Source organism: Arvicanthis niloticus, chromosome 5 (assembly GCF_011762505.2).
Source record: "Arvicanthis niloticus isolate mArvNil1 chromosome 5, mArvNil1.pat.X, whole genome shotgun sequence".
Classification (NCBI taxonomy): Eukaryota; Metazoa; Chordata; class Mammalia; order Rodentia; family Muridae; genus Arvicanthis; species Arvicanthis niloticus.
In genome coordinates, this window is record NC_047662.1 from 28,701,962 (window position 1) to 28,773,850 (window position 71,889).

The following is a 71,889-nucleotide window of genomic DNA, read 5'->3' on the forward strand; positions in this document are numbered from 1 at the left end:
AATAACAAAACAACAAAACTGTATGAACTACAAGATGCCTCCTCCCCCCCCCCAACCTAACTATAAGAGCAGCCCCTCCCCCACACCATGTGTGTATAAGCAAGGCCCAGAAAGCACATTCCCGGGTCTGCCCCTGAGGCACCACATCATCTAACACACATAATCTCATGAAAAATGGAAGAAAGTTGGGCATTAATATTTAACCTGAGCTCTGCATTGCTGACATTTTATAACATGGGCTTGATTTTGAAACTGTTATTATTAATTTTTTTTTTGAATTTTGAATAACAGGATAGCAACCATCCTTCCACTTGTTTTACCCATGCATCCCAATGTACAGGCACCTGGGTAGGCAGCCTGGGATAGATCTGGACCGTTCCCAGATCAGACTAGAGGCATGGGGGGGGGGCAGGGGGAACCTGCCTTAGATCTCTTGCTGCTGCTGATTTCACAGTAACTGTGGATGAAGGCAGAGAGAGAGCTGTGGAGTGGAATGGACAAGAGTGAGCGCAGCCCTTGTGAGGGACCTCTGGCTCTCTCAGTTCCCACTCTGCCACATAACAGCAAGTGGTGAGGCTATGGGCCCTCAGGAGAATATGTAGCTCCTGCCTAGCACTGAATAGCACATTATGCGAGGCTGCCATGATGAGCATTTGATAGGTTTGGGCAGGATTTTTTTTTTCTATCTAGGATCAATATTTACAAACATCATCAAGTAACACAGCGCCCCGCATGCACAGAGGCCACACTGCTTCCCAAGTGGAGGGCTGAGGCTCTAGAACAAGACCTTCTCCCTCTCCCCTCAGCTGTTAGTCATCTTCTCACCCACCCCCACCCCCAAGCTATTAGAGAATGTGTATTCCTTTGTCTCCTTCCCACAGAAACATTCTATGGCTGGACTGTCCCTTGGCTGGTGATTAAACTTTCTGGGCCTCAGTTTCCCCTTCGACACTTTGAGAATAATCATGAGACCTCACTTGTGTTCCTGTGGGGTTTAGAATTAGTCAGGCAGCACAGGGAGGCAAACCCCATATGTTCATGTCCATTCCTGGCAGCTGGAAAGTCTGATTCCATTGTAGAGAGCAGAATGAGGCCCCCCAGAGGCCAGAGGGGTATGAGATGGGGAGAGGGAGGCCAGGCACGGACTTCCCAGCAATTTATTAAACAGTCTGAAAGAACTAGCTGAGAAGTGCTTGCGTAGCCCCGGGAAGAGATGATAAATGTTCAAGGAGATGAAACACTGATGACCTGATTTGTTCAATATATGTGGTGTGTGTGCATGCATTGCTGTGTGTATGTGCACCTGTGTGCATGTGCATGCATACACAAACCTGTGTGTGCACCTATGTGTGTGTGCACACCTGTGAGTGTGCACCCATGTGTTTGTGGATCTGTGTGTTTGTGCACCTGTGTGTGTGCACCTGTGAGTATGTGTGCATGTATGTGTGCAAGTGTGTGGAGGTCAGAAGTTGCACTGGGTGTCTTCCTCAATCATACCTCACCTTGACTTTTGAGATGGAGTTGAAGATCATCAATTTTGAGAGGTCAGTGAGCTCCAGAGATCCCCACTTTTCCCCCAGTGGGGTTACAGATGTGCACTACTGTACCCAGGTTTTTTATATGGGTTCTGGGATCCAAACTGTAGGCATTTTAGGGACCACACCATCCTCCAGCCCCATGTGTATATATTTTAAACAATCACATCTATGTCCTGTAAATATGCACAAGGATTATGTACCATTAAAATATTCATTAGGAAAGCTCACATGTCAAATGTTCTCTATGTACCTGACAAGTGTCAGTTATAATTCTGACCAAGTCTTGTGCAAACAGGGACAGCATTCCTGCCTTTTTACTCATACCTGACGTAGTATGGTAAGTCTTGTCCACCTTTATCATCCAAGAACCTGTGGCAGGCGTCTAAACGGTGGCAACTTCTCAGCCAGGCTTGTAGGGTTAAGACTGTGAGTCCTGTTCAGGAGAGGGAAACCACTCAAGAAGGGGGCCTAAGCCACAGGGGTTGCTGGGCTGCATCTGGGCTTTTTAAAAAACAGCTTGCTCTTTTCTTTCCACAGCTGAAGCCTCTCCAGCTCAGGGCCAGCTCTGCCCAGCCTCACTGCAAGGCTCCCTGCTCACACCTGGGAAAATGGCCTTGCCAGGGCCATCCTTGTTTCAGGACCTAAATGGTAATTCTGTAGTTACCAGACAGTGATGCTTTGGGGTGGGACACTGACCAGAAGACAGGAAAGTGCAAGGGAGCCCTTCCTTTGGGGGTGATGATGGCAGCAGCTCCTTGTATTCGAAGGCAAGTCATGGGGAAAGGACAAATTCGGAGCCCAAGGAGATCCTGGCTGTGGCCCTATTACCTTTTTTATTCTCTAGATTGTTATAGGATCAGCAGATTAGAGTCTTTGGATTGAAGTATTTTGGGATCTGCCATCAACAACAGTCCCTATTCTTTGCTGAGTAATACTCCACTGTATTGTTGAGTCACATTTCTTTATCTATTCAGCAGATAAAGAACGAATAGCTTAGCAGCCTTGATGGAGGTGTGCAAACTACACTCGTCTTAGTCATTGTTACTGTCACTGTGATGAAACACCGTGACCAAAAGCATCTTGGGAAGGGAAAGTTTTATTTGACTTACTCTCCACATCACTATTCACCATAGGAGGAAGCCAGGACAGGAACTCAAGCAGGGCAGGAGCCTGAAGGCAGAAGCTGATGCAGGGGCCATTGAGGGATACTGCTCACTATCTTGCTCTCCATGGCTTGTTCAGCCTGCTTTCTTATAGAACCCAGGACCAGCAGCTCAGGGATGGCATCACCCACAGTGGGCTGGGCCCTGACACATCAATCACTAATTAAGAAAATGCCCTACAGGTTAACCTACAGCAAATCTCATGGAGACATTGTCTCAATTGAAGTTCCCTCCTCTCAGATGACTCTAGCTTGAGTCAAGTTGACATAAGAACTAGCCAGCGTGTCACTTCTCTGTGGGTATAAGGATGAATATTTAGAATGTAGTTAGGGATGGACAACAATAGACATGTTAAAGGAGATGGAAGAAAGCCAAGGAGGCTTACACAAAGAACTACAGGCAGCTAAGGAAGGCCGAGAGCAGGGGAAGTCTTCCCCAGGGAGGAGCACACTATTTATTCAGTGCCAAATAGTCAGCCCAGAAAACATGCAGGTAACAGTATACAGACTGAGTAGGTTATAGTTAGGAACGTGTGTGTGTATGTATGTATGTATGTATGTATGTATGTATACATGCATGCATGTATGTATGTGTGTGTATGTATGTATATGCATGGAACAATGGCTAATAAAAAAAGAGGATCCCAATTTTGAAAGAGAATAGGGAGGGGTCTATGGGAGACTTAGAGGAAGGAAAGAGAAGGGGAAGATGATGCTATTATGTTGCAATCTCGGAAAATAGAAGAAATAATTAAAAATAAGAAGCCAGGCATGGTGGTGCACACCTTTTATCCCAGTACTCAGGAGGCAAAGGCAGGAAGATCTCTGTGAGTTTTAGGCTAACCTGTTCTACAAAGTGAGTCCAGGGCAGCCAGGGCTGGTTACACTGAGATAACCCTGTCTTGAAAAACAAAACAAAACGAACAAAGAAAAAGAAAAGAAAAGAGTGTGTATGTAGTTTGTTTCTACTGTTAGGAAATTATACGTGATGTTGCCATGGACATTATATGTGACGTTGCCATGGACATCTTAGTACATGTTTTTGTGTGAAGGTAAATTTTCATTTTTTTTTTTTTTTTTTTTTTTTTTGCTAAGGAAAGACCTAGGACTGAGGTGGTTATAATGTGTGAGGTAACAAGCTTCTTAAGAAACCGTGGGAGCGGGCTGTGGGATGGCTCAGCTCTTAAGGACACACTCTTTGCTCTTGTAATAGTTTGATTCCCAGCGCCCCTGTCAGGTGGCAAACAGGTCTGTAACTCCATTTCCAGGAGACCTGAGTGCCCTCTTCTGACCTCTGTGAGCATGAGCATGTAAGTGCACAAACACACACATGGGCACACACACCCATAGACATCATGAAAATAAAGATAAATCTTAAAAGAGAAACCGTCAGACTGTCTTCCGGGGATAGGTGTCTGTCTTCGAATTCCCAAAGCAGCACAGGAGATGCCTGTCTGCTCTGCATCCTGCAGGAACCAGTGATTATCACTCATACCGGTGTAAATAAGTGTGTGCTCCTTACATTGGATGGTGTCACGAAGCTTTATAAATCCGGTTGTTTCCACAGAAACTAGAAGAAGCTGACAGCATTCCCTGGAGGGGATAACTGCATCCCTGACATCAGAACCCAGTGTTTGAAGGTTCTGGGCTGTTCAAGACAAATTCAAATTGGGCCGAGGGAGTGGAAACAACCCTCAAACCCCAGCTTCCATGTCAGGGTGGAGGGAGCCTCAGACTCCATCGGTCTTTCCTCTTTCATTCCACTTGTGAGGAGATGGAGAGAAGAGAAGGAATAATGTGGGGGAATCTTTCTCCTACCTCTGAGGCTGGGTCACAGTGCCCAGGCCTAGCTGGAGGCTGGTGGGCAGGGACACTCATTCACCTCTCTTGGTTCCTTTGAAGAGAGGGGCTCTGGGTGAGGGACGGAGATGAGGAACAGCTCTGTGTGGCCTGGAGACACCGGAAGAATAGCAGTCTCTGGGGATGGGAGGGAAACACTGGGGACTGTCATGCACTGCCTATGCGGCGCTAGTTACTGAACCATTTGCAGGAAAACCAGCCATTTTCCATGGGTGACAAAGTGCTGACTAGGAGGGACCCAGCCTAGAGTTCCCCCTGTCCAGAGGTTAGGGATAAATGAAAGTTACTGCCTACATAGTCACAGTGAGCAGCGTCCTCCCAGGCCACACAGGCAGGGATCCAATTCTACTCTGGCTATGGGCCCTAGCGGAGAAAGGCTTCAGGATGATTGGCTGATTCACTAGTCTGGATTCTGTGAAGGGCTGACAGTTGTCTTGAGGGGTAGGACCAGGTGTGAGTTGCCCTTTGTCGAGCTCCTTTGGGGCAATGGAGGAGATCTCTGATTGCATCACTAGTGAGAGAAGAAAGAGGAGCAGAGAGGATCCCTGCAAGGAGTCCAAGGTCACATGCAGTTTTCTGAGACCATGTGGGTCACAACCCTAACCTCCCTGCCCTACCCCATCCTTCCCTGTCTGCCCCACCCCTGCCAGTGAGCTGTGCCTGGGATGCCATCAGGGTTACTCCTCTGATGGTCAAATGTGAGTCTGGAGGAGCCCAATGTGAACACACGTCTGCTGGCTGGGAAGGCCATTGGGCCATTGACGCATCACCTGTCACTCATGTCAGTGAGGGTTGGAACAAGAGGGAGGTGCTGGGAGAAGAGTGAGGGTGGCAGTCTGAGCAGAAATGGTGGCTCTATGATAGGTAGAGGTGACACAAGTTGGGGAAGAGGCTGGGGGGCAGGGTGATCATGGATTCCCAAGGGGCAGAGGGACAGGCTCTGGAGGAAGGAGGGGGTGTTCAGTTTAAATTGTCTGTTATCTGAGTGAAACACATCCAGAGGCGTCATTGTGTTTCCCAGGCCTCAGATGCTGTCTTCAGGCTGCTCTTGGGGCTTCCAGGCATCCTCTGGGACCATGCCTGTTCCCTCTCACCTCCCAGCACAGCAGAGCTGGTTCTTGGAACTGAAGGTGAGGAGGCTGAGGTGTGCCTCTTGGCTTCTCTCCCCTCTGAGTTAGTTAGGGTTTTACTACTGTGAACAGACACCATGACCACTGCAACTCTTCTAAGGACAACGTTTAATTGAGACTGGCTTACAGGTTCAGCAGTTCATTATCAAGGCAGGAGCATGGCAGCATCCAGGCAGGCATGGTGCAAGAGGAGCTGAGAGTTCTACATCTTCATCTGAAGACTGCTAGAAGACTGACTCCTTAGACAGATAGGAGGAGGGTCTCAAATCCCACCCCCACAGTGACATACTTCTTCCAGCAAGGCCACACCTACTCCAACAAGGCTACACCTCCTAATACTGCCACTCCCTGGGCCAAGCATATTCAAACCACCATACCTCTCTGGCCATAATAAAAGGGATTGTACTGCTTCCTCTGTAGGACAGAGAAGATAGGTGAGGGTCCTATCTATAAACAGCAGGGCAATGATAATAATGGTATCTTGGTGCTGTTTTTGAGTGTTCACTTCCCATCAGCCGCTGTGTGAACCTTTTACAGAGACCCTGCTGTCTGCCCTGTTCCCAGAGGGAGTGGAGGCATCACTTGCTGAGGTAGGAAGGACCTGGAGTTAAGATGAGGAGGAACGGTTTAGCTGAGTCATGGGTTGAGGGGATACAGTCTGTCATGGCAGGAATTCATGCAGGAATATGTAGTTAGACTCCTCACATCCTGATAGAAGAGGAAGTAGAAAGGAGACAGGAAGTCGGGGGTGTACCTCTGGTGACTTACTTTTTCCAGGCCTCACCTCCCAGGGTTCCACAGCCTCTCAAAACAGTACCACCAGCTACTGGCCAAATGGTCAACCACATGAGCCAGGTGTCAGGTTCAAACCATAACAAGGTAGCAACAGTGTGTGAGAATTGCTCCAGAGCTTCCTGCTGGGCAGGCCCCGGGCACAGGATGTTTCCAGGAAGAAAGTGTCTGCAAGGAATCTCTGGATGTATAAGGCTCTACCTCCAGCCGCCACCTGGCCCTGGCCCTGGGAGCAACCACTTGATGTTGCTGAACAGAAAACAGATCTGTCACTGGACAAGTCCCTGAGCCAGCACAGCTGTCAGCAGAGAGGAGTGGCCACGTAGCACGGCCATGGCAAGTTTGCCCTTGAATGTGACAGGCATAAATGGAGACCTCAGAATTTGTGGCTCTTCTTCCTGAGTGATGGATGGTTCTCCAGGCTCGGTTCCACCTCTTGCTGCCAGGGGTGGTGAGTCTGGCTCAAGAGGTGTGGGTCAGAGGGCAGTATGCACCCTCCATGTCATTTGGGGGTTACTCATGTTAGTGGGCAGGGCTGGCCAAGACAGGGGCTGGCAGGTTTGAGGCTGAAGTTGGCTGCACCTCTAGACTTCCCCCAGACAGCACCCTTTCCCTGCTTGGTAAGCGTTAACAGGACACAACTCTTTCTTGCCTGCTTCCTTCCAGCAATACCTCCATTGAGCCAGTATTGGTAGAATGTCCACCTTTTGCAGGCATGAACTAGGTGCTGGAGAAAGAACAGCAGACAAGTCCTCTGAGATCTGTGTCTTGAGGGGGGTGAAGGACAGACCCTGACACACACAACAAACTAACAAAAGCTTCAGGGAATTAGAGCATGGACAAGAGTGACCAAGGACCTGTCCCTTAAGTGGTGACAGTACAGTGCTGGTCCCTGTCCCGGCCCAAGCTGTTCCGGTCTGTGGGTCAGGGTCTAGCAAGAGAGACAGTGAGGATAAAGGGGAAGAGATGCGAAGAATGGAGACAAGACAGAGGTTCTGATCAAGTCTCATTTATTGAAGGGAAATCTGGGGTATTTATACGCTTTTGCCACGTGCCTTGTAGGTATGGATATGACGTAAGCCTTACAGGCGTGTATATCGTGGATAGCACATGCACCGTGCGCCTTGCAGGCGTGGATACCACGTGTGCCTTGCAGTTGGGGGCACAAAACAGCAAAACAAGATATGTGGGATATCAGAGTGTGCTCAGCTGTTGTAGGCTGTTGAAAAACAAGTCTCATGTCAGGGTATATGGCTCGAGATGGCTGCAAAGCTGATAGCCGCTTTCTGCTACGAGTCAGCTCTCAACAGGTCCCTTGTGTTTTAGAGCAAAAGTGGGCTAGGTCTAGGGAAGAGGAGATGTAAGGGACCAGAGGCAGGGGTGGTGCTGGTGGTGCTAGTGATGATGGTGGTGATAGTGGTGCTGGTGGTAGTAATGGTGATGGTGATGATGATGGTGATGGTGGTGGTGGTGGTCGTTATGGTGATGGTGGTGAGTGACGGTGATGATGATGGGGATGGTGATGGTGATGGTGACAGGGATGGAGATGGGGATAGAGATGGTGCATGCATCTCACATTGGAGAGCACAGGCCTTCTGGCTGGAAGGAATGTGTGTGTGTGTGTGTGTGTGTGTGTGTGTGTGTGTGTGTGTGTGTATGTGTATGTGTATGTGTATGGGGGAGGAAGGTGTGGAGTCACACCTTCCTGGGGCTTCTTCTACACAATGCAGGGAGCTAGAGTTTCATCCCACTTCTTGGAGGATGGGAAGCTACTGAGGAGAAGAGAGCGGGCCCTGCGTTATGTTTTGAAATGGTTTCATAAAAGGAGATGCCTTTAACAACATCCAAACCAGCTGGAGTTTCCCAGCTGCCAACACACACCCATGCCTGGAAAACTCAATGCAGCTTCCCAGGGGCCATGCTGCCCAGATAGAACACGCTAAGTCTAAGATCATTTTAAACCTGTAAAGCTTTGTGGTAGTGTCATTACACATGACCCATTCTTGTGAGTGTTTTTTTATAAGACATGCGAACAAGATCCAATCCAGTCCAGGGAAAAAGGCCATCACAAAGCCTCAGGAGCGTGTCCATCCCAAAACTGCAGATCTTGAATGTGAAGTGAGGGACGGAAGCAGAATACAGGAACCTCTGAAGCCTGGGCACATTGGCCCAAAGGAATATTAACATTGCTCTGGACGTTGTCGTTTCCTGAGGTTTGAGCAGCAACTTAATTCAACACTGGGTTAGTGGACAGTTAGTGGGGTTTGTGGAACTGGAGATGGGTATACCAACTATAGAAGGGAGAAGAGCTAGCTAGAGCCGAGAAAGGAGGGGAGATTTAAACTGTGAGAAATGTGTGCTATAATATGATAGATCAGATGAAACATCATGGACTTCTCACTCTGGTGTTGTGCTTAGTCCCTGCAATAACTTCTACTGCCTCTGGGCTGCTACGTCTGGTCTAGAGGTCAAAATGTAACCTTGCAGTGCCTGTGATGATGGATTCGTCCTTTAGATCATTTTGTGCAAGGAAGTGTCTCTGGAGACAAAGCTGTGCTAGATCTTGGCATGGAGATACCTTCATGTCGGAAGTCACAGAAGCAGGCCTTTGTAGATGCTTGTTGGAGAACCCAGATGTGCAGAGGCCAGCCTACCAAGAATCTCCTCCATCCCCTGTTGGGATGACCAAGCAGGGACAATCTAAATGTGAAAGCTAGTGAGCATGAGGGACCAACTAAGTCTGTAGGCGGGCTCGGGTCCAGAAGACTACTGATAACAGAAACACGTGAGGATTTTGCTCACCTCCCCACCATCTCTGTCCCTGTGGTTTACAGAAGGATTCGGCCAAGGCACATGGCTAGAGGCACACACACATCTAAATTGCAGCTAGCCACCCAGGTCTCCCATGCAAACTTGGGTTGATTTGCTTAAATTGTTTGCTTGGTGGAAGGAAGACAGTGCATAACAGAGTTGAGCAACCCATGGAAGGCTTATTGGCCCTAGTCAGATAGTCTGTGACAAGCAAATCGTGGGCTACAATATCCTGCAGGACTTGCTAGCACACAGGTATGCCCACCCAAAGCCACAAACTTGGATAGCACATGCTGCCTTTGGCTCAAACAAACTTTTTTGCCACCAGGGAAAGGATGTTTATTGTACCAAAGAGGAATTGCAGTGTCTTGAGACGGGGTGAAGCTTCAAGGACAGTGTCACTATCCCAGGGCACCAACATCTCATACCCCAGTGTCTCATTCCTGTCTCATTCCAGCAGAACCATTCATGCTGAGCTGTGCAAACATCCACTTGGACAGGCTATTGAAAAAGAGAATTATGGCAAATTTGAAATTACAGAGGTTTGATATATAGTCCCAATTTTCATTATATTTTAAAACTGAGACAATCTCCTCAAAAGGCCAGAATTGAACAGCAATCTCCCTCTGCAGCTACCATGCAGTTCTCACCTCCCACTCCCAGTCCCCGCCGCTCCCCATCGCTCACCTCGTTGACCCTCTTGAGCTCTGTGATGTATGATTTTACACCGCCAGTGGTCACACCAGCGAGGGCAAGACAGGGCGATTATCATTATCAGCAGGTTAGAAAGCCAAGGCCCAGAAGACCCAGGGGACTTGATTCAGGTAACGGGCAAGGAGAGGTACACTAGTAGCTTACTCCACCATCCTGTCTCCTTCCTCAAAATGAACAGCCCTTATTTTATTTGACCTGTGTCTTAGTCAGGGTTACTATTGCTGTGACCAAAGCAACTTGGGGAGCAAAGAGTTCATTTGGCTTACAATCCACATCACTGTTCATCATTAAAGGAAGTCAGGACAGGAGCCCAAGCAGGGCAGGAACCTAGAGGCAGGAGCTGGTGCAGAGGCCATGGAGGAGTACTACGTGCTTCTCATGGCTTGCTCAGCCTGTTTTCTTATAGAATCCAGGACCACCAGCCCAGGGATGGCCCCACCCCCAGTGGGCTGGGACCGCCCCATCAATCACTAATTAAGAAAATGCTCTACAGGCTTTCTTACTTGATCTCATGGATGCAGGTTTTGTTTTTTTAATTTGAGTCTCCCTCCTCTCTGATGACTCTAGCTTGTGTCAGGTTGTCATAAAACTAGTTAGCAAAGCCTAGTGACTTGCCCAGATAAGAGTCCATTTCTCAGCCTTCTTGCCACTAGATAGGGCTTTGTTATTAAATTGCTAGAAAGTGAGTTGGCAAAAGTGTTACAATGACCTTTTTTTTTTTTTTAATTTTTATTTATATGAGTACACTGTTGCTGTCTTCAGACACACCAGAAGAGGGCACTGGATCTCATTATAGTTGGTTGTGAGCCACCATGTGGTTGCTGGGAATTGAACTCAGGACTCTGGAAGAATAGTCAGTGCTCCTAACCGCTGAGCCATCTCTTCAGCCCTACAATGGCCTTTAAAAAAACAAAAACAAAAACAAAAAACAAAAAACTTTTTATTGATTGTGAATTTCACATCATGCACTTCAATCCCACTCATCTCTCCACACGTTTGTATCTGCCCTCCACCCTTGCAACCTCCTTGCCAAAATAAAATAAATAAATAAACCACCTCAGTGCAGTGTGTCACAGTGTGTCACATAGTATGATCTTTGTCTATGCATCTTTACTTGTAAATGTTCATTTGGTCTGGTTTGAGGACTCTGCTACACCAGCAGTACTGGGTCCTCACTGGGACTCCTCTAGGCTATCCTGTTGTTGCCCTGTGTCCAGGAGGTCCTGCAGCTTTGGAGCTGCAGGACTGGTCCCTTCACACGCGCCAGCAGTTTATAGATGGGGTAGATGTTGGGGCAGGCCAACTCAAAGCCCTGAATTTGGGCCTGAGTGATAGCTGAGTCAGTCAGCTAGCCAGGTCTCCTAGACCCACCCACCAGAGTGAGCTCTCTCTTGCTACGCTGGCTAGTTCATCAAATGCCACAGCCAACAAGGGACAGGGACAGCTCTCCTGATTTCATGCCCTCAGGCTCACCCACACCTCTTCCACCAGGGCCAGTCTACTCTGCTGCCTGGGCAAGGTGTGGAGCCCACTCTCCCGAGTGCTGTACCCAGTGAGGGGCAAGGCTAGCTCTGCATAGCCCTTGAACATTAACAAGGTCCTAGGTGACGTCCACATGGCCTTTGGTGGCAGTATGGGTCACAGACATTGACACAGATCCCTCCTGCTGCATGCCACGGTCCCAGACGTGGCCCTCAGTGGACAAGAACCATTTTTTTTTTTAAAGTATCATTAAAAAGATGGTCTGTCTCTTGTTTTATCTCGTCTTCATTCCTCAGACCTGGAATGCAGATGTAATGGATGGTGCTTTTTTTTTTCAGCCGTATTGGGTCACAAAGAGACCTGAAGCTAGAAGCTGTGCTTGTCAAAACAGAGTGATAAGAGCTGCGTTTCCTGATGGATGTAGTTATCTGCACTATCAGCCCTGGCTCATATCCTAAAAGGCTTCTTTTATGATCACCAGGAAAGCACAGATGTGTAAATCAGGTCTCAATCTTCGGCAGATGCAGTGTTGAGGCCAGGATTCACACTTCGGTTTTCCTGGGATTAACAGACTGGGAACATAATTTATTCCTCTGTCCAGCCTTCTATTCAGAATTACAATGGCATCAAATCTCAGAATTCTTCCTTACCCTGGCCACGGTACCCCTCCTTGGCAAGAACAAATGAGCCACATGCCTCGGCTATTGAGTCAGACGCTGACTTCTAGTCCAAACTACAAGGCTGACCCAAACAAGGGCAATTTGGGAGTCACTGACGTGGGATCCGAAGTTCCCGTGTCACCTTGCTGTCTATACAGTGGACTCTAATATTTGGTTCTGGGATACACTCCAAGGCTGAATGACAGATAGAGCATGCCTGTAATAACGACCAACAGCAAAACACCTTCAAGCAGATCCCAATAGTCTGCGGAGGCTGCTGCCAGCTGCCACTGTTTTAACTCATGTAGGGTGTTCCCATAGTTGACAAGTGTCCTTTTAGTTCACAGTAATGGATCTCTCTTGTTTAAGTGGTTAGGACGATCAATTTTACTGTTGGCAGAAGGAAACCCGCACAGGCAGATATTGAGATGTCTCTAGGGGCCGTGAATGGATACAGCCTTCTGGCTGGAAAAATCTCCAGGTTTGCGCTCAACTGCCTCCAATCTTAAAAACAATCACAATGAAATTAATAGCCTCACTTGCAGACGCCACGCCATCTTTCTTCTTGGCTTTCTCCTTTTCCAAGTATGATCTAAAATGCCTCTGTTATCCACACTTATGGTCACTTTGGTATCGCGTCCCTCTATGCCACCATCTCTGGGGACTGGCTGCTCCAGTCAAAGTCACTGGCTATGTCCTTCTGCTAACCCTGTCAGGATTTTTGTTTTTGTTTCATGCTCTTGAGCCTCTCTCTAGCTCAGTGGTTCTCAACCTTCCTAATTCCGTGACCCTGCGTACAGTTCTTCACGTTGTGGTGATCCCTGACCATAAAAGCATTTTCGCTGCTACTTCATAATTGTAATTTTGCTACCGTTATGAGTCATGATATAAGTGTCTGATACATAGATGGCCTTAGGTGACCCCTTAGAAAGGGTCATTCCATCTCCAAAAGGTCATGACCCACAGGTCTTGAGACCCACTGCTCTAGAGTCTGATGCTGTTAGCCACTCCTTCAGTGAAGTGTTTGGCCTTCTTAATTTTCTGCCAAAAGGATCTTGCAGTTTTCTCTTGACTCTAGGGTCAACTAGTCTCTGTCTTAATCCTGGTTCATCTTTGGTCCTCTGCTTATCTCCCCCCACCTCTTCTTCCTCTCTTCCTTGGCTGTATTTGATGGCCCACCAGCCATCTCCTTGGGTCCCTATGTTTATTTGACAGATGCCTTCTTGGTCAACTTTCTTCTTCTGTGAACATCCCCTTTGAGATGGAGATTTGATGACAGAAAGCCTATCTGGGGTGCTTCTGTATTCTGAAGGGTGGAAGGACCAGCATTGCTCCCAGCCCAGTTCTCAGTGTTATGGTAGCCACAAAGGCTTCCATAACAAAGGCCCTGAAACCCCCTGGGACCTGGGATGGCCCTTCAGTGTTATCCCAAGTGGTGGCAAAGGCTCCAGGCTTTTCTGCTGTGGAAGCACAGGTTACTGGGTAGAAGCTGCCCTTGGAGAGCCAGTGTCACCTGTGATGGAGATTCCTTCTGCCAAAGGCAGCTTCGCTTCCAAGATCTGCCCAGTTAAAGTTGCCAGCAGGAGCCCACGCTTGCTGAGGGTTTGGCTCTGATGAGGAAATTTGGGAGACCCTGTGGCACCCACAGTTCAGTCTCCAGCTGACGAGAGCTGCTGCGGGTCAGTGGCATAGCTGGGGGTCTTCCATTGCAGCCCCTTGTTTGTACTATGGCTATGGAACCTGCTCTGTGTCACACCCACCTAGCCCATGCTTCTGGTGACTCTGCTCATTAATTCTATTCTGTTCCTGAGGGCCTGCTGACTCTGAGGAGTCTCTGTGTTGGGCATGGGCTTCTTGGCAGAGCTTGCTGAAAGTCAGCTCTTGGGCATGACATCAACCTACCAAGTCCAGGGAGGACAGTCAGCCTTCCCGGAGCCAACAGAAGGCACAATGGGGAATATAGACTCCACCAGGTCCCAATAGGGCCACACTTATCAACGTGGAAATCTCCTTGTTACCCTACAGTCAGGTGTGGGGGGACTAGGTACTGGGGAGTTGGAACAGACCGGTATGAGCCTGAAGCCTATGGTGGGAGCCCACAGGATAGGCTGTTGCATATAGTGTCCCCCACTCCATGTAACCCCTGCAAGCTCCCTGGAGATCCTGCTTCCTTCCTGTAGGAATGAGCCTGCATCCTTCATGACTCGGCCGAATGAAAAATCACACTCAGAGCTTGTACCTTCCAGGTACACACATGCACTTGGGACCTTTATGCACAAGTATGTGATCAGAACCTCTGATCCCACCACTGACACATGCAGCAACCTGTTCATGCTTCTGCTTTATACAGATACAGGCATAGGCAGGCCCAGGCTCAGACAACACAGATGAAAACATAGGCACAGATCCAGGTACAGGCATGGGCACAAGCAACACAGAACAGACACAGTCAAATAACTCTAACAAATACCTATGGGCCTGTGTCCCCACCCCTAACCTATCTGCCCATGCCCAGGGAAGGAGATCCACTTTCTTCTGAGACAACATGCATGCACACGTGCACAAGCACGAGCACACCCCCCACCCACACACACACACACATGGGTGCTCTCATGGGTGGTGTGGACACCTGTGCACAGCCATTTGGAGCCCCCAGTGAAGCTGTTAAAATAGCATTGTGGGTACTTAACAAAGCAGTCCTGCTGGAGGGCATAAGAATGGGGGCTGAGAGCTGCTCCTGCCTCAGGAGGGAGGGGTTAGCTTTTGCTCTTTCTTCTCTTTGGGGGCTGGCCTTCTGAAGCAGTAAGTATTCCTTCCTTGGTTCCCCAGAGACAGGGCTGTTCTCTAAATACCAAGGCAAGGAGTGGAGGCTTCAAAAGGTCATTACCAAGCGTTGAGAGGGTGGTATTTAGCTAAGAAGTGACTCCTGGATGTGGAACGTCAGGCCTCAGCGGGAAGCCTTTGTTACTAGCCTTCTTTGCCACCTGGGTCCTTAAGGATAGAGCCTAGAGGACTATGGCAGGCACTGGCTGAGAGGAACAGAAATCCCTGTCCTTCAGGTCAGAACTGCCCCTGAATCTGCAGGCTCAAGTTTCAGATGAGAAGGAGGAAGAGGAGGAGGAAGAGAAGGGAGAGGAAGAAGAGGAAGAGGAAGAAGAGGAGGAAGAAAAGGAGGAAAAAGAGGAAGAGGAGGAAAAAGAGGAGAACGCAGAGGAAGAGGAGGAGGAAAAGAAGGAAGAGGAAGAGGAGGAGGAGGGGCAGAGGAAGAGGAAGAAGAGGAGGAGGAAGAGGAGGAGGAGGCAGAGGAAGAGAAGGGAGAAAAGGAGGAGGAGGAGACAAGAGGAGGAGGAAAAGAAAGAGGAAAAGGAGGAGAAGGAAGAAGAGTTGGAGGAGCTACTGGAACCTGGATGGCTCTGAACTGGAAGCAGTAATCTTACAGATTCACTGGGGAAGTAGCCCAAGGGAGTGCCCTATGTTTCCTTGGGGGATAAGTGTGAAGAGTTGAACTTCAGCTGCCAGCCAGGCTGACAGGAGCCTGACAGAAGCCAAAAGGCCCATCTTTTTGTTTCCAGACCTGGCCAGAGGTTTCTGGGAAGGGTGGGCTATCCCTTCCTTAGGGCACACTTCTCTCCCTGGTTTATTGGTAGTCAGATGATAATAAACACACAGACCACTGCAAACACACCAAGAGGCAAACGGATGAGTCACCAGCCTGACAGATCCCTCTGAGATCTTTCAGGCAGTGCCTTCTGGGCTATCTGGCCTGGAGGATACATTGTCAAGGTCAGGGTGCTGGCAGAAGCCAAGCCAGTGAGCACTGCCTGCTGGTACATCTCTTTTGCATAAGGAAGTGGAACAGTTCTCTTACTGCCTGTGAAGATGGAACAGGCACAAGCAAGGAGACAGGGCAAAAGTGGGCTGGAGATATGGCTGTTCATGTGTCTGCACAGCCCTCTGACCTCCAGGGGCTCCCCTGCATCTGGCTTTCCCTTTTGTATGGCCACTGGGTACACACACAGTCTAGAAAGATAGAAGGTAGAAGCAAATAGGGGTTGGGAGCATGCTGCAGGTTCCTTGCCTGTCTGGTTGTAGCCATAGGTCTCTAGAGGCCCTTCTGTTACAGCTATGCACACGGTGCTGTTTTTTCCTCCTGGCTCAGCCAGGCAACTGGGGTCCTGAGGTGGTTAGCTAGAGGAGAGGCAATAAATATTGGGGATATCATATTACTGCTTGCACACCTACAATCTCAGTCGTTGGGAGGCTGAGTCAGGAGGATTGCCAGAGCGTCCAGGTTAGCTTAGTTTCCACAGTGAGTTCCAGACCAGCCAGCCTCAAAACAGTCTCAAAACAAATTAACAAAATCTGCAAATAACAGCAACAAGAGAAGAGGCTTATGGCCATGAGGCAGATGAAACCGTGAGGAAAACTTGTGGTGACTGGACTCCATGTCTTTAACCATGGAGCTCCCATTCCTGGGCTTCCCCCAATTCCTAGGTGCTGCCCGGAGTAGGGAAGTGGGAGGGTGCCAGGGAGAGCTGTCCCCAGAGGTGATCTTGTTTTTCTGGGTCCTGTAAGACAGCAAAGAAGAGGTGCTATGCAGGATACACACACACACACACACACACACACACACTCTCTATTCTCCACTGATGACGCATAATGCAATCAGATGACATTTAAATATTCATGTCAGAGAAAAGCATGCAGCTGCAAGTGTGAGACTCGTGGGCTGGGAGCCACACGCTGTACCTTCACAGTGCCGCAGAATCTTGGAGGTGACAAAGGAGTTGTCATTTCTTTGCATCCTTCACTGTGGCATCCTCAGTGGAAGATTCGTCCCCACCACACCACCTCCACACCATCTCCATCCTAGTCCATCCTATAGGCAGTTATCCCTGCTACAGAACAATTAAAGTCTCCATCACAGCCCCAGGGAGTCTCCACCTGGCCTTAGGTTTGGCTCAGGGAGCACTGAAGACGACACCCCTACTGATGTTTCCAGAGCTTTCAGCCAGGGTTTTCTTAAGACAGTTAAAAGGACCCCAGGAAGAAGGTACATTCCCACATGAAGAACTTGTATCTGCATGTTGGTGCTTGACCCTAGACTGCCACCACACTCGGGTGAATAAAATCTGGCTTCCAGAGGACAACTAACGAGAGAGGAAAGTGACATTAGATTGGAGTTAGGAGGCTTGGATCTTAATCTTGCCTGGATACTTCTGGCTGTATGACCAGGAGGAAGTCGCTTCACCTCTCTGAGGCTCCGTGTCTTTCGTAGCACAGGCACGGATGCTTCTGTTGTAAGGCCTCAGTGAATGGGGGAGCTGATGAGCTGGGGGCAGGCTGCTCCTTGGCTAAAAGGGCCATGCAGCTGAGTCATGGGTCCTTTGGAGGCAGAGGGAGAAGTTTGAGGAATGTGGCACACCATGCACACTCTCAGGTTCCAGGTGGTCATCAGAGCCAGGAAGCATATTGAGAACAGAAGACAGGTCTACACTCAGTAATCTAGCTCAAGTATTGCTGTCCCTACTCAGGAACAGGAGATGATCTATAGGCAGGGGTGGCAGACTGGGACAGATGAGACAGATCCCTAGACCACAGGAGGTTGCTCTTCCACCAGCTTTGTGACTTTGAACAAAAGTCCTAACTTCTCAGTCCCTTCATCAGAAAATGGCAGGATAGGCACAGACAGACATGGCCAGCAGATGTTCTAAATCTCAGATGGTCATTCACTAATTAAGTTTAGCAGGAAGTGATCCAGAGTGGGGCAGGCCTCTGTATACCAAGATGGGTGGGGGGTCGTAGGTGCTCCCAAGGGCTATACGATGAGGTCAGGGGCTGAGATCACACACACACACACACCACACACACACACACACACACAAGCTGGAAGTATCCCTCCAAGCCTGGGAGGCAGCAGTGGAGGGATGGAGCTGATGTCATTTCTGTATTTGTTTATTTATTTATTGTATGTATACCTATATGTGTGCACAGGTGTTCAGGTATGAATGTACATACATGGTGGGTATGCCTTCAGCAATTGATCTCCACCTTAATCTTTTGAGACAGGGTTTCTTACTGAATCTGAAGCTTGCTGACTGGCTAAACTGACTATTTAAGCAAACTCCAGGGATTCCTCTATCTCTGTCTCCCTAGCATTGGGTTTCGGGCACATGAGGCTGCCCTTGGCTTTTTACTTGGGCATTGAGAATCTGAACTCAGGTCCTCATGCTTGTGTGGCAGACACTTCACTGACTGAGCCGTCAACTCAGTCATTAACACGACTCAAAGAAAGAGTCCTACAGTGGTGTGGGTTATAGCCCAGCAGAGCATCCAGCATGGGCCACCATGCTTGTCACTCCTCGTACCTTCCATCCTTCTTCAGGTGAGCAGCTGATTTTCCATTGATCACCACCTCCAGGGCCCCCTTCTATCCGTGCCACCTTCTCCGTGAGGAAAACCCTCTTATATATCCCTCCCTCTCTCTCTTCCCACTGCCATCCCTATAGCCTGGAAAATTCCCATGGATATTTTCATGGCAAAATTACATGAAGGAACATAAACCCTGACGAGAGCCAGGGGCTCCTTTGCCTGAGCCGGATTTCAACCATCTTTGCTCACGGTCCACAGGGCCTCATCTCTGCACCTTGGTAGTTGACCTTCCTGGGTCCTGGGTGAGATTCTTGATGACCCGGGTATTCTTGCTGACCTCTGGTTGCCCTTGAACTGGTGATCTTTGGACAAGCCTTTGACTTTGATTTCTTTTCTAAAAATATTAATTTTGTTGTTTTATTTTATTTCATTTAAAACTTTTATATGTATAGGTTTTTGCCTCCGTGTATGTCCATACACCACACATAGGCCTGATGTCCACATGTTATAATCGACCATCGGATCCCCTGGAACTGGAGTTGCAGGTGGCCATGAGCCACCATGTGGATACTGTGAATTGAACCAAGGTCCTCTGGAAGAGCAGCCAGGGCTCATAACTGCCGAGCCATCTGTCTGCCCCAGCCTTTGGTTTCAAAGGCAGCCCAATCCTTTGTGTCTCTTCCCACCATGCTCTCTGCCCAGCCTTTAAGTTTGAAGGCAGCCCAGTCCCTTGTGTCTCTTCCCACCAGCAGAGAGCATCTCTGCCCAGCCTTTAGTTTCAAAGGCTACTCAGTCTCCTGCATCTCTACCCACCATGCTATCAGCTTTTCCACCATTTTTTTTTTTTAGACAAGTCTCTTGGGCATCGCCGTTTTTTTCTTTCTGTCCATGAAGTAACTACAATTTCTACCTGTGCTGCTCTTAACTCTTTCCAGCTTAGGCCTCTCTCCCAAGCACCCACCTGCTCTGCTGGGCATCTCTCCTGGGATGCCTTTCACATTTACCACGCCCTTCAAGTTTATCCCCTTATGGTTTGTTCTCTGAATCAGAGGATGCTTCCCTTCAACAGCCTTCCAAACCAAAGAACTAAGACCCCTCCTTAATCCCTTCAACTCTCCTGTCTTCCCACTCAACATCCAGTCTGGGGGACCCACCTGCACCTCTTGAGTTTGTCTTGCCTCTCTGCTTGTGGTTTTTGAGATAAGAGCTCACTGTGCTGCCCAGGCTGGCCTTGAACTCACAATTTTCCTACCTTAGCCTCCCAAGTGCTATGATTACAGTGCTATGTCTGGTTTTGTATTCTCTTGGTGGGGCAGTCAGGTGCTCTACCAGCTGTAGCGCCAGCCTTTCTGTATATGAATACCAGGGCTCTAGGCCAAGATGCCATCATCTAGAGCCCTGACATCTCTCTCTCTCTCTCTCTCTCTCTCTCTCTCTCTCTCTCTCTCTGTCTCTCTCTCTCATTGGATATTTTAATGTGCCCCCACCCACCCACTCCCACCTCCCCACCCTTGAATTCCCCCACACTGGGCATCCAGCCTTCATGGGACCAAGGATCTCCTCTCCCACCTATGCCCGACAACGTCATCCTACCCTACATATACAGCTGGACCCTGGACCCTGGACCATGGGTCCCTCCCTATGTGCTGCCAGGCTAGTGGTTTGGACCCCGGGAGATCTGGTGGTTGGTATTGTTGCTCTTCTCATGGGGCTGCAAACCCTTTCAGCTCCTTCAGTCTTCTAACTCCTCCATTGGGAACCCTATGATCAGTTCAATGGTTAGCTATCAGCATCTGCCTCTGTATATGCCCTGACACATCTTATAGTATTGTCTCAGTTCCAACTTAGTCCTTGGGTCTCAGTCATACCTCAGGGAGTACTCTGCTCCAGGGACACCGCCTTCTGTTCCATCCATCCATCCATCCATCCATCCATCCATCCATCCATCCATCAGAAGTAGTTGAACCTGAGCACATAGGGATATCTAGTCTTTTTCGTCAGTGGGAGCCAGTGGGGAAAGGAACACATTACATGTATGTGTGAGCGTGTGAGAGTGTCTGCTGTGTTGGTATCATGTGCACATGTGAATGTGCACGGGCTGGAGAGCCAGGACAATCAAGTCCCAAGAGTCCCCCAGAGACATTTCCCAAGATCCTGTTTTCCGCTGTGGCCCTCCCACTCCAGAGAACAAAGAGATTTCCAGTTGACTGCCGCCTGTGTTAGCTGAGACAAGGGTTGTACATCTCAATTTTTATCACATGAAAATGAAATCAAGAATGTGGGAACAGACCGGGGAGAGAGAGGAGTGGGGAGATGAATGCTTCTTCACAGTAGAGACCCCTCGTCCCCCCTGCACCTCCCACAAGAGCCACCTCTGTTGAGACAGCAGCATTCTCTTTGGGGAACCTTCAAAGAAAGTGGCATTTACATTCCGAAACACAGGGAGAGTTAAACGCTGCGACAGCAGTAAGAAAAGCAACCGGGAAAGGAAGCGTGTGGTGTGCTGCCAGCTCACGCACTCCGCCTGCACAAACCCGCCTTGATGTTGCAGCCTTGACTAGACAGAAGATGCTTGCCTTCTCAATTAGGAAGGCTCCACAGCTTCACGCCTGCCTGGGAGGTGGCAGAGGCACCAGGATTAGCACTGGGGAAGGACAAGGGAGGTGACAGAGTCAACAAATGTCTCCTCGTCTTGTTTTCAGCCCCTGCCTGCCCCAGAAAACATTTTTGGTTTCCTGGTGGGCCCTGCCCTTCTGCCCTCTCCTTCACCTTTTCACTCAATAAACTTGAACTTGGGGCTACTTCCTATTTCACACAGGCTCTGTGGGTAGATCTGGGGTCACAGAAGAATAAAACAAGGTCCCTACCCTGGGGAACTCAGAGCTAGTCAGAGATTGATGGGAAAATAGATGAACCCAGAAATAGCCAGGCCTCTCCTGCCCCTGAAGGTGCAGGTCAAGGGACATAGAAAAACTTTCCCAAGGTTCCCACAGATTCCTGGGGTCAGGGGGCTTGCACCTGTCACGATTAGGCACAGACTGGAGTCTAAGTGCCTGGGTTCAAGTCTCAGCTCTGCCACAGAACTGTCCTGCCTCTCCATGTCCACGCCCACAGCAGGTGGACAGCTATAGTCCCCATTGGTAGGGCTGAGGTCGGGGCTGAATGAGCTGCTTCCTGCTCAGGGCAGAGTGTCAATCATGGTCATTTTTGTCTCTTTGTCATTTGGAGCCGAGCTTCTGCTTGCATTGAATTAACTCCATTTGCTCATCTTCTTACCCCATGCTGGTTTGACCCCCACCCCCAGGCAGCCCAGATGTGGACCTCAATTCTTTTCTTTATGCTCCATTAAAAAAATTGGCCTCACCCCTAAAACAAAGCGTGGCTGGGCACACAAAATCTCTGTGGGTAGCAATAGTTTCAAAGGATGGAAAAGGAAAGGATTTATATATTGCAGAACGCCACATGCAAAAGCCTATTCCCAAAAGCCCCTCAGCCATCCGTGCCCACCCTCTGGGCCTCTTCCCGGGGCATTGTTTTCTTACTTCCCCCTCTGCTTTCTCTATTTGCCTTCTTCTGTTTCCTTATGCCCCTAGCAGAACAGTTTAGCAGTCTCCCGATTCCTTGTCTCTCATCAAATCACACCCTCTGGATCTTATCTCCCTCCCAGCCTTATCAAGGTATTTTCCTATACAAAGACACTCTCTTTTCTAAGAGGGATTGGAGTGTCAGATGGTTGTGTCAGTTAGGATCTGACTAGGGAAGGGGAAATCTTTAATGTGGGGCAATGGTTGCAGGCGGTGGAAGGGTAGCAGGGCCTTGGGGTTCTTTCAGTGGGGCGATGCAATAAGATAACACATGGAGATGAAGAGCCTCTGTCTCCAGGCTGCGCTTGTAACCCTGCTTCTCTATACTGCCGTCATGTCGCGCCTCCCCGCCCCGCCCCCGCCCCCAGCATCTGCTCTGAGCATTTTTGTCCTTGTTAAATACTTATATGGTCACCATTAGTCTAGGTGAGGAGGTTACCTGGGGACAACAGACAGGGAAGGGAGTTAAACTAAAGGCCAAGGGGCTGTGCTTGACCAGGGAAACAACGTGATCTTCTAACCTGGCTGGCGTCTGGGAAGGCAGCACTCTCTTTTGGCCCAGGATGTGATGGACTGGGGCGTGTTAGCTCTGCCTTTTCTTTTCTTTCTTTCTTTCTTTTCTTTTTTCTTTTCTTTTCTTTTCTTTTTTTTTTTTCTGATGGGGAAACTGGGTACAACGGGAAGCAGAGCTCTGCCCACTTAGCAAACAAGGACTATGGCTGGGGCTCTGCTCCAGCCCCGGATGCTCATACCAGCAGCGCATAGTAAGGAAGATTCAAGAACAGAGAGGATGAAGGTGCCCCTGAACCCCCAGGAGGGAGACCCCAGAGGGTGATAAACTCAGCTGTACAGAGCAGAACTGGAAGGAGCCTTGGAAGAATGAACCAACCAACAAGGGAGGCCACATCCAAACACTCAGGGATGTGGTGTCCCTACTTTTGTGGCAGAGAAGATGAGGCAGTTATGGAGGGAAGAATGACTGGCAGGCTAGCTGTGGGGGAGGAGGGGCCAATCTGTTCTCTAAACAAAGCTGGTGGCACATATGCCTGTCATCCCAAAGCTTCAGAGGAGGGGCAGGTGATTCATGAGTTCAAGGACAGCCTGAACTACAGATCCAGACCCTGTGGCTAAAATAAACAACAACCAAACCAGAAACAAACCTTAAATGGGAGCCTAGCTCTTGTCCATTGACAGAACTTAACTAAGGTAACCTCCTTGCCACAATGAAAGGAGTACAGGCAATTGAAATAGCCAGTTCCAAGCTGGGTGGTGGTGTTGCATACCTTTAATCTCTGGTCTTGGGAGGCACAGGTGGGTGGATCTCTGTGAGTTTGAGGGCAGCCTGGTCTACAGAGTGAGTTCCAGGGCAGCCAGGGTTATACAGAGAGACCTTGTCCTAAGAGAGAGACAGAGAGAGAGAGAGAGAGAGAGAGAGAGAGAGAGAGAGAGAGAGAGAGAGAGAGAGACTCCAGTCCCCAGGTTAGCTTTGATCTAGCTGGTCCTTTGTTTTGTTGTTATGATAGGGTCTCACTACATAGCCTTTGCTGGCCCAGAACTTGCTATGTAGACCAGGCTGGTCTTAAAGGCCCAGAGATCTGTTTGTCACATATCTAGTTACCTACCTGGTTCTTGTTGAAAAATAACTACATAATAAATGAATGCCAGTCAACCTCAGCAGAAGGGCACTGCCCTGACGTCTGTGCAGTCTTTTAAACTTAAGGGAAGACATGAAAGCTGGCCTTGAGACATGGGCTAAGATGGTGGGTGGATGGATTGTGGCTTCTAGGTTGCAATGGCTTGGAGCTTTGATTTGCAGCCTAGCTAAGAGCCCTCTCTGTGCTACACCTTTCTCTGTGCCATCCTTCTAGTGCGCCATGGAAGGCAAGCAGAGGTTGTGCTAAGATCAGAAGGAGGGAAAGCTCAATTCCAGACCAAAAGTGAGATGAATCTGGAATTTTCCTTCAGCCAAGATAGCATTCAGTGAAGGAGAGGTAACTCCTTATCTCCCCAACTCCAAGACACAGTAATATTAAAAAAAAAAAAAAAAAAAAAAAAAAGGATCTTGGTGAATTATCACCCTACAAATACTAACAGACTGGAGTTTTGGAGTTTTGATCTCCCCTTACTTCCCCAGGGATCCCCTCCTCCATCTCAGGTCCCTGTCCTGGTGCTGAGTGCTTACCTTGTTCCCTCAGGCTCTTCTGGAAACATGGTTTTTCATTTACAAGGCCACAATATCTGCACAGACAATCATCTCTCTCCCTCTGCTTTCCTTGGGCAGCTCGCTACTGTTCAGTCAGCGGCCAGGGCATATTTAAAAGAGAAAAACTTTAAATTAACTTTGAGAGACTTGAAATGAAAGAAAACAAGCCCTTACTATTCTTGCAGGGAAGGAGAGGGTTCTGCTGGCCTCGGGCCATCTTTCATCCCAGCTGGGGAGAAAGTTTTCCTTGATTCCCAGATGCCAGCCACCAGAGTGCAGGGTTAACTGACTAGGAAGGAGAAGGGAGAGGGCTGTTGTAAGGGCTTGGCAAGGTCACAGCGACCCTACATTCTCCACTCAAGGGTGACTTCAGTGTCCTGCTAGCGTCCCAAACTGAAAGGAGGCTAAGAAAGAAAGGGAAGGAAACTAACTAAGGCTGCTAACCTGGGAGGTCCTGGGAGGACACTGGTCTTCCTTGCTCTGATCTCAGTACTGGCCCAAGGTCTCCCATGAAGTCCCTTCCTGAAGACCTGTACCTGGAGCTGCTGCAGAGACCTAGGTTATGGGACTTAACCCACTGCAGCCTTCACTCGCTGCCATCCCATACCGGGGTAGGCTAAGCTAGAAATAAAGACACTCATTAGCTGCTGTGCCAGGGTGCGGTGCTTTACCATACAGAGGCACCGCTTCAGGCCCCGCCCCCTGCTTCCAGGATTTTAGGAATGCATAGCCCTCCCTGTTGCTTATCTCTGGTGACCGGTTCTGGACATGCTATGATGCAGGACACCTTAGCTGCCCCTGGCACAAGGGAACCTTCCTTCCCAGGATAGGTGACAGGTGGATGGCCAGGCTGGATCTACTGTGGATGGAAGCAAACATTTCTTCTCCTTTCTTTCCTTGTCTGTGGTGAGAGTCAGGAGGGAAGGGGCAAGCTTTGGAGGTGCAGGTGTGGAGAAAGGTGTCCAAGAAGCCGCTGAGCCTGTTGATTCCTGTTAGTCTCCTGTCTGGCTTAGGTGAGAACTGGGTGTCCCTAGGTTCTGCGTGGTCCTCAGCCCTTGCTCTGAGGCTGTTTAGGAAAGCCCCTGTATGTATGATATATAGTATCAGGTGGATGTTGAGGCAGGATGGCTGGCCTTGACTGGATTGGAAGATACCTAGAAGACTAAGAAAGGACCCTTCTGGATGTGCATGTGACGGCACAGACAATCACATGAGACAGATATCTGACAGTCAGAGACAAGTGACGTGTGGTACAGTAGTTGAGGGTGAAATCTACCTTGAGTATGGGTGTCGACATCCCTTAGGCTGAGGACTCAGATGCAAGAATGGGAGGAAGGATGCCACCCTGGGCTTGCTCTGTCTGCTTTCCTGCCCTGCCCCACATCTCTCTCTCTCCTGAAATGTGTGTGTTGGGCAGCCTCTTCCTCCACAGGCTCCTGCCATGATGTTCTTTTCCATCTCAGGCCTAAAGCCAGGGAGCCCATCTTCCCAGAAATTGTTTTCTTGGCAATCTTGTCACAGTGTGAAAAGCTGTCTAGCACATGAGGGTTTTTAGGTAACATTCCTATCAGAGACATCAGCTCCCATCACACGTGCTAGGGGCCAGGTCTATGACTACCGGTTCCACTGACATTATCGCTCTTTCTCTTCAATTATTTTTACTGTGGCAAAATATACATACTATAAATGCCAACCATGTTAACCATTTTCTGGTATAAAATTCAGTGGCACGAGACATAGCTCTTGTTTACTTCTCCCATGTTTTCCAACGTTCGTATCCCTCCACTCCCATTACACAGTGACTCTCAATTCCCTCTTCCCTATCCCCGGCAATCACTGGAATGCTTTCCGTGTTTATGGATCCACCTATTCAAGATATTTCATATTAAAGGAAACATACAATCTGTTCGATTGTCTATGTCTGGCTTCTTTCACTTAGCACAGTGCTTTCGAGGTTTATCCAGGCAGTAACATGTAGTGGTATGCCTTTACAATAGCTCAGTGGTAGACCATTGTCTTGATTGTGCACACTGCTACCCGGTTATCGCTTGATGGCAACCTGGGTTGCCTGTTCTTTTTTGGTTATTGTAAATAGTGTTGTTTTGAACATTTATTTGCAAGTCTCTGAACACCTTTTAAAAAGCATTTCTTTTAGGAATACTCTTAAGAACAGAACTGCTAGCCATAGGCTAACTCTGTGCTGGACTGTCTGAGGAACTCCCAAATTGTTTTCTTCAGAGACAGCATGTTGCATGCTCACTAGCAGTGTATGAGGGTCAGATTTCTCCATATCCTTGTTTTGGGGTTTGTTCGTTTGGAGACAGGGTCTCATTATATATCCCAAGGCTGGCCTTGAACTTGTGTCTTCTGGGAAATGGCTTGTGGGTAAGACACTTGCAGTACAAATGTGAAGAATCAAGGTCAGATCCTCCATGCCCATGTAAATGCCTGGCAGGTGTGGCAGCCCACCTAAAATTCTAGCACTTGGAATGCAGAGACTGGAGACCATGGAACAAGCTGGCCAGTGAGACAAGGAATACCAGCAAGTTCTGGGCTCAAGTGAGAGACTTCGATCCAATATATAAGGTAGAGAGTGATTGGTGAAGACACCTAGGGTTGGCCTCAGACCCTCCTGTGGATACATGTATGTCCACACACATGCAAACATGCATATATACATCCACACACACCACACACTCACCTATGCATGCTAAGGTATCATTAGAGTTGTCTTAGTGTAGTGTGTATGGCGTGAATGATAGCATTTTCTCCTTGAGGTGACTTGATAGATCAAACACTTCCAATCATGTAGCCCAGGCTAGCTTTGAACTACTGATTCTCCTGCCTGTACTGCCTAAGCACTAGAATTAGAGGCACAAGTCACCATGCCCAGTTTTATGAGATGTTGGTGTTAAAGGTGTTAGTAAGTGTCAGGCTAAGGATTTCCCAGGACTGCACTCATGCTTGGCAAACTCTCTACCTACTGAGCCACACTCGAAGCTCATGCTCTTAATGTAAATGAAACTACCAGTCATAGGCAGTATTCATTGATCTAGCCAGAAGGCAAATGAAGATATATAATCAGAAACTTCCCAGAAACCATTAGATTGGGAGTAGATGAAAAGAGGCCATTCTCTGAAGTCCACACACTCACAGATGCAGATGAGTGATGGAGGTAGGCTTGCAGGGTGTCTGAACTTCTGCAATCCTGGTTCCTAGATCTACTTCCTATGGCTTAGGTCATGTGAACCCAGGGGATCTTCATCAAGCTTTTCCAGATGATTCTAGAATTTTGAAATCCTGGCTAAGCTTCATCCTAGATGAATTTATAGGCACTGACCATGGAAGGCTCTTGGGGCCACAGGTGCTGGTGGAAGGGGCAGTGCCTGGGCAAAGGTGGGATTGCAGGAGAGGGATTACAATGGAGGAATCTGGGAGAGAGAGAGAGAGAGAGAGAGCCATGCTGGGAAGACAAACAACTCCCCTCAGAGGCAGCAAGGAGCTAGGGCAGGAGGTGGGAGGAGGCCAGGAGTGGAATTGAGCAGACTTATTTGTGAATCCATCAGGGAACGATCAATGCTGTCGAGCACGCTTTTTATTTCCACCCGACTTTACACCTTAGGCACTTTCCTTCTAAATCAAATGTGGTTTGGGAGAGATTTTTAATGACCGCATAGCAGTCCATCATATCGAATCTACCATAACCTGCTCTTTACAAATCCCCCAGAGTTAAGTCTTGTAAATAAATTGTTTACATCTTTTTTGGCTGTATTCATTTAGTTATTTGTTATTCTATATTACGCCACTCAGGACCTCTTTGGAAATAAAATTTGTTCATATCTCTAATTATATCCTGGGGGTGGGGGGAGGGAGATGTTATAAATGGAATTGTCTCATCAAAGACTGGGCATCTTAAAGCTTTGAATCCATCTAAATGAATGGCCTTGCAGAATGCTTATGACAAGTCTTCCTCCCACTGTAGGAGAGAAGTTTCTTTGCCTCTGAACCTTTGCCAGCCCTAAGCACTATGATTTTTAAAAAGCTTGGCTAAAATGACAGGAAAAATATATATCTCTGTGTTTTAATTTCAATTTCTTTTATTACTGGCGATGTTGACTTTTTTCTCCGTCTATTTATTGCCTATTCATAGTCTCCCACTGCAAATTTCTTATTTATGGCTTTTGCTCCTTTTTCTAATGGGCTTCCGAGGTCTCCTCATTGATCAGTCATTCACCTTGCCTGCTGTGCGTGTTACAGACCCCTGCTTGTTTGATTCTTAATTTTGTTCGTGAGAGTTTAATCGACACACTGGTTTGATTTTTATGGTTTAGATTTGCTGTTGTTTCCTCTTTGCCTTGTTAAATGAGTAAGTAAGTAAGTAAATAAATAAATAAAACAAATACATAAACTTGGTGCATAGAAATGTTCGCCTCCTCCAAAGCCAGACAAATATTCACCTATATTGTCTTCTAGTTCTAAAAGTTAGTAATACAAATGTCCTCATTCCTCTGGCATTTCTCTTGGTCAAGGTCAGCCGAGGATCAAATTATTTTCCCTCTTTAAGGAATCAACCATTCTCCCAACAGCATGTGTTCGATTCTCACTCTTTCAACACCCAGCTGAAAGTGCACCTTACCACCCACTGAGCTGCTGGCTTTTGCTGGTCTTTTGGGATGCTGTGGGTTGAACTCCTAAAGGAGCCAGCTTGTTTGAGGGGATGACATGTGTTTCCGGGCTCTCTGATGTGTTCCCCTGGGTTCTACTCAGACCTCTGTTTTCACAGGTTTTGTACGGAGGACTCAAGCAACATGGCTTGACTGTGACAGGCAGGTGTGCCTGGGCTGACCCCAGACAGATATTTGGCCACTGCTTCCTCCTAAGCAGTGCAGTATCTCAGTACTCCACACAGCATTAACACTGAAGTCATTGTGCTAAGTGGTGGAGCTAGGACTTAGAGCACGTGACTATGTCACCTAGAACCACCATGCCATTTTATAGCATGAGGGGCTTACAGACTCCCAGTGTCTGGGAGGAGTCCTGGAAGGTCCCTTCCCCCCACCTCCCGGATACTGAAAAATGACTGTATTTGACTATTCTTGAACCAGAATATAGTTAAATGGTTTTTATTTTTAACCTAAGGCCAGAGTCTTTGTTTTCCAATACAGAAATTTTAGGCAGTGACATTTGTTACGAAATTGATCGTATAATTTTGCATTCTAATTATATTGTGTCAGTTTTTCTTTTCTTATCTCTTCTGTTTGCTTTTTGTGGTTATCATTTGTTTGGCTCTTTTGGAAATGGTTTCACTCTGTAGCCCAGGCTAGCTTTGGATTTGTGAGAATTCTCCTGCCTCTATCTCTAAAGAGCCTGGATTACATGAGCCACCATACCCAGTTGTCTTTTGACTTATCTTATTCAATGCTGTGGTCCCTAGAACTCAATGGACAGCCTAGCCTATCTGGAGAGCTCCAAGCAAGTCAGAGACCCTGTCTCAAAAGACAAGGTAGAAGATATCCTGAGGAACAACACCAGAGTAACCTGTGGCCTTGGGCTGGCGAGTTTATGTCAACTTGACTCAAACTAGAGTCATTGAAGATGGGGGATTCCTAATTGAGAAAATGCCTCCATAGGATTGGACTGAAGGCATTTTTAAAAATTAGTGATCGATGGGGGAGGGCCCAGCCCATTGTGCCCATTGTGGGTGGTGCCATCCCTGGGCTAGCAGTTCTGGGTTCAATAAGAAAGCAGGCCGAGCAAGCCCTGGGGAGCAAGCCAGTAAGCAGCATCTCTCATGGCCTCTGCATCAGCTCCGGTCTCCAGGTTCCTGCCCTGCTTGAGTTTCTGACCTGACTTCCTTTGACAATGAACTGTGATGTGGAAGCCTAAGCCAAATAAACCCTTTCTTCTCAGGTTGCTTTGGCCATGGTGTTTCATCACAGCAATAGTAACCCTGACAACAGAGGCCTCTACAAGCATGTGCACACATGCACACAGGTGCACCCATGTGAACACATACACACAGAAGTCTACAGAAACTCCTCAGTTTTTGCATCACATTAAGAGAAGCCAGAGTTCTACAACAGTGGAACAGACAGAGCACAAATGTCACAGAAGACAAGCTCCATCTCACTGTCTGTGTGCAAACTGAGAGCATCTGAGACAAGAGTTGGGGAGAGAAACAAGCTTGACCTTTGTAGCAATCAGAATAGGCTCTGGGATGAATTAAAGAAAAGTAAAAGTACAATTGGAACAAAAAACAGGGACTGGGGATTCAGAGTGAGGGAAATGGACAAGAAATGCATGTAGGAGCCAATGGGCCGTCTGTCTGTCTGTCTGTGTGCTCCTGCTGCTTGCTGATGAAATGGATACATTCACGAAACCTGGAGAGCGGTTCTGGTCCTGGCTTGATGCTGCTCCCAAAACAAAGTCGTCATCATAAAGAACATTGTTGACGGCACCTCAGACAACCCCTATACCTATGCCCTGGTAGCTGGAATTGACCACTATCTCCAAAAAGTGACAGCCACCGGGGATAAGAGAATTGTCAAGAGGTCAAAGGTCAAATATTTCACGAAACTTTATCTACCCACAATCACCTCATGCCCACAAAGCACTCTCTGGCTATATCCTTGGGGAGAACTTTTGTCAATGAGAACATTAGAGGCCCAGCTCCTAAACACAAAGCCAGATAGAAGTTGAGCTCAAGTTTGAGAAACAGTACAAGAATGGCAAGAGCAAATAGTTCTTCCAGAAGATTCTATATCAAGTGTGGTTTTGTTTCTGCCATTAAAAATTGAAAGAAAAAAAAAAAGAGGTAATACGTTTTTAACATTTTTAAATTAATTATTTTTGTAATTTTTGATGACATGTATGCCTCTCTCTCTCTCTCTCTCTCTCTCTCTCTCTCTCTCTCTCTCTGTGTGTGTGTGTGTGTGTGTGTGTGTGTGTGTGTGTGTGTATGTACACTCGAGTGCAGGTATCTCTAGAGGCCAACCTCTCTGGGGTCAGAGTCACACGTAGCTCTGAGACTTGAGTGCTGAGACTCAAATTCAGGCCCTCTGCAAGAGCTGTAGTTGCTCTTAGCTGCTGAGCCATCTCTCCAGCCCCAAGAAACACATTTAAAACCTTCTAACAACCGAGGCTGTAAAGAGTTAGCTGACAGTGAGTGCATTTTCCCTTGTTAGGTCAGAGACTATCAAATGGTAGGTGGGTGGGGGAGAGAAGAAGGGGCGTGCTCACACAGCACAGGTGTTATCAAAGGCTTTGGGGCAGAATCCATGAAAATAAATAATATGCATGCCCTCTGACCCAGCTTGGCATTTATCCTCCAAGAATACCTTTCATGGGTCCAAAAGAAGCCCACGTAAAAATGTTACTTTTATCCTGGGGTGATAAGATAACTGTAAAATTCTTTATTAGCTTTCTGTGGAAGAACAATTAAATAGACCAGAGCCCCTGCCACATCGTGTATTTTTACGGTATTTGTGCCACCAAGCTGAGCCCTAGTTTGGCAAAACTCATGGATTTCTTACGTTCAAGTACGTGAAATACAGCACATAGGAATGACACCTAATGTGGCCACCTGAGGTCTGCTCCCAGAACCCATGTTAAGATAGAGGGAAGCAGAGAACCAATCCCACAGAGTTGGTCTCTGACAGTTGCCCCCACCCCACAATTAAAAAAAGATATAGGACTGCAAAGCTAATTGCTTAATGATGAGACCATTAAAAATATGATATGGTGCTATAGGCCAACACGCATTAATACATGATGTAATGTTAATAGCTAGCTGCCTATCTACTATCGACTGAAAGTCTGAGGGGGCCAGAAGCAATGTTTTGAGATCTCTGTGATTGTGGAGGTAAGATTTGATTGGAGACAGGGTGTTATTGCTATTTGTTTGTTTGGTTGGTTGGTTAGCCTGACATAATGTTGCTGTGACAGAGGACCACAAACTTAGGTTTGAAGGGTTAGAAGTCAAAGCCAGAAATGAAGGATAACACCAGTGTGTTTATGGGCCTGCATTCTTTTAGGAATTCCTAAGGGAGGGTCTTTCCTTGTTTCTCCCACCTGCTGGCACTCCGTGGCTCATGACCTTTTGTTACCTGGCCCTCTGCGTCCTTCATTATGGCTTCTTCTCAGACTCTGACTGTCCAGCCTCCTTCTGAAAGGCCATTGTGATCACACTGGGCCATGGTGATTGTCCAGGATCAACTCTCTACCTCAGTACCCTTGATTTAATCACATCTGTGAAGTCCTTTAGATCGTATTAAGTCTCATAGGTCAAGATTAGTGCAGGTCTTTTCAGGTCTCAAATAGGTCTGACGCAAACCTGGGTCTAGCTGAAGTCCACACCCACATTCATAACCAAGGGAAACTACACATTTCAGTTAGAATTAGTAAAAGCAAAGGTACAGAATTTCCTCACAAATGCTGGCCAGAGAGCCCACTCTAGAGCTGGGATGCTGATCGCCATGCAGGTGGGCAGGGGCACGCCCATACTACAGATGTGGACGAAAGTGTCAATTTCCCTCAGCTTCTATCCATGCCAGTCTTTCATCAATAAGGACAGTTAGAAGGAAAGGAAGAATGAAGGACATCTCTTCACTGCTGCCAGTCCACGAGGACGAAGGGAGCAGAGTCCACAAAGAGGGTTTCGGTCAGCCGATGTGAGTATGACAGAAATAACAGTTATTTCCAGGATCAGCTTCAGGGAAACAGACCGACTTTAGTCAGGGAGAATCAAGGGTTATGTAGTTTGGGGGAAGGGGTAGGAATATCGGGGTGGGCAAAGGTCATTGGTTGAAGGCTGAAGTACTGAGATGACTCATTAGCATGGGGAGTCATTTCAGGAATCTCAGGTGCTTGCTGCATGGCTTCTTATGCGGAGAAAAGAAGCTGAACCTGTAATCTAACCAAGGCTGTGTGACATTCTGCAGATAGACGTTATGAGAGTTTCAACCTCCCCAAAGTCAGAGAAGGAGAAACCCTACTGGTAAAGGGAGTTCGCCATTTTGCACTGAGCTTGGGGCTTTCCGATCATGTTAGACTTTGACCTTAGCATCGGGGATTCCTGACACAGGCTTGTAATCCCAGCCACTTGGGAAGTTGAAGCAGAATGGTCACAGGTTCTAGCCTGCTTTAGCTAGAGAATGAATGAAGGCCATCCTGGGCTTCAGAGGTAAACCTATGGGGATACGCTAGTGTCGAGGTCCTTGGTTTAGTGTCCATTTCAACCAAAAGAAAGGGAGAGAAGCCGGGCAGTGGTGGCGCACGCCTTTAATCCCAGCACTTGGGAGGCAGAGGCAGGTGGATTTCTGAGTTCGAGGCCAGCCTGGTCTACAGAGTGAGTTCCAGGACAGCCAAGGCTAACAGAGAAACCCTGTTGGGGGCCGACTTTTAGCAGAAAGCGGCTATCAGCTTTGCAGCCATCTTAAGCCATATACCCTGACATGAGACTTGAATTACAATAGCCTACAACAGCTGAGAACACTCCAATAATCTTGGTTTAGATACCTTGAGATTAAAGGCACGTGAGATTAAAGGTGTGTGAGATTAAAGGTGTGTGACTTAAGAGTATGATTTAGAAGTATAGAGATCAGAGTTAGAGACAAGACCTAAGGACATGATTAAAGGTGTAACTTAGAGGCGTGGCTTAGAAGTGAGACATATAAAGTGCAGAGACAGAACAGATCAGAAATCAGACTATAGAAGACAGAACCAGACATCAGACTATAGAGAGAGAGAGAATCAGAGACAGCAGACAGAGGAGACACAGCAGGAGACACTTAGAGGAAGAGAGACTGAAGAATAAACGGGATTGAATCACACCTTGTCTGGTCTCCATTCTTTGAGTCTGCCCTCACCCTCGCTCTTGCTGAACCCTGACCCGCAGACCGGAGCGGCAGCTTGGGCTGGGATACAGTGGCCGCCCAAACGTGGGATGGCCCGGGCCTCAACATTTTGCCTGGGCTGCAACATTTATTTTGGCCGCCCCAACGTGGGGCTAGTGTGGACCCCAACATTATTTTGGCGCCCGAACAGGGACTCAAGCTTGGGCCTCAACAAAAAACCAAAAAAAAAAAAAAAAGAGAGAGAAAAGAAAGGGAGAGAAAGAAAACCCCACCCCACCCTACCCCTACCCCACCCCCAGCCCAACCATAAAATCCCACAACAGACTCTGACTGTTGAGATGGTTTTGGACATTTTAGTCTCAAACCCAGCTTGCAGCTCTCACTTCGTCCTTCAGTGTTTGTGGCTCTGGGCAGAGGCTGGCACACTCTGTAACCAACTAGGTGACACACATTTCCTGCCTTTCCCACCATTGGCCTCCACTGCAGCTTGTCCATTCTGCCATCAACATGTGACCAGAGCTACAGGCAATATCGGTTCCTGAGAATGATCATGGCGGTGTCCCAGCGGAGGTTTGTTTATGAAGCAGGTGGTGAGCTGATTTGATCTCCGACTCCCAGTTTGCCAAGTCCCTTTCAGAGCATTGTTTTCTGCTAAACACACAACATGGGCCACATACGTCGTAATCTAAAATGCTCTTGTGCCCACAGTTAAAGAAAAAAAAGGGGGGGGGGCCACAGGCAACAGACGAAATCAACATATTTGATTAGATTCAACATATTCAAAATATTATCATTCCAGCATTTAACTGACATGGAAATGAGCGAGCTACCTCACAGCATGGGGGTGGGGGTGGGGACCTGGGCCACAGTCACATGACGATATCGATCACATTCTCTTTCAGAGCAGACTGCCACCCAGCAAGTGATCAGTGACCCTCCATCGGTGGCTGCCCTCTGAGACAGTTTCTTCGAAGCATCCTCTTTTATTTTTTTCAATTAAAAATTTAAATGGGGGTGGTGCTGAAGGGATGGCTCAGTAGCTACTTGCAGAAGACCTGGATTTGATTCCTAGCACTTGTAGCAGGCAGCTCACAATTGCTGTAATTCCAGTTCTAAAGGACTCCTCTGACCTCCTTAGGTACACACACACACACACACACACACACACACACACACACGAGTGAAGGGGAGTGCACACACAAATAATAAAAATTTTTTTAAAAATTACATTTGGGAGCACGGATGTAGCTCGGGTGGGGGTGGGGGAGGACTTGTGCTTAGCATGTGTGAGGGCCAGGGTTTGATCTCCAGCACCCAAAAGAAGGAGAGAAAGCTGGGATATAGTTAAACCTTAATACCATAGTTTTCAGTATTTTTTTTTTTGTCTGCTATTTCGTGGTTTGTTTCCAACTGTGGATCTGTCTCCTTTAAAGATTTATTTTTATTTTAAAATTATGTGTAACTGAGCATGCGTGAGTGCGGGTGACTAAGGCCTGTAGAGGAGAGCATTGGATACCCCAGAACTGGCACTACAGGTGGTTGCGAGCTGTCAGAGACAGGTTCTGGGAACAGAACTCAGGGTCTCTACCACAGCAGCAAGTTCTTAAGTTTCTTAAGCAACTCTCCATCCCTGGGAGCTATTTTTTTTTTAAATGACACATTTTTTCTATTATATCTTTGATTGTTGCTTTGGTTTGATCTTTGGATGCGCTTAGAAGTACTAATTATTTGCAGATGAATCTCAGGCATCTGTCGTCCTTATTCCTCATTTCTCTGTTATTTTTCTTTTGTATTTTTAATCTGTCTCTCTGTGTGTGTGTATGTGTTCTTCTGTATATGAGTGTGCCGCAGCCTTCATGTGGGGGTGAAAAGATAACCCCAAGTGTCAGTGCTTTCATCTTGCATGAATGAGACACACAGCTGTGTATGCCAGGAGAGCTGGCTTGGGAGCCTCCAGCTCCTTTCTTTGGGTAGAAGCACAGGATTTCAAAAACACAGTACTGTGTTCAGCTTTAGAAGGTTTTAGGAGATCCAAACTCGGGTCCTCACACTCACGTGACAAGTGCTTTACCTGTTTTTGTTGTTTTAATATCTTTTTATTTTGTACTCTGGGGCAACTTTTAAGGTCTAACCTCTACATCACTAATTTCGTATTTCTGTACTATGTTATTTTTCTGATCCTTATAGGCTTAAAAATGAAGATATATTATTACAATATTTCCTTACCTAGCCCTCTGCTTTATTCTTGCTGGTCTTTTTAATCTAAATCTCTTGTTTGGCACTGACTTTCTCCCATTTTAAATTCTGTTTATTGAGTATAAAAATAATCTTATCCATTAAACTCATTAAAATACAATTTTGAAAGTTATGAGCTGTCTGGTGTATTAGTTAACTGCTGCTGCAGTGACAGTGTGTAACGAATAGCCCAGAATGTGATTCTGAGCCTCGCAGTGTGAAGATTGCCTGGGGTGCTTTTTCCTTACTTGCTAATTGGAGTGGCTCCATGTCTCTTTCTGAGACAGTGTTATATAGTCTCATGACAGAGGTCAGAGGTCACTGACAGGCAAGAAGAAACACTAACAAGAAAGCTGAGGTTCAAAATTCATGTGGTCACTACTAAGGCCTCAAAACCATTGACCAGAGCTAGTCATGTGACCACCCTCAAAATCAAGTTGGTGTAATCCTACCACTTCATCATTTATCTTTTGTTTTAAAGGAACACTGTGTAAAATCACTGTGGTAGACTGCTTCAAACCTACTAGGACTCCAAGGTTATAAAAAGAAAGTAAAACTGATAATATCATGTGCTGGTGAAGATGCAGAAAACTTGACACTCTGGTACAGTGCTGATTAGAGACCAAAAATGGTACGGCCCCTTTCACAAACAGTGCGGAGAAATTTTATGAGGTTAAATATTCATATGCAATATCACCCAGCAAGTCTATCCTTAGGGCAGTCCCCTGAGGGGAGTGAGGATTTACACGGTTCATCTGGAATTCTGGGAAAGTCAGGGACAGAGAAAAGGTGAGTCAATTCAAAAACCAAATCAATGCAAAATTAAAGACTTCTCTAAAAAAATGCCTTCTGCTTCCTTTGGGACGTTGTTTTCATGGTGAACTTTTCTCGGGCTGCAGCAACATGGCCACCATTTTGTATCACAGCACCTAAAATGTGTGTGGCTGAATTTTCCCATCTCCAGATTTGCTGTTATATTTTTGAGATAGGTTCTTGCTAAGTAGCCCAGACTAGCCTCCAATTCACTGCAGCCCTGCCTAAGTTTGGAGCACTGGGGTTAATAACTGTGCACCACCATGCCAGATTTTTTTCTTTCTAGTTTTGAATGAAAAGAATTTCTACGTAAACCAGGTGTTTAGCTATAATCAAAGTGGGTACTATTCAGTCCATCTGGCTGCCTATTTTCTACCTGATTTCAACCAAGGACACTCATATTCTACCCTAGCTGGCCAGCTAGCATCTCTGAGGACCACTCAAGTTAGCACCAGGAACAACATGAGGGGATTTTGTCTAGGTATCCTGGGAGCAATTCCCAGCCTTGGGGAATCTGGTGGAAGAGATAATCCGTGTCTTTTGAGAGCCTGGAGAAGAAACTCTACTCCGGAAAACAAGGCCAGGCCTCCAGATGTTGAGCACCAGGCCTCCAGATGTTGAGCTCAGTAGCACTGTGCCTTACAAGGACAGAGGGAACAGGACTGAAGAAGTCCAAATAGGGACATTCCACACCTTTATCTTGCCCTATAGAGAGGATAGGAATGTATTAGAGGTAGGAAGAATGGGTACTCTTTCCAGGCGGCCAGCTCCAGAGACCCCACTCTGCCCATTTCTTCCTTACTCCCAGCCTTCCTTGCCCTTTCCTACCAGCCCAGCTCTGGTCCCCACAGGCCGAGTGCACATGAGGAATCAGCAGAGCCTAGGCCAAGAAGGCTGCACCATTCTTCAGACAGCTCCCCAAAGGAAGATGATGGGGCTGGCTAGTGTCCTTGGCATCTTCCCTTCATTCCTGAAATTGTCTCCAGGCAACCAGTAACTTCCTGCCACTGCAGGCCTGTGAAGCACAGGCGAGCATCTTGCCCGTCTCCTTGAGTCCACCTTTGGGGGAAGGATGCCACAGGGCAATGCCAGCATCAGGGCCTGGGCAGGGCTAGAGCTAGAGAGGAGCCTGAATCACCCTACCGGGCACATCATAAGCCTCCCTGCGAGTACAGCCTCATCTACCTTCCCTCCAAGTCCTTCGGCTTGGTCTGGCTGGTGTATGATCTTGGCAAAGTCCTTTCTCCTAGTTTCCGGCTTTTTCTTCTTAACTATCCTGGACAGTAAACAAGCCTGGGAGAGGAAATGAAGACTGAAGCAATAGGAGAGAGGGTCCCTTTTCTTCTCTGTGCCTCTCTCTGTTGAGCCTGGGCTGTGTTGAGCTAACGTCTACCTTGTGGAGCAGGCAGAAGCCAGACAGGAGACCTTCTCAAGATCATGTTGGTGTGTCTCCAGGGATTGTATGTCAGGGAGGCCCCAGCTTACAGTGGCTGAAGGGTACTCTTTGGCACTTCCCTTGCTGTCCTCCAGTCTCCAATAACTTTGGTCACCATCCTAGGGAGCACAGGTGAGACAGTGAAGGGTGATTGGAAGTTGGGAGAGGGTGTAGGGAAGATGGGAACAGCAAGAGTAGACTCAGGTGTCTGAGGACTTAATCAAAAGAATGGAGCAGTGACTCTGCTTTCTAGAGGCTTTCTTGGGGTCTCTGCCTGGCCTGAAGGAGCTGGCACCTCCAGCAGAGATGGGAGGTGAGGTGGTATAGCTTCACAGGGAAGGGACTTGAGAAGACATCAGTGGGTATATTTAGAGTAAACACTTGGAGGTGCCCTGGGCTCTTGTACTAGAATACTATGGTGGGTCATCCAGCTTACTATAATTATTATTACCTGGCCATGTGGTCTCCTTTTGCAGTATGCTGCTGACAAGCAGAGTTATGCTGATGTCAGAGGCTATTGGGGAGGTGTCTCAGTTAGGGTTTCTATAGCTATGATGAAACATCATGATCAGAAAAGCAAGTTGGGGAGGAAAGGGCCTATTTGGCTTACACTTCCATATTACTGTTCATCATCGAAGGAATTCAGGACAGGAACTCAAACAAGGCAGATACATGGAGGCAGGAATTGATGAGGAGGCCATGGAGGGGTGCTGCTTATTGCTCTGCTTTCCATGGTTTGCCCAGTCTGCTTTCTTATAGAATTCAGGATGACCAGCCCAGGGATGAGACCACCCACAATGGGCTAGGCTCTTTCCCATCAATAGCTACTTTAGAAAATGCCTAACAGTCAAATGTTACAAAGGCATTTTCTTGATTAAGGTTCATTCCTTTCAGATAACTCTAGTTTATGTGTCAAGTTGACATAAGAACAGCCAGCACAGGAAGAGACATGAGACACAAGGAAAGATGACTTTATTCTATCTGGGGAGGAGCGATCTGCAGAGAATCATGGTTTGCGCTGCCCTAAGAGGCCATATCAATGTCCATGGGAGAGCACATGTGTAGACAGAGCTAACACTGGAGTTGGCAGGTTACGGTACCAAGGGGTCCTACTGAGGCCAGGCCAGCTGGAAGATTTTTGGAAATGAGGAGGAGCTTGAGACAAGAAAGGTGCCCAGGACCCTAGGGAAAGGCTCAGAAGTAGATGTCCCTAAGAGGAGATGGCTGAGGGAACAAAGAGTGGTTGATTACTTCTCATGCACAGATAGACATGAAACTGAGTATCTCCATGGGGATGAGCAATGGGAAGGGATGGGGTTTCTGAGGCCTAAGGAGTTGGTTAAGAAGAATTATAGGGGATAAGAGTCCCTGGTCAGGAGAGTCTTAGACTTGATCTTAGGTGGTAAGAAGCCAATTGAGAGGTCTCTGTGGCTCCCTCGGGGTATTGTCAGATAGCTGAGGCCACTCAGGTGAGGGTTTGCACTTAGCAGGTGGAGGGACTAAGTGAGTCATAATAGGTAGTACAGGGTAACACCTCTCTTTTCCTGTGCCTTTTCCCTCTGGCTGTCTTCCATTTTCCTCTCTCCCTTTGCTCTATTTCCTCTTCCCCCTTGTCTCCTTGGAGGATGGAGCTGAATTCCCAGAAATAGAAGTTGAATGGGAAAGTTTTATCCTTGGCACGAGAGATATCTGCCTCACTCCAGAAAACCCAGTGTAAGATAAATCTAATTAAATCTGTTACTGTTCACAGAGACTAGTTTTGTGGGCAATTGACCTGTTTTATTTATTATGTAAACCATCATGAAAACCAAGCTCCATATTATTTATGCTAATGGAGGGAATAGGTAATAAATCCCGAGTGAGGATGTGGGTAGACCAGATGGTGCTGGTGGCACTTTGATGGCTGGTGCTGGAGGAGCCCATTTCAGAAGTTGCTCCCAACCCCAGGAGAAAGGCTTGGAAATGTTGGAAGGAGGTGGGGCTTGGAGGGGCAGCCTCACTTACAGCAAATTGAAGAATGCTAATGAGATGAGGGGACCTTTCTGGGTCACCCCTCCCTCTTGAGGAAGCTCCAAGCCTGTGTCATGAGCCTTGGAAAGATGGGACTGGAATTAGATGGTAAGCTTCTAGTGTGCTGTGTCCCAAGCAAGATTGCCACCTACACAGTGGCACTGGATTCCCATGACAATCCTGAGAAGTAGGTCTGCTCTGATTCTGGTTTATAGAAAATGGAGCCGGCAAGAATTGGGGCGTGTGAGCCTCAGGTCCCCTTTTGGGACTCTGAGGACCCAGGTAACTGGGGAAATGGTTTGATGGACAAGAACACTTGCTGTGCAAGCATGGCCTGCATTCAGATGCCCAGCACACTTGTAAAGCTGGATGTGACCATGCAGGCCTGTAACCCTAGCATTAGGCAGTGGGGGCCGGGGTGATGTGTGTGAGGATGGAGATAAGAGGATTGCTGGCTAATTAGCCTAGCTGGAAAATCGTGAGTTCCAGTGAGAGACCCTGCCTCAAGGGAACAAGGCAGAGAGAATACGGTACTGGATATCTGCCTCTGGCTTCTGCAAACACACATACGCGCGCGCACACACACACACACACACACACACACACACACACACGAGACAAAGAAAGAGGGAATAGACCAGGAGGAAAGAGAGGAAGAAAGGAGAAAAGAGTTGAGAGAAGGGTGAAGTTGTGTGTGCCTGTGTGTGCGTGTGTGCGTGCGTGCATGTGTGTGGTGTGTGTATGTGTGTAGTATGCATGGTGTGTGTCTGTGTCTGTGTAGTAGTATGCATGGTGTATGTCTGTGTAGTGTGTGTGTGCGTGTGTGTGGTGTATGTATGTGTGTAGTGTGCATGGTGTGTGTGTGTCTGTGTAGTGTGTGCATGTGTGTGGTGTATGTATGTGTGTAGTGTGCATGGTGTGTGTGTGTGTAGGAGATGAATGAGGATTGGAGAAGGGGCAGGAATGGGGTAGAAAGACAAGATGAGGAGGATAGAGCAAAGGGAAAGAGGACAGGAAAGATGGAAGGAAGAGACATCTTGCTTTCCCCTTGAGAACAGCTGGCCCTAGATCTTTAAGGGGAAATGAGAATCAGGTGCGAGCCGGGACGGTCACGTGAGGGCATGCGCTACTCCTCATTATGACTGCGGGTGAAACCAGGGAGCTAGCTTGATTACTTGGGGGGGGGTCATGGCGAAGGATCTAAGTTTACTGTATCCTCAAAAGTAAGTAAGAAGGCACCCAGCCTGCAGCTGTTTTCTCTGCCAACTCCACCCTCTGTTGGCAGACCAGGCAGACACCTTCGCTCTCCTCTGGATGCCAGGGACAAATGCTTACATTTTCTTGCCTATTTCAGGCCAAAGAGTCCAGAGAGAGGCGATATTTAATCCCCAAATGCTTTGGCTTATTTTCAAGACAGATAAAGAACAGTTAGAGAAAGTGTAGAGGAGAAAAATTTACTAGCAAGGGCGTTGGAATGGCTGTGTGCCTGCGTTAAGGGCTGGACTTGAGCCCTGTGTCTGTGAGCCTTGCTGTTCTCGGGGGACAGTGTTACCCACTTCCAGAGCTTCCGATGAGGACTCAGCAGAGCAGAACACAGCCTAGCACCAAGTGTGGCATGGAGGATGTGCAGACTTAGGTGGGAGTCCCAGGAAGACATCTTCTCAGATGAACTTATTGCAGAGAGTGGAGTGGGGAGCAAGAGAGAGCTGGACAGAGAAATCCTTTAATGGTGCTGTGATTTCGCCAAGGCTGGGCTGTGACACCAACAGTCATGTGACTGGACATCCTAGTTTGTCCAGCACCAAGGGCAACCCAGGGCTTTAGGAGCTTAGAATGGGAAATTACTGGAAAAACTGATATGAACTGATCACCCTATCTTACAACACTGTCCTGTATCTCAATGGGTGCAATGGCGCAGGGCTAGCCTTGGGTGTGGTGGTTTTCTTTGAGCATTAATTTCTGAAGGTCTTGGGCTATGAGTAGTTGGTTATCAATGCCCCCCCCCCCAAAACACTTGGTGGAATGAGGGGAACGAATATTGGAATGTGAACACCACTCTACAGTTGCTTACGAGTGAATTCAATCACCGTTTCGATACAGGCGATGGTGCAGGCCATGATGATACAAGCCACCCCCTGGGGAGTCACAACTGAGTTCTCCATGCTAATGAGGTACCTAGAGGCCCTGAGAGTTTGGCCAATAAGCTTCCCTTCCTGGACATTTCTTCCTGCAAAAGGTATTTAATTTCTAGTCTACCCTGAGGAGATGGTATGCACCCATTTTCCACAATGAACAATCAATGAACAGTTTGGAACCAAGGACTGTCTCTTTCATCAAGAACCGCCATGGAGAGCATAGAGAAGGCCTTTGATTACAGAGCCATGCTGTCTAAGCCTCCTGCAGAAGGCCCTTTTGCACTCCTGAAGTCACCACCACTAAGCTTAGTCAGAGTTCCCCATTCAACCAGCCCTGGGCTAGTCCTCAGCCCATGGCCTCCTCCGTTCAGCTTCTCTGGGACTTCCAGTGGAATTTGGGTATTCCTCTGGCCCCAGCCTCATTTCAGGCCTGTGGACCCCCAACTCCATTCCCAACTCCCCATGACCCAGTTGCACCTGGATGTCCAGGTGTTTGGGAGCCCCCAGCCCCATCGCAGGCCACGGACCCCCCCAACCCTTCCTTCCCAACTCTTCTGTGCAGTTTTCTAGCAGCCACTGGACACTCGGGAGTCAGGAAACCCCAGCTTTGGCCCCTCTTATCTTAGACCACGCTTCCCCACTCCTCACTCCCCGAGTGGTGTCTCTATGCTTTGCTTGAGCCCAGCACACAACAGGTGCAAGATAAATGCAGTCTAGCGCTCAGCGTTCTGCCCACCCCCCAACATCGTTCTCATACCTCAGTGGAAGGGTGGGAAGCAGATCCACAGGGAATGCCTTCAAATCTTCACCTTGCCTCATTAAAGGATGAAGTTTGCCTTTCTTCAGGGTCTGCCTCAGGAAGCCAGGAGACCTCCATGACAGGCCAGTCTCTGGGGGACACTAGCTTGGGATGGTGGGATTCATGAGGTTGTCTAATGGGGATTATCTTCCTTTCCTCCCTGTCTCCTTTCTTTGGTTTAGGAGTCCCAGGCTCCTTCACTCAGATAACTGAAGTGATCATAACACAAATAATAACAGTTGAAGTGGTAGACAGAGTGTCAGGCATGGTTCTAAGAGCTTTGTATGGAGTCGATCATGGCAACTCAGAACTTAAGACTGAATGCTCCATGGGGGAAGGAGGTGAGGGTTTTTGTTTTGTTTTGTCACAAGTGTCACATAGTCCTTACCAAAGCAAAAAAGAATACAGACTCCACCTCCCAACAGGAGGCATATCAAAGAGCTTGCGGCTGTCTTAAATTAACCAGGAGACCGCCTTGTCTGCCCTGAGAGTCACTGGTGCTTATGTCATATACCTTTCTGCCTTCCTCTCAAGCTTTCTCTTTCCCTAGGAATTCTACTTCAGAAGACATAGTCACAGGGGCTTCACTGTCCCATAGCCTCAGGCCCCCTAAAACAGGTAGTGAGGCAATGTGTCTGCCTCCCCAACCCAGCATTCTACCAGCCTCTTCTCACCTCTTCCCTCTTGTCCTTCACGCCAGATTCTGTGGCTTTGTCCTAACTCAGCAGAGGGCCAGGCACAGGCTGCACAGACCTGGGGTCCTGCACAGTGGTTAGACAAGAGACCTACCAAGGAGGGCTGCAGTTCAGGTGGCAAGCGTCTGGCAGACACAGTCCATGATAATGATAGCAAGAAGTATTACTGGCTGTGGGAGACTCAAATTCAGTCAGATCACTCCCTGATGAAAATGTCCCATGGCCCCCCATGGCCCTTGAGACCTGGATACAGCCATGCCTGAAGTGTCATTAGCACCTTGCTTTTCAGTCAGTTGAGCCATGTGCTCCCCATGGCCTTAAGGGGTTTCTGTTCTTTGTAACAAAAGAGCTCCAGGAATACTAGGGGTTTGAGATGCAGTCTGGATATTCAGCATTGGGGCTCCTCAGAGGCAAAAAGTACAACTTTGCTGTTTTTACTGGAGGACCTCACTTGTCATTGTACAGATAGGGAAACTGAGCCTCAGAGAGACAAGTTCATATAGGCTGTAGGCAAGACTGTAGAGTGTTTTCTTAAGTAGTGATTGATGGGGGAGGGCTCAGCCCATTGTAGGTAGTGCCATCCCTGGGCTGGTGATCGTGGGTTCTTTAAGAAAGCAGACTGACAAGTCATGAGGAGCAAGCCAGTAAGCAGCACCCTTCCATGGCCTCTGCATCAGTTCCTGCATCCAGGTTCCTGTCCTGCTTGAGTTTCTGGCTTTCTTTGATGATGAACTGTGATGTGGAAGCATAAGTCAGTTTACTTTCCTCCCCAAGTTGCTTTGGTCATGGTGTTTCATCACAGCAATAGTGACCCTGACTAAGTCAGGGAAGAAGTGAGGTCTCTGAACCCCAATCTAGTGGTCCTCACTCCATTGGAGATGCCTAAGGAGGGTGATTTCCCACTAAGGACTTTGACTTCCCTGTATTTGGTATAATGTTCAGGTCTTACAGTCTCAACTCATGAATGATGTTATTGCTTGCATCTGTCCTTGAGAAGGTGGGGACCAGAGCCTCTCAGACCATCTCTGACATGCCTGCTCTTTGTGGTGCACTGAAACTGTAGTGCCCAGGGTCAGAAGCCATTGAGGGGAGGGCACCTGGGGCAGCCTCAGGACAGCACAGCCAGGAAGGCTGCAAGGCTCCCTTGTGTCGCCTCACTGTGGTATGGGCTCCACTGGATCCTAGCCATGTGAATCTGCTCTGTTTCTGTACTGTACCTGGCAGTACCCACCAGGGGCTGTGCTCAAAGCCTTCTCCATTCCTGCTTGGCCTTGTCATCCCTCCTCATGACTCAGGCATCAGCCCATTCTCAGAAAATGCTTTTTTTACCTCTCTTCAATAATTTAACAAATGTTACCTGGCCACTAATCTGGTATGAGAGTAACTGGAGCTTATAATGTCCCTGGCACAGGGGAGATGCTTCTCTCTCTCTCTCTCTCTCTCTCTCTCTCTCTCTCTCTCTCTCTCTCTCTCTCTCTCTCTCTCTCTCTCTCTCATATATGGCCATGGGTAAGAAAGACATTTAGATGCAGACTCAAGACACACACACACACACACACATACACACACACACACACACACGGAGAGAGAGACAGAGAGAGACAGAGACAGATGTACAGACATATTGACAAACAACACATATCTTCAACTACCAAGGTGCACAGAAACACAGATGCACAGAGAGGCGCAAACGTGTAGAGGACATAACCTGGACCAATGCCGATGAGAGCTTGGGAAGCTCAGAGCCTCAGGCTGCCTGGTGGGACTCCCGTGAGCATCCTTGTGAGCATGCATTGAAAACCAAGAGGGACCGAGGCCCCTGGAGGTCTGCAGGAGAGTTCCAGGCAGGGGGTGCTGCAGAAAGGAGCCAGGGGTAGTGGGAAGAGCTGGCTTGCAGAAGCTACGGCTCATGGGGAACAATGTGTGGCTGGGAGCTGCAGTCCCAGATATGGATTGAGATTTAGAATGGGCTGGCCTTTTAGGTCCCTGTGAGGACTTAGAACTTACTGAGGATGTGTGTGTGTGTGTGTGTGTGTGTGTGTGTGTGTGTGTGTGTGTGTGTGTGTTGTTTTTCTGAGACCTCATCCATCCCCTGTAGCTCAGGCTGGCCTTGTACTAGCAGCAACCCTTCTATCTCAGTCCCCTACATGTTGGTATTTATAGGTGTGTGCCGCAACACCTGGCTTTCATTGGATTTTGCAGTGAGGCACCATTAATGGCTAGCAGGGTGTGGTACAATTTTACTTACATTTTTGGCAGCTTCCCCTGGCTACCATAGGGATGATGAAGAGGGGAATATGTAGGAAAAGCTTGGAAGCAGGGAAACCAGGCCGTAGCCCAGGCAGCCTCAGTGGTGACCAGAGCCAGCACAGTGGCTGCCGCAGTGGAGGCAGGGACGTTCTGGGTATAGTGTCAGTAGGGTTTGCCAAGGGCCTAGAGACGGAGGAGAGCTGGCCAGGGCTCCTGAGTGGCGTGCATTGAACCAGCGAGGACTGGGGCAGAGGGACTGGGAGGCAGCCCAGTGGTTTCACATAGGTAGTAGAGAATCTACAATGCTTCAGCCCATGGACCTGCCTAGGACAGGTTTTTAACTGAGTTCAAGGTCTAGAGAGGGGACTAGGGGCTTCATATCTTTGGTTTATAGGGGGTGCTTAGTGGCGTATTCCTGGTTGTAGCTCCCTGTGTAGAGAGCGAACGGGGAAGTGTCATGTCCGAGCCCCTTAAATCTGGGTTCCATTAGCCTCTGGGCTGTCAATCATCTCATTTGGTTTCCTGGCTGTTTCAAAGGTCAGAACAAGTAGAGGGCTTGGGTCAGATTCCTAAGAGCCGCTGTAACAAACCAGTGGCTTAAAACAAGTTTATTCTGGACGAGGGGCTTGAGGCCAAATCAGGATGTCTTCGGGGATGCATGCCTGCCAGGTCTAGAGGAGACTCCTCCTCCTGGGCTCTAGAACAGGAAAGTGACCATGACTTGGTGGAAGGATAGATACCCTGCAGAGAGGACTAAGGGCCAGGAGAAGCTGGGAGCCTCTTGCTTCTACAGGAAGTACATTCCCAATGCTCTTCTAACACCTGGGAGTGCTTCCCACCTTCTCCAGCCAAGGAGCCAAATGCTAATCCTGGTCTGGGCCCTGCTAAGCTGCTGTTTAAATAGTCAAAGATTAGTTTTCAAATTGACAAACAGAGCCCATCTGGAATGCTTGGAGCCGACTCCTCTAGGGCCTGGCTGAGCAAACCCAGTTTAATTAGGACTGGTGCTTGGCCCAAGGCAGAGAGGTAAGGGGGAGGGCCAGCCACCTTCTAGCATGGCAGCTAGGCTTGCTGCTAGTTTGTATGTCTGGTCTGTTTGTCCCTCTGACCCAGTGCTTCTCCCAAGCAGAAAGGATAGAATCAGGACCTCAAGCTGTCTCTTGAGCTCTGAATCTACCCTCTTCCCAGAATCCTTTGGGTGCTCAAAAGTTCCCTCACTATCTCAGGCTTCCATCTGTGTGAGTGCATGTCATTCTGTCTTCTGTTCATCCATGCATCCATCCTCCTATAAAATAACTATTGAGACCCACTGTTGACTGGGTGGAGTTTCAGGCACAAAAAGCCTTGCCCTTGGAGTTTTCCATGGGTGGGCACCAGATGTTGATCCAACAACTTGGGGCATGAATATTTAATCATAGCCTCTGAGATGTGCTCAGAAAATGCATGGTTCTGGGTGAGTGGAGTCTTGATGTGGTTTCTGGAGGTGGGGTGTGGGTAGTCAAGGAAGGCTCCCCTTTAGGGAACTGGTATCTGGACTGAGATTTTTGAAGTAGGATGGGAGATGGCCAGGAGAGGAGAATGTATCTGAATGTAAATGCATGTTTTGTACATATGTGTACAGGTATGACACAGTCCAAGCAGAGGAAACTCTGAGTGAAGGGGAGAGGAAAGAAGGAGCCCAGCACTGGGTGCCAGTGGGAGGCCGCATACCTGGGGACCAGCTCCAGCTGAGGCCAAACCAGGACTGGCCAGATAGATAATCAGGGTCTCCTTGGTCTCTAGTCCATTGGGGTCTGGAAAATGCTAGAAGGCCTTGCAGGACTTAGAGATTTGCATTCTAAAGATATCAGAGCTTGGGGCTGGAGAGATGGCTCAGTGGTTAAAAGCACTGACTGCTCCTCCAGAGGTCCTGAGTTCAATTCTCAGCAACCACATGGTAGCTCACAACCATCTGTGATGGGATCTGATGCCTTCTTCTGGTGTGTGTGTGTCTGAAGACAGCAACAGTGTACTCATGTACATTAAAGCTATCAGAGCTCTGTCTGCTGCAGTGGTGTCCCCAACTCCCCCACCCCCATCATTGCCTTCTCATACCTGGGATTCCTTTGGTACTGTGTGAGCTAACTCAGTGTGTGTTGTGAATGTTTAAATGGATGTACGGAGGGCCTTTGGCCCCATGCATTACCCTGTGATTCTGAGGATCCTGACAGAGTTTGGATCTCAAATTTTCCTAGTCCTTCCCTTTGTTCACACACTCTGCACAGATACCTGACCTCTCCTGGACCCCAGGGCCAGTAGTGTGCTGGCAAAGTTAACATTAGGCTCTTCAGATGAGAAAAGGCCCTCTTGTGGTATGGGCCAATTCAGTCATGAGGCCCACATAGACACTTGACAAGACAGAATACAGATCTGGGCATAGCAACACAGCCATTTCTTGGGAGCCATTTTTCTTGGTCAGTCCTAGAACCCTAGTCCATAAACTGCTCAGTGTGACCAGAGGTATAACTGGGGGCCACAGTCAGGTCAGTGCCACATTTGGCCTCAGGTTAGGGCTGCTGGTTGACATAAGTGGCACAGGTGCAAGCTGAGAGCTAAGGCTCCAATGTGCTCCAATGCTCCTGGGATGCAACCCTGGTTTGCTATTACTGGTGTGACAGTGGGCATCTCTGCCCTGCGCTTCACGTGCTCATTTGTGTTGGAGGGACAGAAATGGTAACCATAACTCCATCCTGGAACTGCAGGGAGGTGGAATCAGGACAGCTTATAAAGTCTTAGGATGGTGTCCCCCACACAGGAAGTTTCTCATCCCATCTGCTGAGGCCTTGAGAATAGCCATCCCTCATGGCCAGTGTAGCCATGTCTGGGCTCTGGACATTCACCCCCAGGTCCATCCTTTCCTGACCTCAGCTGACTATCCTGACTCTTTAGGTCTCTCGAATGGCCCTCTGGGACGCCTGAGCACCCTTAATCTATGACCGGCAGCTGAAGCTCTTCATTCCCTGTGGCCAGATCTGGACCCCAGATATGGTTCTTCAGAGACAGAGCTTTGGGAATCTTCAAACAGCCCAGATCTCAATAACTCAGATTCTTTCAGAACAGGGTCTTCCTAACACATAGTTCAAGAATGTTTAGTTGGAGGGCTGTTGAGATGGCTCAGCAGGTAGAGGTGCTTGCCACTCAAGCCTGACATCTTAAGTTCAATTCCCTAGAACCCACATAGAGGTAGGAGACAGTCAACTCCATAAAGTTGTCCTCTGACCACAGCAAATGTGCCCTTACATATTTGTGTGTGTGTGTATATATATATATCACACAAATAACAATGATGATGATAAATTTAAAAAATAGTTGAAGCATATTTGTTCAGTTTAATGAGATGGACAACTTTCACAAGACACTGGGAAAGCCTAGCCACCCTTAAGAACACAAAGGGAGAAAGAAAGCCCCAGAACTTCACACGACAGGGAAGGAGAGATCAGTGAATGTCGCTATCATGCACGCATTGTTCATTGGGTTCTCTTTGGAGAGTCAAATGACAGAGAAGAACTTGAACATGGATGTTTAGAAGAACTTAAAAGGGAATAGCTTTAATTTTTCTTTTTTTTTTTTTTACTGTAGATTTTAATAAGGCAGACATGGTATGAGGTCTTAGTAAGTCACAGATGGCACACTCAAGTGTTTGTAAGGATTTGGATGTGGTAGGGAAGCCATAGAGGTGCTGAGAGGGGCTTATGGCCACCGCCAGGCTCCAAGGAACAGTATTTAGGCCACATGGATGCTGCATCTAGTCTCCATATTTTCATCCAGACACAGAACTGTGTTAGAATTGAGGGTTGAGGGTGTCCTGAGTCATGGGGTCCTTACTCCACCTGTTCCTCTAAGAGGACTGCAAGTCCCAGGGAGGTGGAGGAGCCTCCGTGGGATGATGTCTCAAGATCAAATCTCTGAAAATGGTTCCTGAGGCCCCAGCTGGGCTTGGCCATGTACCAGCCACTCTGCCATCCTTCAGGACACAGATGGGAGTTGGCCCCAGACTGAGAAGGTGGCAGTTGGCACAACAGAGGTGCTGCTGGCTGGGCGGAGGCCAGGCTCCCTGACGGGTTTGCTTTCTGCCTGGTGATTACCCATTACTCCCGTCAGTGCCTGATAAACCGTTATCACGGAATTATCCGCTGCAGGCTCCGCATCAGTATGAAATCCATTACTGTCCGTCAAGCCCTGTGGCTAATGGGAAAATCCCGGCAGCTGCCCGGTGCGAAGGCGGAGCTCACACAGATCCACTATCTGTCTATTACTTCAGCAATCACACCTCGTAATGGAATCTTGGATGGGAAATGACAAGAAGTCCCGAGACGTGTCATTCTGATGGGCAGCTGGTGGGTGGAGCCATCTGACTAGTTCTATAGTGTGGCAAGGAGGTGACCCAAGGGTCAACCAGCCCCCAACACCCTACCCCATCGACTACAGGGAAGCTTTTCATCGTGGCCTGTGAGCAGATTCTTGTAAAGAGCCAGGCAAACATGTGAATGGATAGAAGGGTGGAATAATGTATGGAGAGATGGACAAATGGAAAAAATGAATGGATGGACAAATGGGTGGATGGCTAGACAGATGGATGAATGAGTGAATGAATGGGTGGATATATGGATGGATGGATGGATGGATGGATAGGTATATGCATATGTGAATGGATGGAAGAATGGCTAGATGGACAACTAGATGCATATATGAATATATAGATGACTAGATGGATGAATGGATGGATGGATAGATGAATAATAAATGGAAAGATAGATAGGCAAACAGATGAATGAGTTAGATGTACAGATGGATGGACAGTTGGACAGATGGATGGATGGAACCCATGCCAACACAAGACTATGGGGGGGGGGCTACCTCACTCCTGTTAGCCAGCCCCCTTTCTGGCTTGAGGTCTTCTTTTGTTTTCCTGAGGATATCAGTTACCACAGGGCCTATGGCCGGTCTTGGTGCTGGGGTCAGGCAGACCTTCTCATGAAGCCCAGCTTTGTAGCAACCCTGCCTCAGTCAATGCACTCAAGCTCTCTGACCTGTAACCCGAGAAACACCAGAGTCATAGCACTTGACTGACACTTTGCTGTGCCGGGTGGCCCGAGTTGGCATCCCTCATCTTGTCCCTTAGTGTTTGGAACCCATGGTGATGACAGCAATATATACCTCCCGGATGAACTGGCTTGGGAATTGGCTCGGGCTTACATCCTGACCCTTGGACACACTGCAGACCAGACAGTCAGAAAAGACTGAGGGCTTGAGAAGCTTGCAGGGCTGGCACATGGCTGGGCCATCTCTGTGGCCATTACAGTGGGAATGCACTGGAGGCCTTTAATTAGGAAAGGAAGGTAGACATTGGTTAGCCTTTTAGGAAACCCACTCTGCCTGCTATACAGAGGAGAGAGCACGTGGGATGATCTTTCCCCATGTTCCATTGTGAAACAGGCAAACAGTGAGAACCGGTGGTGTAGTTGGGGGAATTCAAGTAACCTCCATCCATACTTCATTTTGAAGCCTCTCCCCTTGCTCAATCTGTTCCAGCCACACTAAGCACTTTGCTCTCTAAGCGTGCCAGGCTCACCCTGCAACCTCAGGGCTCTGCACCTGTTGTTTCCTCTACCCAGAATGCTTTTCCCCAGAAAGGCTCCTTCAGAAAATATAGATCCTCACCACATGTTCCCATTTCTTTGAGCCTTGTCTGGTTTACTTCCTGTTTTTACTTCCTATAGGATGGGGAGCTTTGTCTCTTTGGTTTGATGCTGGGTCCCCATCAATCTCTGGGTCATAGTAGACACTAATTACTAATGAATGAATGTGCAGCGTGGACACCGAGTGCATAGGAAAATGCTGGAATTTACAGCCTCCTAGTGCTCATGCTGTGTCTTCCAGATCTGACCTCTCCTTATTCCACTTCACTGCCCCTTGTCCCAGACAGCAGTCTCTCTGTCCCCTGGGTGGGCCAGCGCATGCCTGCTGCCAGCTCTGCCTTCTCTGTTTGCTCTCTGTTGTCCATTTCTATCCCCCAAGCCAAACTACCATCATCTTCATGAGATCATCTGTGCAAAAGAGCATCATATCTGGGACTGATGGTTACGGACCCTCCCTTATAGGAAAGGCAGGGAGGGTTATGAGACCCTCACCCAAGTGTGGCTTAAGGATATAGACTAGGAAGACAGGGGAAGGGGCTCCCCTTACATCTCTCTCCTGGGGTATCATCATTTACGCTGTATGCTGACCTTCCAATATGGCCGTTTTAAAGATGCCCACTCTCCTGCCTGTAACCTCTCACCCATTGCTCTGTAAATAAGACTAACAAACTCACTGGTTCCCCAGGCTGAAATTTGGTAGGATAGTAATTTGGGTTGTCACTGAGACCTTGTGAGGAGGTAGATGTTGCTTAGTACTTTCCAAGGACAAACTTCCGGAGACACCCCCTTTGGTCACTCTACTCAGCAGGCTGCATGGGTTTCCTAAAAAGATATCTTAAAAAGGAAATCAACATCCTACCTTCCTTTCCTAATGCACTCCCAGTGCATTCCCACTGTAATGACGACTGATCTGGCTCTGACGGGCACCAACCCTGGAAACCATCAAACCCTCCTGTCCTGAGTTCCCTTCCCAGAAGCCTTCTTTGGCAAAGGTGTCCTCTCCTGTGCCTGTATGCTCTCCCTGCAGGTCCCCATAAGGTTGGCTCCTTCCCCTAGCTGCTCCTTAAGCAGGAGAAACTGCATTAGGCATTGAGTTTGAGCATCCTTTCTCTCAGTGAGTCATTCTCTTGTCTTCGTGGACTGAACCCAAATGGAATTATTTTGTTGGCTTGTTTTTGTTCATATTGCCCCTGTCTACCATATATATATATACACACACACACACACACGTTCTTTGGTGGGAGGGGCTGATGCATCTGGCTGTGGGTAGAACCTTGGTGCCTAGATACAGTGCTGAGTGACTGGAGGAGAATAAGAGAAAAGAAGGCAGGGAGGAAGAAAATAAAGTGGGAAGGGAGGGAGGGAGGGAGGGAGGGAGGGAGGGAGGGAGGGAGGGAAGAAGGGAAGGAGGGAGGATGATCGATCACCTTAAGTCCTATACCATCAGGGGCTCAGCAACTCTGTGCCCAGTCTCTCCAGCACCCTGGCCTCTGAGTCCATGAACTGCCAGCATCTCACTTTATATCTTCTAGTTGCTCAGAACCAATGCAACCTTGAGAGCTTAGCTGCTCACCCCTTCTGTCCATGTCGCCTGTCCTTTTGGTGCCCTTTCTAGTCACTCAGCAGAAGTAATGAGCGGTGTGATTCCGTGTGGGTCACCTGACCCTTCTGAGCTCACTTCCTTCCCTCTGCAGGGGTCTGAGGATGCTGCCTTGTGGGGGGTAGCTGCAGGCTGAATCTGTTAATGAAGAACTTTGCCGATGCCAGGTGCTCAGCATGGCATCCCAGAGATGCCACCTTTCTGGCTCATGGTCCTGTGTCCTCTAAGTTGTCACCTCTCCTCACTCAGCCTAAAGCCATGGAGCATGTCGCCTGGCCACCTGCTCACTGTCCTGCTTCTCTTTGTCTGTCTCCTCTACGCTGGTGGAACCCAGTCGCACATGGATTCCTGTGCCCTCTACCTGTCACCCAGTGGCTCCACTACTACAAGATTATCCACTGCCCACTCCCAACACTTACCTGTGTAATCCTGAGTCTCACTGGGACCATAGGAGCAAGTTCTAGGCTCCTGTCAGCTCCAGTCCGTGTTCGACAAATGGCAGGGGTGGGGGTTCAGAAGCTCTGTGAGTATGTATTGTAATGAAGACACCAGCTGCTGGGGGGATGGGGTAGGAGTATCTAGGATGGGCAAGGTCATTGGCTGAAGGCTTAAGTACCAAGATAACTAACTCATTAGCATGGGGAAGCATTCCAGGAATCTCAGGTGCTGGCCGAACAGGTTCTTCCTGGGAGACAGGAAGTTGAACCTGTAATCTTAGCCAAGGCTATGTGACATTCTGCAGGTAGAGGCATGTAGGGATTTTGAATTCCCTAGACAGGGTCAAAGAAGCCCTGCTAGTGACAGAGGTCCTCCATTTGGGCAGAGCCCAGAAGGCTATCAGGGCAGTGGTAGATTTTGACCTTAATTAGTAGGACAACAGGTCTCTGGTTGTACTTTGGGGATGCTGGCCTTCTCTCTGCTTGACTACAGGCACAGGAGATCAACATCTGCTCTCTGCCCCTTACATCTTGGCACTTCCCCTGTCTCCTTTACCTTCCTGGTGACAGACACTGCCCATCAGGGCCCTTCATTGATACTTCCTGCTGGCCTCTAACTCTCAAGCTGAGACTTCAGTTGGTCCAGCTTGAGTTGGTCCCCAGCAACATTGAAGTGTACTGCAATGTTTATGTGGTGAGTCTTTCCTCTGCTGCCAGATCTGCACACCATCTCCTGTCCAGGATGGCTCTGTCGTAGGCCACTCTGTTCAGTCACACTGTCAGTCCACACTGTTATGGTGGTTGTCTTCTTTCTAGTCTGTGTCTACTACTAGACCAGCCTCCAACCCTGTTCTCCTTGGAAATTCCCTGTACACATACATGGATCACACCTGAGTGCCATATCACACATAGACACAGGTGCAGGAGACACTGATGGCAACAGTCTTCAATGGAACAGGAGAAGGAGTGGAACGAGCAGGAGGGAGACTGAAGTCAGGGTTAGCAGCTCAGGGGCTGACGGTCTTGTGTCCCATGGGAGAAACCCGTTTCTTTTGTCTCTGGGGCTGGGAGCCCAGAATTACCCAGAGGGCCTAACTGGACCAGTAACTGGTTGGGGAACAGAGCTACAGTGGTAGAGTCTAGCCTGCTTGGGGAAGGCTGTAACTTGCCCAGAGACAGAGTAGGGAGCTGCCAGTAAGATCTGGACTAGGCAGGGCTAAGGGCATGAAGGTTTGAGACTAGCACATCCTTGTTAGGACACTGAGGTCCAGGATCACACCTGGGCAGCATCAGGCAGGTGCTTGTGGCTAAGTTTTGATGAGAGTGGTCTAGTTGACCCAGTACGAGGCCTGGAATAATCCATCATCTCATTTCACAGATCAGGGAACTAGAACCTGAGAGTGTAAGCAGTGTAAGGCACAGAAGCAAGATTCGACCCACCGAGGTTGGCTCCAGAACACACCCGTGCCCCTAGAGGCAGACCTGTGGGCGCATAAATCCACCCATGCATCCAGAGACGTACTTATGCCCCCCAAGACTGCACCTGTGAGCACCTAAGCTCACCTGCGCTTAGGCCTGCCCGTTCATGCAGCTTCTTGGCTCTGACTTGCCTCTGTATTCCTTGGGATGTCAAGTTGGATGAATTCAAGGCAGAGAAGAGGAGGAACCACGGATGGGGTTGCCCAGGAGCAGCTGAACAGCCTGCTGGCTTGGCCAGGCCCCATGGAGATCCCCAACCCAATTAGCAGTTTCATTAAAGACAATTGGATTAGACGTGTCTGCTGTGAGTGTTGACTTAGCTTGAATGGGAATAGTGGGGGGGGGGGGTGCTGAATCCTTCATCTACCCTTGCTCCTGTCTCAATCAGGCATTCTTGGCTATCACACACACTCTGGCTGCAGCTCACTTGCCTTCTCTCCATGGCTCTGGGACAGTGTCTTGCCTCTTAGCCCCTACCCAGGAGTCAAGGATCCCAGGAGGCTCCTGTCTGAACCCAGAAGAGCAGGACTGGGGAGGACTGAGGCTAGAGAATTCTAAGATGGACCCCCACTTCATCCACCGACCTCCAAGCTGAAGTGGGGATGCCCTAGATCTCCAGTCTCCTCTTTTCTTCAGGGATGGTGTGTGCATGCTCCATGACTGGCTCTCTTGTAATCTCTCTTCTCTTGACTTTCTGCACTTGCAGTTACCTTGCTTGGCATCCTCTTCCACAGCCCTTGGCCTGAGTGGCATCTTCCACCCTCTGTGTCTGTTCTTCAGTCTCATCTATTTATCCTTTCAGAGTACCCACCATGGGGCGGGGGGGGGGGCAGGGGGGAGGAGGGAATTCCCATATTACCCCTTAGGTCATGACCCTGCTTGTTTCCCACTTAAATCTTAGCCAAGTGGAGACTGCCATGCTCAGCAAGTGCTGGCTGAATCAGGGATCTCCACGATAACACTGTGAGACTATTATACTATCCCAACTTTGCAGACTGGGAAACTGAGGCACAGAGAGGTTAAGTAGCTCTCCATGATCACACAAAAGGTTAGTGGTAGAAGTGGGTGTGAACTAACTGGATGTTGTTTCATAGACCCCGTTTTTGTTGTTGTTGTTGTTTGTTTGTTTGTTTTTAAAAATTTTCTCTCCCATCTTGAAGAGCCTGTTTTTTAATGACCGCAGGATCCCTGGGAGGCCCCTCAGGCCCTGTACACGACAACCTCATTCAGACTCAGCCGTACTTCCCTGTGTCCATACCTATAAAGGAAAGGTCAGCCTGCTCGAGCCCAGGCGCAGCAGGGCAGCCACAAGCACCGTGTCCTCTGACCCCCAGAATGGCAGCCAGGAGACTTCCCCATGTCCAGCAGTAGTATATTCCCGCCCACTGCAGATATTAATTTGGGGGTTTATAGAAAAATCCATATGGTGTGAGTTATCGAGGGCGGCGGTTGTGGGGAGAGCCACAAAATCAATAGTGAGAGATGGTCCTATTTCACAGCTTCTGTAAACGGTGCTGCGGGGCCACACTGGGGCAGGTTCAGACTGGAGAAGGTCAGTAGACTGCTAGGCCCTGCACTGCTGGAGCCTCACCACAGCCATGGGGAGGCCAGCCCAGTGCCTGCTGGGTCTGATTTGTTTTCTCCCTGGGCACTGTCAAAGGGCTCGGTAAATATTTATTAACACTTCTCTGAGGCGAGATAGCCTTCCTGGCAGCACTTCCTCACAAAGGCCTGGCTGTGGCAGAGATGCTCCAACAGCAAGGGGCCCACCCAGCAAGGGTCACGTGACTCAGGACTGAGGCTGTGGCCCCACTGGGGACAGAGGGCTGTCTCAGGGTCACAGGGTCATCAGAGGTCTGGAAGGAATCTGAGGCTGTAGGCAAACCTCCCCAACCTAGAGCTGAATAGCGAGTTTACAGGCATGCTCACTGCCATGATCTTGGATTAGGGTCAGAGGTGCTAGACTGAGCAGTAGTGTCCTGACAGATATACAGTGTGAGCCACTAAGGCAAGCCATGTGTGTCACTTTAAAATTTTTAGAAGCCATATTCAAAAGGAGTCATGTCAGCCTTTGACTGAATGTAGTAACATCCCTCCTTTAACTCCCTGCATCCCGTGTGTTATGTCACTGTGGCACACTGTAGTTTTCTGTCACTAATGCCCAAAATCTCAGCTTATCCAGAGAAATGGTTTGGGACTAGGAATGTGGCTCAGTTAGCAGAGTGGTTGCCTAATATGAACAAAATCTTGGGTTCCATCTACAACATCCCATAAAATGGGCAGGGTGGGGCATCATTGAAGGCAGAAGTATCAGAAGTTCAAAGCCATCCTTAGTTACATAGTGAATTTGAGACATGGGACCCTGTTAAATGCAAAGGAAAGAAAAGACAAAAGGAAGAAAGGAAGGGAGGAAGGAAGGAAGGAAGGAAAGAAGGAAGGAAGGAAAGAAGGAAGGAAGGAAGGAAGGAATGAAAGAAGGAAGGAAGGACACCAAGAAGGGTTGTTTGACTCTGTTTCCAGAGGTGGTAGATGTGGTGCACCGGGTCTTCTTAGGCCTGTGGTGAGCTGTGTCAGGCCTCCATGGAGGTGAGCGTGTGCGTGCAAGAGTAAAGCTCCTTCCCAAATGGCCTGAAGAAAAAAGAGAGGAAGTAGAAAAAGGAAGGACCAACCATTCCCTGTGAGGACACGCACCCCTCCAATGACTAAGAGACTTCTCATGAGGCCCTGCCTCTTACCATTTCTACTGCTTCCCAGGATCACTGTGCTGGGGAGCAAACCCTTACGGTGTGAGCCTATGAGGGACATTTACAATCCAGACTCTAGTAGGTGCATTAGCAAAATCGAACATCGTGCAACGGGCTGGAGAAGTGGCTCAGCAGTTAAGAGCACTTGCTGCTCTTGCAGAGGACCTGGGTTAGGTTCCCAGCACACACACAGTGGCTTACAACTATCTATAACTCCAGTTCTAGGTGATCCAGCACCCTCTTCTGGTCTCTAAAGGTACCAGACGTGTACATGCTGTGTATACATACATGCAGACAAAACATGCACACAGATACAAATTAAATCTTTACAAACCATGCAGAAGGCTCATGATCTTTTTCTTATGCTAATGCTTTGCCTCTAAAACCACACCCAAATTCAGTCAAGCCATGTTGTCAGTGCTCAGGAACCACCCATGACTCTCCTATCTGACATATGGGATCTCGAAAGTTCTCCCAAGAACTCATGTTTGTGCCCAAGGCTAGGCAATGGCCTGGGGAGGGAGTGAAAGTTGGCATGGTGTTGCTGCCTATGGCAGACTTCTGTTCTCTAGGGCACAGAGTGGAATGGTGCTTGCCCAGAGCCTGCTGTATGGTTAGTCACATGACTCTTCTGTCTAGCCCCAAGAATGGTCTGCAATAACCATTCTTCTGGTTTCGAATGAGTGAGTTTATTGAGTACACAGCAAATAAAAGTACCAGAATAAATGGTGAACAGCAGATAGAAAGAAGCAGCAGACAGACAGACAGACAGTTAAACATCATCTGCTCAGGTGCTCAGAAATCCAGAGATGACTGAGGTGGCCCAACTGAGAGAGCAAATGAAAGCTTATGGTACCAGATCAGGAGCAAACACCCAGCAGAAACTGACTGTCCCTAGACAAGGGGTCTTACAGAACACATGTTGGAAGTGTGTGTGGGGTCTCCTGAGCCAGCTTCTTGTTGAGCACAGACAGCACACGACAATTTATCAATGTGAGTATTGGAGCTGTGTGTGTGTGTGTGGGGGGGCACACACTCATGTATGTAGACATGAGTGAGTGCAGGGGCCAGCATTTGACACTGAGTGTCTTCCTCAACCACTATTTTTCACCTTATTTTATTTTCATTTTTTTTTATTATGTGGGTGCTGGGAATCTCAACTCAGGTCTTCATGATTGCATGGCAAGCATTTCACCAGCTGATCCAACTTCATAACCCATGATGTGTAAAACCTTCTGAGCCAGTGCGCCATGGACTATGATGGTCTTTCTTCTGCCATAGGTGACAGCAGTGGTCTAGACGGTTGCTGCACAGCAGCCTGAGTTCAGAGTGGGGACCATGGCATGAACAGGCCGTTGACGGTTTAGCTTTCTGAGACCCTGAAACATGGTTGCTTGCCACCATGTATAACTTGGCCTCTGTTCACTATTGTAGACTTATACTTGAGCCAAAGACTGTCCACCTATCACCCAGAAGTACTCAACGGAACCTCCTAAAGCCAGTCCCCAAAGTCCCCTGAGTGAGAAAGGACCTTGCCATTTGATTCCTCTGTCCTAATGTGGGTCCTGATGCCAAGTCCCTGGCTTTCCTGATGATGTATTTAATCAGGATCATGGTGAAGGAGTATGGGATGGTCACACAGGAGCTGGCATGGGAAACGGGGAGCTCCTTGGGCCCAAGGGTCTCAAGCTGCAGCTAAGGATGGATTGGAACCCAGTAGGTGAAGGGTCAGTGAGATGAGGGCGTGTGAAGTTGCTGAGGTGGGAAAGGAATGAGGGAGAACCCTAGTACCCCGTTCTTATGCTTCCCAGAAGTGTCCTCTTTGGGGGGAGGTCCTTGCCACTCTGCCCCACCCCCAGCTCTCTCTGAGGAGTGGCTGCATGGGTTTGGGAGACTGAGCTGGCTTTGTTTGAGTCCCCTAACCCCCAAGAGAGGCTTGTTCTGTATAACAGCCTTGGTTGACCTGAAACTCACTGTAGACCAAGCTGGCCTTGAGCTCGCAGAGATCCACCTGCCTTTGCCTTCCTGGTGTTGGGATTAAAGGTATGTGCCCCCGCCATACCTTCTCTCCAGATGCTCTGGGAATCTGGGGCCTAAACCCAGAAAGTCAGAGGCCACTGTATACCTTTCCCTCAAAGCTGGGAATCAAGAAGCATCCTAGCTGGCCCAGGGTAGGTTAGATGGTGGGGGTGGGGGTGGATCATGTCCAGGAGAGTTTTAAAACATACTAGGTTTGTGGCTTTAGGTATCTTTCTAGAAGGAAGGATGGTTGGAAGACAAGGACATAGGATGGGAGAGAGCAGCTAGGAAGTGGCAGTTGGCAGGGTCTTGGTTGGAGAAGACAGCCGAGGAGGTGGCTGAGTCCGGGGAAGGGCAAGGGAATCTGATAGAGGTGTTACAACCTGGTAGAGGAGCTGGGTGAGGGACTAAGGGTCTCTGTCTTCTCAGGACGCCATTTGATACTCCTGCCTTGCTCTCAGTCTGAGACCTTCCCAGAACTCCAGCCAGCTCATGCTTTTCAAGGACTCTGCATCCTCCTGACACAGCCATACGGCAGCCATCACTAATGGAGTGGCAGCAGCATAGTGTTACCCTGAAGCTGGGACAATTCCTCTCTGAACCAAGGAAGTGTGTGGGTGGCTGTTAGGACATTTTGGCGGTTGTATTTTATGCGACCTGGATGTCTCAGTCTGTTGTGCTTCCATAAGAAAACACCAAATGGGCGATTGATGAAGATCAGACACTTGGTTGTCTCAGTTCTGGACTCTGGGAGTTCAAAATTGAGGGTCTGGCTCTTCTCTGCTTCCAAGGTGATACTTGAGGCACTGTGTCTTCAAATGGTGGAAGGCAGAGAACATGGTGGGGAGTCTCTGCAGTGAGGACCTAAATCCAGGCACCAGGGCTCGCCCAAAACTCCAACACCTCCTGAGACCTCCTCATAATATGGCTACCTTGACTGTTAAGTTTCTGCACACAGATGGTGGAGAGAGAAGCCCACCATTTACCACAGCATTTGTATCACATGTTCTAGAGTCCTAGGATGTCAACCCCAGGGTCCTAGAGTCTCAAGGCAGGCTGCAGGTATGTGAGAGCCTCCCAAGAAGAGGGGCCTTGGACTTCAGGGCAGGGTGGGAAGCTCTGACCTTTTATGGAATGCTAACCCCTGTCATTAATGACTGCTGTTCTCTGATTCTTCAGCCATGTACACACTGGTCAAAGCCACCTCTGTCCTCAGACTTGCCCAGAATCTTGGTTATTTCCCAGCCAAAGTTATCCTCAGACCAGGTGTGAAGCTGTAGCAGTATGCACCTTGGAAGGATCAACTGAGGCCAGTGTGGGTGAGCCTCTAACTGCTGGGGACTCCAGTGATGGCCACAGAGACATCTGTTACCACTCCTTCTGAAAGAGCCTGCTACCACAGTGGAGTGGAGGGTCGTTGTGGAAGAGCTTCTGTGCCGTAAAACCTCTCTCAGCTGCTGGATATGGTCAAGACGGCTTCTGGGCCAGCCTAGAAAATCTCATGGCAGCTGGCCCTGAAGGCCGTGTACGTAGCCATTGACTGAATCGTCTAAAATATGCAGAGGGGCCAAGAGAGGGTGTACTAGGCATGTGGTGGACAGCCAAAGAAATGGTTCCTTCTCCAGCTTACTCTCTTTCTCTCTCTTTCTCCTCCTTTGCCTCTCCCCACCCCCCTCTTTAGTTTGTGAGATGGGAGGAGCTATCAAGTCACCACTGGTTTCCAGGGAGAATCGCTGCACAGCAAGAACGGTGTGGGTGGACCCGGATCTGTACTCCCTCACCTTCAAATCCACTTGGGGAGAGGAGGTGGGTTTGAGAGAAAGCACTGGGTAGGCACACCTCTCTGGGCTTCACCTGCCTGCTAGAGAGGTTTTCGCCATCTTTTCTTCTTCCTTTGGGGTGTATTTTTCAGCGGGAGGAGTTTGGCTTCATCAGGGCTCATCCTAAAGACAGGAGTCCCTTATTCCTGTATTATATTTACCTCTGTACTAACATGGGAATTTTCATCTTCTTTGGTGTGGTTCTATTTGGAAGAGAAGGATGTTTTGATTAATTAATTGATTTTATTGTGTTCTCTTACAAAGCATTGATGTTAGGGGGTGGGGAGGAGACAACTCAGTAAAAATGCTTGCTGTGCAAGTATGAGGTCTTCCCTGAGTTTGATCCACATAAAAGTTGGGCATGGCAGTACTGGGGTCTGTTACCTGAGTGCTAGGGAGCTGAGACAGGAGGATTCCTGAAGTTCCATGGCCAGGCAGCCTAGCCAATGAGTAAGTTCCATTTCCTGCCTCAGAAAATGAGTTGGAAAGCAATCAAGAAAAGCATCTGGAGTTGGCCTTGGGCCTCTCTCTACGTGCACGTGCAATATGTGTACCCATTTATACGAGTGTGCTTACACACACACACACAGACACACACACACACAGAGACATCTCATGTACATAGAATCATTGGTACTAAAAGGTGTTTCATTTAAAAAAAATGGTTTATGTTTTTAAGTGAAGGATTTTTGCAAAATGTTTGGCTTCCCATCCAGTGTCAGACATTCAGTCAATTCTGACAACGATCAGACTTTATCACCAGGTCCTAGGTGACAAGGGGACTGGGGGGGAGGGGTGGACCAGCAACAACAACAACAAAACCCAAAACAAAACAAACACACAAAAAAGTCTTCTACTCTGGATATGGTTAGGTAGCAAGGTCCCAGCTAGCAGGATGCCTGTATGCCATTCACTACCACAGAACCTCAGATCAGGCACCTGGATGGGGTGCACTTGGGAATCCAATTCTTGTGGTGGAGTCAGTTTTGCTTGCTTGCTGTGCCATTTTAGGACACTGATTTAACTTCTCTGAGCCTCGGCCATTAAGTTTTCCTATCCAAGTAAGTGCAGCAAATTTTCAGTTTGTAGAAATCCATGTGGATCTCGAAACACCAGTTGCTGTTGGGAGGGTGGTGACCTGTGCCTGCTGCTGTCACTAAGGATGAAGTGGTCATCTCACCTGAGGCACAGGCTGAGGAAAACATCAGGAGTTCTGGTATGGCTGCCTTCCCCTCCTCCTTTCTCTCCGGTTGGCTGTTTGCTCTGCATGCAAAAGCCCACCCTACCACCCACCACTGTGGCCCGGAATGTGCCCCGTGGAGAGCATTCCAGTCCCAGCTCCGTGTTTGTAGCAGATTTCACGCCAACGCGGCTTACCATTTTGACACCGCCAGATCGCGCCTCTTTATTTCGTTGCAGATTTGTGGGTTTTTCCTCATAAAGTGTTTACTGCGTATGTGAAATATAATCACGGCTTTATGAATATGAACTAGATTATTTTAATGATTGCAGGTAATTTGAAACTTAAGGGCAATCACATTTCCCAGTCATCTACGGCGTTTCGGAGACACGAGTGAGCGGTTCCGAACAGCCGTGGTCGCGCTCGTCTGCCCCTCTGTGGTCTGCCCGCTCCAGCCCAGTGTTACAGTGATCTGATTATTGTAATTGATGACATTAGGAACCGGGAATCGCACAGAATAATGCAGGCGCCTGTCATGCCACAGCGCTTTTATTCATTGTCAGCGAAGTTCATAAAGTTGAAAGCGAGCATCTCCGTGGGCCGCGACAGCACAGAGCAGCATTCAGTCTGTAACTCACCGATAAAATGACTAACCGCAGAGGCCCACTAGAATTGGCGATTGGAACCAGTCCTTTGCACCCCTCCCCATGCCCTGGACCCCTGGGTGTTGTATTCAGCCTACCCCAGTCACCCTCAGCAGGAATCCCCTGCCCGGGAGCCTAGGCATTAGCCACAGGAACCTGCCTTCTTTTGTTCCTGTCCTCAGATTTCAGCTGCTCTTTTCCAAGCCGATCCCACCCACACCCTTTTGGGAGACTTTCTCCTCAATCTGCCTCTAGGCTGGGGAATGTTTGTGACTGTTGAGGTCACAAGGTGGGGAGGTCACTGCAGTGCTTCTAGACTCCTGGATCTTCTTTTTAAGGTGTAATTTAGATCTGTGGATTTTAAGTGGTTTTACCTTTCCCTCTTCCTCTTCATGTATGTATGTATGTATGTATGTATGTATGTATGTGTATGTAGTTGTGTGTATGTTACAGGTGCGTGTGGAAGCCAGATAGCAACCCTGGGTGCCATTTCTCAGGAACTATCTGCTTTGTTTTTTGAGATGGAATCTCTCACTAGGATCTGTGGCTCTCCACTTCAGCTAGGCTAGATGGTCAGTGGGCTCCAGAGATCCGACCCAGCATCTGTGTCCTGCTATTCTTGGCTTTTTACATGGGTGGGAGGGTTGGGGGTTGGAAGTCAGATCCTCAAGTTGGTACACCAGGCACTTTACCGATTGAGCCATCTCTCCTCCATCCCCACCTCTCTCTCCTTTGGCACTTCCTCTCATTTTGGTGCTGAGATGGTAACCTAAGCTCTTGGGCAGAGCCCTGAGCTCAGCTCTGACCTCTCTTTTATTTGTTTTATAGCTGAGCACAATGACTGAATGCCACAGCATACAGGTGTGGCATTTACTGGCTCACAGGTCACCTAATGGATGCCTCCAAGCAGCTTCCTACTATAGGGTTTGTTATTCCCATTTTCCAGACAGAAACATGGAGGTTCAGTAGGGTTAAGCCACTTGCTTAGGACAGCACATTTTAGTTAGCAGGCGGTGATGGGATTCAAACCTAGATTTGTGTGGTTGCAAATGGCCACAAAGTAGCTTCCTCTCCAAAGTGCAGGAGGCAGAAAGGAAGTGCATTCCAGAACTTGCACGTGCTGGGTGTGGAGGGGAAACCTGGAGGGCCTCCTAGGAAGTGGAGCTGGGGGCTGGGCTTCACACAGACGCACTGGAGATTTACCTGGAGCAGAGGAATTCTGCAGTGTGCAAGGGAAGGATAGGAAATAGTTCACCAGAAGGCCAGAAGAGCCTGAAATTCAGGGGTGTGCTGGGATGTTTAAGAATGGAGCAGACCCCCAGCTACACGGAGTGTGACATTGACTAGTGGTCACTGAGGGAGAAGACAGGAAGAAGGTAGCAAGTGTCTTCTTGGTCTCTCAGTCAGGGGGACAGGGCCAAGTCTTACAGGGTAGCCCACTAACTATAGAGAACCGCCCCCAGGCTGCCCTTCACCCCTCCCCTCCCCCACTCACCGTCTGCCCAGCGCCTTGTTCCGCAGGGGAACTGCAGCTCTCCAGCTCTGTGAACTGGAAGGCAGGTTGCTTTTCCTCTCCTTCCTGTTAATTTGCTGCTTCTGCTTCAGCTTGTAAAAAGTTTCTGAGCAAAACCACCCATGGCCTGCTGGAGCCCGCTGTGCTGCTGTAATTAAGCTTTGATTAGCCAGCTATAAACTCCCTTTTGGAAGCCAGCTTTGCCCTTGGAGGCCTTCTGTGAAGTGACCTGGTCCTCAGGCCCCAGGACTCTGAGGACTTTCCCAGCCACCCCATGGGCCTGCCTCCTTAGGAATGGGGTCAATGTTATTATGCTCAGTCTCCTGAGATGTACAGACAGCAGGAAAGACATTCAGCCCCGCCCCCCTTCCCCGAAAACCTGGTGGGCAGGGGGACTGGGAATGAGAGGAAGCCCCTGGCTTCTGTTTTATGACTACAAACAATAGTTCTTGACCAAATGTCTTTTTCTGCCGTCACAAGCTTGTTGCAAAGTCGGTTTTATGGACGAACTAACCCGCCTTTAAAATTATCACCAAGTGTAATAAAAAGGCAGAAAATCATCAATTTTCTTGAGAATGTGAGTAAAGTGAAAGTTAGTTACACGGTGGCCTGGGAGCTGTGGTCCAGCTGTGTCTGTAATCAGAATTAAAGCCTGCAAGCCTGGGGAGAACAGCTGTTTCCTTGGCTCTTACTTGGGGGAGGTGAAACGGAGCATCCCCACCCCCACCCCACCCCACCCCCCTCAGGGAGATGGCGGACTGAAGACTCACCTAGAGACCAGCTAGGAGGGAATAAGAAAGACTCAGCACTGAAGCCTCCCGCTCTCTTCAGCCGCACAGCTTTGAGGAGGGAGGGCTAAGATGGGCCGGGCTCTGCACCGGGAACAGGTGGTAGCTGTAAATGTTTAGTAACTGGCTTTCCAAGCAAAGGCTGATGTGTAGTGTGTGCCAGGTTCTAGACAGTAAACACTTGCGATTTCAAAGTAGCAAGTGCTGACGCCACCGAGCACAGAGCTGGGAAGAGACGCATAGCTGCACAGGTGACATGTTTATTCCAGCCTGCGCATACACACAGAAGCACACAACCTCAAGGGCATGGGTAATAGGACAGTACAGCATCACAATTAAGACATCATCCTGGATTTGAGCTTTTCTTCTTACCTTTGTTTCTGATGCAATTTATTTAACTGTAAGTTAATGTAATTGGATTTTTAATCAGCTGGCTTGAAAATTCTGGGACAATAAATGATGGGCTCCCGTGGGTTAGTGTGTGCCTGCTCCTGCAGCCCCCCGGAGAGGGTCTGGGAGCCACCTGCAAGACCAGCTCGGTCTGTCTTGCTGTTGGGTCCTTCTACCCAGTTTAGAGCTTGACACTCGGTAAATTTGTCTGGAATTTATGAATAACAGGTGGCAGGAAATGTCTCTCGCAATTTATTTTTTTCTGATGGCAGGCCTGGTTCAAAGCCAAGCAGCTCTGCCTGCCTGATGCTAGGAGCTTCAGAGACCAGGTTAGTCATCCCTACCTAAGAAGAGGGAAGGAGCTGACTGGGAAGGGGCGGAGTTGGGGTTAGAATTAGGGGTAGAGAAGGGAAGGCTGGGAGGGACTAGGAGGGGTGGAGAGAGATAGACAGAAATAGATACCGAGTACCCAACCACTAGACTTTAGCATTGACTTTTGGCTTCCAGAACTGTTTAAGATACAATGTGAGTAGCTGTGTGTGTCCAGGCTTAAAGAAAGGACACTTAGGTCATTAAAACTTGCATTGTTGTGTGTCCCAGCTCCTGGGAAGGCTTAGACTGGAGGATTTTCAAGGCCTGCCTGGGCTACTTAGTGAGACAGTGCCAATATTTTTTTAAAAAAGCAAAATAGGACTGGGGCAAATTACACACACACACACACACACACACACACGTCTCAGTGGTAGAGCCCTTGCCCAGCACACAGTAGGTCCTGGATTCATCACTCACTATCGGGCCAAAAAAGTGGGGAAATTGTCTTAAAGTCAGTGAATCTGTGGTAATTCAGGACATCAGTGAGAGAAGCTATCACATGCCTGAGGCAGGCCCAGCCCCTTGTCAAGCTCTAGCCTGACTCTGACCTGTAGTGGTGGATCTTGTTGGGGGTGGGGGCGGTATTGAAACTCTCATTTGAGCCTTCACCTCTAGAGGTTTATCTAAGACCTCTCACCCTTTAAGTGTTGACTTGGTACCCCTAAAACTCAGCTCCAGTTCTTATCTCTTGAGGTTCACTTCCAAATCCCAGCCTGCCACTCTCACCTTGGGCTCCTGATGTTTACTTCCTGCTTGTCTTCCCTATGTCCCTCAGGCCTCTTGCAGGCGGTCCAGTGTGGCAGAGTTTAATCAAGGTTTTATCGGGTCCCCCACCTTACATCTTATACTGACCCTGGAAAAAGCCTGCCATTACCATCCCCGGGAGCACAGCATGGACTCTTTGACCATGTTCCCCAATGACTCCCACCAAGAGGGATGTAAATACTGAACTGACCTGAACAATTCACCAATAGTGAAAGGCACTGTTTGCTGAGCACCCAGTGTCTGAACTGCAGCAGTGGGTTTCCATCTCAGGCATGCAGTTGACCTTGAGAAAGAAATCTCCGCCACATCCTCCCTCTTTCCATCCACCCATCTATCAAACTATCTATCTCCTTTCCTTGCCTTTTGTCCTCTCTCTTCTCCTCTCTCCCTCTCTGTTTTGTCTCTCTATCTCACCCCCACTTTTTAGATAAGCTTGTCCAAGCTGGCCTGGAATGCACCATATAGCCCAGACTTGCCTCAAACTCCACTTCTGGTACCTACTTCTGTCTTAGAGTTTCCATTGCTGTGAAGAGACACCATGACCACAGCAACTCTTATAAAGGAAAACATTTAATTGGAGTTGGCTTATAGTTTCAGAGGTTCAGTCCATTATCACCAATGTGGTTAGCATGGCAGTGTGCAGGCAGGCATGGTGCTGGAGAAGGAGCTGAGAGTTCTACAGCTTGTTCCGAAGGCAGACAGGAGAAGACTGGCTTCCAGGCAGCTAGGAAGAGGGTCTTAAAGCCCACCTTCACAGTGACACACTTTCTCCAACAGGGCCACACCTCCGGATAGTGCTACTCCCTGGGCCAAGCGTATTCAAACCACCACACTCATGCTGATCCCCTTTGCCCAGGTCTCCTGAGTACTGAGATTATCAGTGTACACCATCAGGCTCAGTTTATCAATTAATTTCTCTGGTTTCACTGGAGAGGAAATGAGGTCAGAAAGACTATGGGAGTTGACACAGAAGTAGACAGAGCTATGATTCGAACCAGACTGTGGTTCAATTCCCCTCTTCCTTACCCATCCATTTCTCCCTCCCTCCCTACCTCTTCTTCTCCCTTCCTCCTTTCTTCCCCCTCAATTTTTTACTTCTTGAAATAGGATCTCACTATATAGCTCAGGTTGGCCTCCTCCCACCTCATTCTGACTCCTCCCACCTCAGTCTCCCAAGGTCTCAAATTATAGATGTGAGGATCACCCCAGCAGCATCCACCTGCTTTCCTGTATCCTCACTCCTTTGCTTCCCTCAAGCCTCACTTGGCCCAGCTGTGGCAGGGTAGTCATGGCAGCCCCACTAATACCCACTGTTCGGGGCCACAGGATTTCTCTGAGGCTCCAGAAATGCCAAGGTGTCCGAACTCTATTCCTGAAGCATTTGGACCAGCTTGACTGAGTACCAGCTTCCTGAGAGTCTCCTGGGACCTCCCGTTCCCAGGGTGCAGCAACCTTTTTCCCAGGAGTTCCCCTTGCTCTCTCCCCATGCTTTGTGCAGTATCTGGAACCTTCTCCTGGTGCTCCTCAGGAGATGCCATGTGTGTGGGAGTTACAGAGAACTGGACACCAGCAAGGGCTGTCCCCGCCCATGATCCTGCCCCAGCATTTCTCAGGAATGCCTTTCAAGTGGCATAGGTGTCTGTGTCTCCCCTGCACCAGCACAGTATCAGGATGATTGCTTTCAACACTGTTGGCTGTCCTCTAATGAGAGGAGCCTCACGGGCTCTGGGAGGTGAAAATACTCAGCATGGTGGGCTTGAGGTAGGGACCAACAAAGAATTCTCAGCAAATCACTGTTGACTCCTTAGGGACCCATTCCCTGTAGTCTGCTCTCCTGGTGGCATGGGTAAAAGGTTCTGCCTTCATTATCTCTGCTGGCCTCTCAGGAAATGAAACACTGCGCTCTTTCAACACAATCCTGTGTTATTTTGATTTTTTTTTTTTTTTTTTTTTTTTACAAACGTTTCCTTTTAAATGTGTTTAGTTTTAAGCTCCTCAAATCCTGTTTAAGTACATGGGGATAAGCCTTCCATGAATAAAGCAATAAATAGAAGAATTGGAGAGTCGTGTGCTTCCTTTTCCTCTGTCTTTACCCACCCCCCTTGTCTCCCCTTGAAACTCTGACGCACAGCATCTGGGGCGAGGCCCTCAGTCAGGGTCAGAGTTCACTACAGGCCTCAGCCTCTGGGCATCAGGCCTATCTACTGCTTGGCAAGTCTAGCCTCGAGTCACAGCTGGACTTGTAGGCATTTGTACCCATTCTTGGTGCCTCATTTTATTCTCTAGATGCCAGATTGTGAGCCTGAGATGGGTCAGTGTAGCTGATGTGACGAGTGAGTGCTCTCAGGAAGAAGGGACTGGGGGAACCCCAGAAGGCTGGTCCAGTGGCTAAGCCAGGAGGAAGTTACAGCAGAAGAGTAGCTTCAGGCTGACTCCACCCATCAGGCTCCAGGTTCTTGACCTGTGGGTTGCAATCCTTTGGGGGCAAAATGACCCTTTCATAGGGGTCACCTAAGACCATCAGAAAACACAGATATGTACATTATGATTCACAACAGTACAGAATTACAGTTATGAAGTTGCAATGAAAATAATTTCATAGTTGGGGGTCTCCACAACATGAGGAACTGTATTAAAGGGTCACAGAGTTAGAAAGGTTGAAAACCACTGCTCTAGAATGAAGAGCTTACAGCATCTCATCTCAGGAAACAGGAGTCTTTCTAAGGCTTCCTTACAGACAATTGGCTGAGCTTCCTCCAGTGACACAGATGGGGAAAAAGAAGTATAACCAAGTGGGGACGAAGGTGTCTGTGAGGGTGTGGCTAGCTCATACCCCAGAGCACTGGAGGGATAAGCTTGCTGTGGAAGGGATCAGAGGAGAGCCTGGTCCATCATGGTGGTTCTGCATCTCTAGAATGGCATTCTCCCGCCTCTTCCCCAGGATGATGAGCTGTAAGTCAAAGCAGATGCATCTCCCTGCACATCACCAGCTTACAAAGCTTCCTCATTAACGTATTCAGAGAGCACACAGATCTTAGCTGCCAGATGCTGATTCACCTGTGGACTGAGGCTCCATGTTACACACCTCACAGGAAACCCCTCCTTCTTGATTGCTGGTATACCTTTTACTCAGTGAGGCTTTACACATCCACCAGGAGCATCAACTACCCAAATTATTTTGGGGAGCACATCGATAGGGAGGGGCCTATGTCCTCTCTGAGGTATCTGCCAACACCTCCCCCACATGCATCCTTCTGGCAATGACAGACATTTATCCCTGACACTCAGAGGCCATACTCCAGTGAGAGACTAGAAGCATGCTTGCCTAGGATGTCACCAAATTGATGACAGCTCCTCCAGTCACAGGACAGGAGCCAAGGGGGAGACTTTGGGAATGCCTATCTCCCCAACGCAGCATCACTCCTAGGCCAGCATAGGTTGGGGACAGTGGTGGCTTGTATTTTCTCTGCTGCACTTGGGGAGAGCACAGGACAGAAGCCAAGGAAGGAATGTAGAAATCTGAGTCAGGTTGAGAGCCCACTGTGAAAGGGCCTGTGCCAGTGAGCATGCGGGAAGGGTCCACCGAGCCCTCCTCCATGGCCAGCATCCTTTCTCTCCATGATGTGTGGGAGGTACTTTCCTGGTGCCACCTGCTGGTATGGTCAGCTCTTGTCTCTGAGGCCTGGGTGGAAGGACTGTCTCCTCTAAGCAGAGGTAGAAAGAAGCAGCGTGGTTCTTCAGCCCACTTATGTCAGCTCAGGTTAGACAATAATAAAGAAGACTCCCTGCTGAGATGGTAGAATCTCAAGATTGCCTTAACCCTCCAAACCCACCATGGCTGCTTTTCACAATAGAGAACAGAAGGATAAATTCACACGAGAAATAAAGATAGCTACGCTAAGTCACTACAGGGACTGGTTGTGATCT

The 71,889-nt window shown here is 48.6% G+C and overlaps 1 long non-coding RNA gene across 1 annotated transcript; it reads right to left on the reverse strand.

Moving 5' to 3' along the window:
* Positions 1–10,727: 10,727 nt before the first annotated feature.
* Positions 10,728–54,389, reverse strand: LOC143442203 (uncharacterized). Its single transcript, XR_013110214.1, has 3 exons — positions 54,231–54,389; positions 24,287–24,392; positions 10,728–10,906 (listed from the first exon to the last, which is right to left on the reverse strand). It is a non-coding gene; the product is annotated as an uncharacterized LOC143442203 (long non-coding RNA).
* Between the last annotated feature and the right edge of the window lie 17,500 nt (positions 54,390–71,889).